A 72,089-nucleotide genomic window follows, 5' to 3' on the forward strand; every position below is an offset into this window, starting at 1 on the left:
CTGATCACCACCTTGTTTGCCTTAGGATCCCAAAGCTTGAAGCCTTTAACTCCTTTCTGATAGCCCAGAAAAATGCATTGCTTTGACTTTGCATCCAGCTTTGATCTTTCCTCACTAGATATATGCATATAGGCTGGACATCCAAAAACTCGAAGATGAGAGTAATCTACTTGATTCTCTGTCCATACTTCCTCTGATACTTTGCCTTCTAGTGCTGCCCTTGGTGATCTATTAATGAGATAACATGCCATGTTAACTGCTTCCGCCCAGAAATTTTTTGCAAGCCCTGCATTCAGCCTGAGACATCTTGCCTTCTCAATGATTGTCCTGTTCAACCTTTCCGCTACCCCATTCTGCTGAGGTGTCCTGCGAACCGAGAAGTGCCTCATTATCCCATGCTGCTCACAGAATTCCTGAAACTTTGAATCTGTGTACTCAGTCCCATTATCTGACCTAAGGCATTTGATCTTCCTTCCGGTCTGGTTCTCTACTTCAGTTTTCCACAATTTAAACTTTGCAAAAGTTTCTGACTTGTGACGCATAAAGTATACCCATACCTTTCGTGAGAAATCATCAGTAAAACTCACAAAATACAAGTGCCCTCCACGTGATGCTACACTGGCCGGTCCCCAGAGATCCGTATGTACGTAGTCCAGAATCCCCTCCGTCTTGTTTGTTGCCGTCTTAAATTGCACTTTGCTCTGTTTCCCAAGAACACAAAATTTGCAGAATTCAAGCTTGCACGTTTTGACACCCTTCAACAAATCTCTCTTGTGAAGTTCTAGCATCCCACGTTCACCCATATGCCCTAGGCGCATATGCCACAAGACAGTACTATCTGATTCAGACTCCACCGAGGCGACTCCACCTACAACTGTAGTCCCTATCAACTTGTAGATGTTTCCTGCTACCTTTTGTCCTTTCATTACCGTCGAGCTCCCTTGTCGACTTTCATCACCCCGCTCACCGATTTGTAATTACAACCAATACCATCCAGTGTGCCTAGTGAGATCAAGTTCTTCCTTAGCTCTGGTATATATCTGACATCACATAAAGTTCTGATCACACCATCAAACATCTTGATTCCGACATTCCCTATGCCGATAACCTTGCATGATGCATCGTTTCCCATCAACACTGAACCAGAATCCACCGCCCTATAGGTGTCAAACCAATCCTTGTTTGGAGTCATGTGATATGAACATGCAGAGTCTAAAATCCATGCATCCGTCAGCTGCTCCGAACTTAACATAACTGATAGCATATCTCCATCACCGCTTTCTGAATTTTCTTCTTCAACTATGTTTGCAGACTTTGCCGAACTACTTTTGTTCTCTGCAACATATTTCTTTATCTCTGGACAATTTCTCTTGATATGACCTTTACCTCCACATTTGTAGCACGTGATCACCTTCTTCCTTCTCGACTTAGAACGAGTCTTGTTGTTGTTGTCATATCCATGTCGAGATTTGCTCCTACCACGCTCTTGGTTGCTATTTACCACAAGTCCTTCTCCTTGAGAAATTTCATCGCTTGTTTTCTTCCTTTGGTGAAAACCTAGCAATGCACTTGTGATCTCCTCCAATTTGAGAGTTTCCTTACCCCACATCAAAGTAGTAACCAAATTCTCGTACGTAGGAGATGAAGGTAGAGAATTCAACAACATCAGCGCCTTGTCTTCGTCTTCGATCTTCACATCAATCCGCTTCAGATCACTTACAATCTGGTTGAATACGTTGATGTGCTGGCTCAGATCGGTTCCTTCTGTCATCTTCAGCCCGAATAATTTCTGCTTGAGATACAGCTTGTTTGTCAATGATTTTGACATGTACCGGCTTTCCAGCTTTTGCCAAACTGTCACCGGTGACTCCTCGTCCATGACATGGTACATCACGTCATCCGTAAGACAAAGCCTGATTGTTGCTACTGCCTTCGCCTGAAGTTCTTCCCAATCTGATTTCTCCATGCTTTCCGGTTTTCTTTCTCCTAGCGCCTTCGCCATGCCTTGTTGCACCAACAAGTCCTTGACCCTTCTCTGCCATAATCCAAAGTTTCCGGTTCCGTCAAACTTCACCATATCAAACTTCGCAGAAGTCGTCCCCGACATGTTGAAGAAATCTGCCAAAAACCTGGAGCTCTGATACCAATTGTTGTGCAAAGAGGGGGCAATACCTCTCAACCTTTCTGAACCGCGGAAGAAGAGGAAGAGAGAAAAGAGATCACGCGGAACAACAAGACAAAGACGCACAAAAAAGAGCAAACACCAGGAAGGAGAAGAAGAAGAGAAAGAAAAAGAGTTACCGTGGTTCGGCGACTTGCCTACTCCACAAAACGGCCGAAGCTTTATTAGAATTCTCTTCTACACAAGAGAATCACATCTAATGATTCTTGTATTTTCTCTGCTCTACAATGAGTTTACAATGATCCCTATAAATACTGCTAAACCCCCAGACCCGGTAAAAACGTAACAGAATTTGTTATGAAAAACATAACAAAATTTTGTTATATAAAATCTTAACAGAATTTTATTACGAAAAATCTTAACAGAATTTTATTACGAAAAATCTTAACAGATTTTTCTTCCATGACATCCCTTCATCCAAATATGAGCCACTCGTCAACAGGGCTAAAGTTTTTTCTTTACCAATAAAAAATGAGGCTTATATATATATATATATATATATATATATATATATATATATATATATATATATATATATATATCGGGTATCAAGTAGGGTATGGGTAGGATTTTACCACATCCGCCTCCATACCCATACCCGAATACCCATTTATTATAATCGGGTATAAAAATTTCCTCCATATCCTCCTCTATTCGGGTCGGATGTCCGATTATTCATCGGATTCGAGTGAAATTGTCATCCCTACTACCGAGCAGCCAATTGACATTGAGCCTAAACTGACAATCTTCGAAGGTGTTGGATAACGAACTTGTAATTTGTACTTAATTATTTGCAAAAGGACAAGTGTAGGGCGTTGCACTTGTTCCATCTTTTCTGTGTACTCGATTCCCTTTTCCGGAGGTACCAAAAAAGGTATTTTAGTGGATTATCTATCGATAAGTCTGCGAGACCTGAGCCTTGGAATATGAGTCATCAAAGGCTCAGAACCAAGTAAATCAACCGTGTCTGCTTCTGGTTTCTTACTTGCTTTTGATTTTTGTGTCCTTCCACTGCATTTACTTTGATCTCAAAATGAAAGTAAAGTTTTTCAAAACCACATGATTCACCCCCTCCCCCTCACGTGTGATTACTAAACTACTGACACACTCACACTCATATAATATGTCAAATATGATAATTATTAATATTCCACACACATAAATATCAAATATGATAAGCAAAACAACACCATGATAAAATTAATAAAAGTTTCAAGCTTTCATGTTTCTGTTGGTGCAATCGACCTCCAAGGTTTTAATGTTAGACAAATATATTTAAGTATGTTTAAGTATACTTAAGTATGTTTAAGTATGGAGCTTGATCTAGGGAAGTCCTAGTTGTAGGCTAGGCAAGGGAAGTCCTAGTTGGAGGCTAGGCAAGGAGAGAAATCTTGGTATATCGTGGAAGCCAGGTGGATAGGTCTGGAGGACCTGATCCCTGGGTAGCCGAATACTGAGTCCTAGTTGTAGGCTAGGTAAGGGAAATCTCAGTATATCATGGAAGCCAGGTGGATAGGTCTGGAGGACTTGATCCCTGGGTAGCCGAATACTGAGTCTTGGTGAGTGAAGCCAAGTGGAGAAAATCCTAGGGGGTGGTAACCTTAGGTTCTGGTGAGTGAAGTCAGATGAAGTAAATCCTAGGGGGTGGTTACCTTAGGTAACGAGAAGTCTTGGAGGAGTGAACTCCAAGCAAGGTTGATTGGATGGTTTCCGGTCGACCGCGCACGGTCGACCAAACCAGCGGATCTCGGTAAATCTAGGTTTAGGTTTACCATTATTTTCTGTATTATTAGTATTGATGTTGGCTAACATAATATTGTAGGAAAAGTCTTAGTGGATCAGGTGATCAGACACTGAGCAGGCAAAAGTCCAAACAGGTCTGGAGGACCATGTTTGGCAGGTAAGTTGAGGTAAGCAACTGGAGGAGCGACAGTGAGGTCGAGTTTCTGAAAGGAACAACCTTAGGTCGCTGATCCAACTGAAGAAACCGGGAAGGTTTCCAAGTTGAGATCAAGACAGTTCTACTGTCTATATTACTCATGCATTATATTACTGTGCTAACCTTTGTTTTACAGGAATACTATTTAACTCGGTTTTGCAGATTCGGCCTGATCGGTCGATCGAACAGGAGGATCGGTCGACCGAACTAGCTTGACTCAGACCAGAGATCAGTTCAAACCAAAGCAAAGCACAGTCCGATCGAAGCTTAATCGGTCAACTGAACCAGGGATCGGTCGACCGATCCAATCAGTATTAATGGAGCATTAAATGAAGATCTCAACAGATTTCGACGAACAGGGAAGGAAGTTGTTCGGTCGATCGAAAAAGAGGTTCGGTCGACCGAACCCTTAATTGTTGATACAATCTGACCTGACTGTTATTTTGATGTTGACACTGATTTAAGTTTGTATCAGATAGTGATTAAACTAAGAATGACTACTGATCGAGGTTGATCAGTTGGGAGGGAAAGTCCTGGTGAGTAAAGTCAGGCAAGGGAAATCCAGATGGGTCAAGACATCTGGTGAAAAGTCCAAGCAGGGAGCTTGGCACGGGAAAAGTCCAAGTATGGTGACTTGGCACGGAATGGTCAGAGAGGGCTCGGTAGCTCGTTCTCTGGACCGGACGAAGTCGGAGAGGGCTCGGTAGCTCGTTCTCCGGACTAGGTCAGAGAGGGCTCGGTAGCTCGTTCTCCGGACTAGGTCAGAGAGGGCTCGGTAGCTCGTTCTCCGGACTAGGTCAGAGAGGGCTCGGTAGCTCGTTCTCTGGACCGGACGAAGTCGGAGAGGGCTCGGTAGCTCGTTCTCCGGATTAAGTCAGAGAGAGAGTTAAGTGGACTTTCAATGGTACATTGGATCGGTCGGTAGACCGATCCAGTGACACAAGAATCAGTGGATCGGTCGGCAGACCGATCCAGTGAAACTAAGTTCCACGGATCGGTCTGATGACCGATCAGATGACACTCAGTAGCACACTGAGTGAAATCTGATCGACCTGCCCAATGAAATCTCACCATGTCGATCGGCCGAGGCCGATCAAACAGCTCAAGGATCCAGCTCCTTACTCGATGCTTACGAGACTGATCCCCAACACTCACCGATTGAATACCGTTGATCGGCATCAGGGGCTCAACTCCTCGATCAGCTACTTAGAAGGCTCATCTCCGATTGGACGTGTCAAGGGGTTCAGCATGCCGATCAGCTACTAATCGAGCTTTGGTCTTTTGCCTGATCGGTCCAAGGCATGTGATCGGTCCGGTGACCGATCCACACACTCGATTTGTTCGTTGTATCAACGATTCCTTCACTGCTTTTGATATATCTCTTTCATTTATGTGATGTAATCCTCTGTGCTTTGTTAGCTTTTGAGTTTGCGGGTTAACGGTATCATTCCAAGCCTAATTTCAAATTAAGTTCGTAAGAGGAATGCGACAAATGGTCTTCTGTTGGTTTCGCATGGTGCATTTCGCATCAACGGATCTGCTTGTGATTTGGTGCGATCCGCTTGACTCGGGATTGGTTCGAGCTCAAGACGCGGTGTTGGTGATATCATTGATGTGAGTTCAGAGAATCGAGAAGGAGGAAAAGGATTAGCTGATTTGCTTGATTTGGACCAGATTGCTGATTTGCTGATTGGGACCAGATTTGTGACGAGATCAGGTTTTGAGAAGCGAAAAGCAATGAGAGGTGAACAAGAACAGAACACGAAAGAAAGCTTGAAAGAAAAGTGTGTGCTGTTGTGCGAAGTTCTTGAGCTCTCGGGTGAACTGCGATCTCGGTTTTCTGCTACTAATTCTCGCGTGGTTGTAAGCATTTCCATTCTCCTTTGCCACCGAGTTTCTGTAAGTCTCGTGCTTTAAATTAGATATTTCTTGAGACTTTGTGGGAAGGTTACTCCACCTAGAAGGAGGATCTTTAGCCGGAATTCTTCCGGGGTGCGATCTACCGAAGATCAAGGAGTCGTCCACCTTACGGACACGCCGAGGAGTAGGGGCAAGTTATCCCCGAACCTCGTAAATCTGTGTATCAGTGTTTGTGTGTTTGTTTTTGTTTTGTTTTAGTTTGTTTATTCCGCTGCGCTAACTAGTGTCTGTGTAGAACTCTTTGCTTAAGTTTTTAAAGAGGCTATTCACCCCCCTCTAGCCATCTAAGATCCCAACAAGTGGTATCAGAGCCTGGTGCTCTTCATTTCGGCTTAACAACCCAAAGAGCAAACAAGGATGGCTATGAAGGAAGGCTTCAGCACAAATCGACCACCCTACTTTGAAGGAGCAGATTTTCAATATTGGAAGGGCCGCATGGAGTATTACCTCAAGACCGACATTGCCATGTGGTTTTCCGTCAAGGAGGGTTTTACACCACCAAAAGATGAAGAAGGTAAGGAACTTGATTCGTCTAGGTGGTCTACCGAACAACTACGCAAAGCACAAGCCGATGCCAAGGCCATGGTCACCTTGCAATGTGGAATCGCCAAGGACCAACTCGTCAAGGTAGGTCCGTTCTCGAGTGCAAGAGACCTATGGAACAAACTCATCGAGCTCCAAGAGGGAACTCGAGATTCTCGGATTGCCAAGAGGGACCTATTCTTGAATCAACTCCAAAATCTAAATATGAAGGACAATGAAACGGTAAGTGAGCTTCATGGGAGATTCAAGGAGATCATCAACGGTCTACACTCGGTGGACGAACGAGTGGAGAATCGCGATCTCGTAAGGTATGCTCTAAAAGCTTTTCCTAGGAATGCCTTGTGGTCATCTATGGTAGATGCCTACAAGGTATCCAAGGATCTTTCCATTGTTAAATTAGATGAATTTTTCTGTGAGATGGAACTTCATGAGCTTGCTAACAAAGGTCAAAAAGAGAAGGGTATTGCTTTGTTTGCAGGACCAAAGAGCAAGGATGGAAGAAGGAAGAAGGAAAAGAAGAAAGAAAAGGAGATTTCCTCATCCACCTCTTCCTCAGAATCCGATGATGAAAGTGGATCATCATCAAGTGAGATGGCGAATTTCGTAAGAAGAATCATGAGAAGGAGCAGGAGATACAAAGGAAAAGGTAAACCTAGTGAACAAAATATTGACAAAACTAATGTTACGTGTTATGAGTGCAGCAAAAAGGGACACTATCGAAGTGAGTGTCCAAAACTTAAGAAGAAGGAGGAACGAGCCAAAAAGAAGGAGGAAAGAGCCAAGAAGAAGAAGGCTCTCAAGGCCACTTGGGATGAGTCCTCATCAAGCTCATCGGAGGAAGAAGAGAAGATGGAAAAGAGCACACGACAATTAGCACTTATGGCAAGGGAAGTTTCGGACTCCGGAAGTGAGGAAGATTCGAGCGACGCCTCAACCGCGGCTTCATCATCGTCGGATGATGAAGAGGTAACCTCTTCTCATATAGAAAAGTGTTATAATACTATCACTCATTTATTTACATTGCTTAAAAAGTCAAAAATAGAAAATAAATTGTTAAAAGAAGAAGTAAAAACCTTAAGGACCCTTAGGGAAGATGAGGCCGATGACCTACATCTAGAAGTCCTTGAGGATGAGAACAAGGCGTTAAAGGGTGAGGTTGAGAAACTCAAGAAAATGCTTGAGAAATTCTCAACTAGCTCTAAGACTCTAGACATGATTCTAAATGCCCAAAGGGCAGTCTACAACAAGGTCGGGTTAGGGTATCAACCCAAGGAGTCGAGTTTCATTTCTCTAATGTCTAGAACTCAACATAGTAGATCACATGTTTCTAGGGCTCATGGAACTAGGAAAGGTATGACCAAGGCATGGGTTCCTAGGTCTTTCGTTGTAGAAGCATTAGGTCCCAAGATTTGGGTACCTAAAACCTCTATCTTCCGTGTCTTGTAGGCATTGGTCGAGGGGGAGCATCTATCAACTTGGTTTGTTGATAGTGGATGCTCCAAGCACATGACCGGGGACAGATCACTGTTTTCTACCATTCAAAACAAAAATAGAGGTAATGTGTCATTTGATAACAATGGTAGCCTTAAGGTTGTAGGAGTTGGAGACATTCATATATCCGAATGTCTCCATATCAAGAATGTCCTTCTAGTCAAAGGGATGACTTTTAATCTCCTAAGTGTCAGTCAATTGTGTGATACGGGTTACACAATTGAATTTCATTCAAGTCAATGTTTGGTTAAACACATTGACACACTTGACACGGTACTAGTAGGCACAAGGGTTGATAATATTTATCAAGTATCGTTTAAAAGTGCTACTAATGCTTTGATTAAGTGTTTCATGTCGAAAGAAGAAGAGTCTTGGCTATGGCATAGAAGGTTGGCACATGTAAACATGAAGAACATCCGAAGTTGGCCAACCAAGGATTAGTGCGAGACTTACCCAGCATCAAGTACCACAAGACCAAACTATGTGATGCATGTCAAAAGGGTAAGCAAACAAAAGGTGTTCATAAAGGTAAAAGCACTGTAAGTACATCTACTGCTTTAGATTTATTGCACATGGACCTATTTGATTGCAGTAGTGTAATATCATTGAATGGAAGTAGATATTGCTTGGTAATCGTTGATGATTTTACTAGATACACATGGACCTTCTTTTTGAAACATAAGGACCAAACTATAGATATTTTTATTTCCTTTTGTAGAAGAACTGAAAATGAAAAATCTACAACAATTAAAACCATTAGAAGTGATCATGGTGGGGAATTTCAAAATCATAGGTTTCTAGAGTTTTGTCAAGAAAAGGGATATAGGCATGAGTTCTCTACTCCAAGGACCCCACAGCAAAATGGGGTTGTGGAGAGAAAGAACCGAGTACTACAAGAGGCTGCACGAAGCATGCTCAATGAGTACTCACTACCGAGCTACTTATGGGCTGAAGCTGTGAATACAGCTTGCTATATGCAAAATCGAGTTTTAATACATAGGTTTTTAGGAAAGACTCCCCATGAACTTTGGTTTGGGAAACCGCCTACAATTAAACATCTTAGGGTGTTTGGTTGTAAGGTGTTTATCTTGAACACCAAGGATCATCTTGGGAAGTTCACGGCTAAGGCTGATCAAGGGATATTGGTCGGGTACTCTCTTACCAGCAGAGCCTATCGAGTCTACAATAATAGGACTAAATTGATTGAAGAGTCCTCTGATGTAGCTTTTGAAGAGATCCCTAACTTAAATGATCAACCAAGGGATATAGGAGAAATTCAATTTGAACTTAGAAATCTAAGTTTGAATGATCAAAATGAAGAACGAGTCGAAGTTGACTCTGATGTTGATGAGCAAAGGCAACAAAGAACTCAATCTGATCCTTTGCCTGATATTGAGTCCTTGCCTGTGCCGAGTGAGACCACTCATGAGGCACCGCCAACACCAAGGCAGTCTAGGTTAGCCACTAGTCATCCCCAAGATCAAATTGTGGGAGACATCCAACAAGGGGTTAGGACTAGGTCATTCTTTAGAAATGAATCTAATGAAGTCGCATTGATTTCAGAGATTGAACCAAAAATAGTTGATGAGGCATTGCACGATCCTGATTGGATCTTAGCTATGCAAGATGAGTTAGGTCAATTTGAAAGGAGCCAAGTGTGGGACTTAGTTCCTAGACCTAAGAAGACCACCATTATTGGAACTAAATGGGTCTTCAAAAATAAGTTAAATCAAAAGGGAGAAGTTGTAAGAAACAAGGCAAGACTTGTAGCCAAGGGCTATAGTCAAGTCGAAGGTCTCGATTATGATGAGACTTATGCTCCCGTGGCACGATTAGAGTCCATTCGTTTGATGCTAGCTTTTGCTGCACATAGAGGTTTCAAACTCTATCAAATGGATGTTAAATCTGCCTTCTTAAATGGTTTTATTAAAGAAGAAGTCTATGTTGAACAACCACCGGGGTTTGTGAATACCGAAGCTCCAAACCACGTGTACAAGCTCAAGAAAGCACTTTATGGGCTTAAACAAGCACCACGAGCTTGGTACGAAAGGTTGTCAACATATTTACTAGAGAAGGGTTTTGTAAGAGGACAAATAGACCCAACACTATTTCTACGAAGAGATGGTGAAAACATATTTGTAGCCCAAGTATATGTCGATGACATAATTTGTGGCTCAAATAACAAGGGCTATTTGAATGAATTCATTTCTCACATGGAAAGTGAGTTTGAGATGAGTCTAGTAGGAGAATTGACATTCTTCCTTGGACTTGAAATCAAACAAACTCGAGATGGAATTTATGTCCATCAGACAAAATACACTCAAGAGATGCTTAGAAAATTCAATATGAGTGACTCTAAGGAAGTGTCCACTCCAATGGCGACAAACACTCACCTTGACAATGATGAGAGTGGAAAACCAATTGATCTAATGCAATATAGAAGCATGATTGGTAGTCTTCTATATCTCACAGCTAGTCGACCGGACATACTCTTTGCTGTGGGCATGTGCGCTAGGTATCAAGTCTGTGCCAAGGAATCTCACTTAATTGCAGTTAAGAGAATTCTGAGATATCTCAAAGGCACAATGAGAGTAGGACTGTGGTACCCTCGTACGGAGTCTTTTGATTTGATAGGCTATACCGATTCCGATTATGCTGGATGCAAATTGGATCGGAAAAGTACTAGTGGGGGTTGCCAATTTTTAGGTTCATCTCTAGTTAGTTGGTCGAGTCGGAAGCAACATTGTGTTGCTCTCTCCACGACCGAGGCCGAATATATTGCCATGGGAGAGAGTGTATCACAGTTGTTGTGGATGATACACACCCTAGAGGATTATGGACTTTATTATAAGGGTGTACAAGTGCTATGTGACAACATTAGCACGATGAACCTAACTAAAAATCCAGTCCATCATTCGAGGACCAAACACATAGAAGTGCGTCATCACTTCATAAGAGATCACGTAGCTAGGGGAGACATTGCACTCACATATGTTGAGTCAAAATCAAACCTAGCTGATATTTTCACCAAACCCCTTCCGGAGAATGAATTTAGTCATTTAAGGAGGGAGTTGGGAATGTGTTTGGCTCCTTAGGTCCTTAGGATTTCATCATGATCAATAAGGACTATTAAAATGACAAGAGTAATTGGGACAATAATTTGGGCAACTTGGGAACATCTCACACAAACTATAAGGTTTAACAAAATATTTTTGTTTGCTAAAAATGGGGTGAGATGCTAGGATCAATCAAATTATTCAAAATGTATCATGCATCCCTTGAATAATTGGGTTGAAGAGACATAAATTGAGTATGGGGAAGGCCATTACATAATTCATGTGTATTTGGCTCCTAGATCTTACTCATATATTCCAATCAAGGAATCTTGGTTGGACTTTTGCCTAGAAATTATCTATTTATGGTTGGTGGTTGATGTGTTGATTGATATGGTTGTTTGATTCATTTCATGACTTTGATTGTCAATACGATAGGTTGTTAAAGGAAATAATATTAACTTGGATATATTTTGACAAACTTGAAACTGATCATAGCAATTTTAAGTCTTAATTAATACCTTGTTTCACTATATGGTTTTATAAGGTTTTCTGAGATTGGAATTCTACGATTCCAAATGTCTGAGTTTTTGGAGTTAAAGAACTTTCGGGCTCTACACAAGCTAAGACCATAAGAGCTCATACTTTTTTTTTGGGTGTTGATTCTAGGTTATGAATTTGGGAGATTCTGAATTCTTGAATTCTGAAATTTTCAAAATTCCCGATAGATAACGGCTCATATTTTCAGTTACTGAAAATTATATCAGACACTGATCGGTCCAGGGACCGATCAGGATGATGCCTGATCGGTCTCCACGACCGATCAGGAAATTTACCGATCGGTCTCCACGACCGATCGGGACATTCACACAGAAGGTTCACTGATCGATCCAGGGATCGATCAGGAGACACCGGCACAGATCGCAGCCCACTGATCCACATCTGATCGGTCCAAGGACCGATCAGGAAGATCCCTGATCGGTCTCCACGACCGATCAGGACGATCACTGACCGATCAGGATGTTTCCTGATCGGTCAGGATTTCTCTGTTCGGACAGCCGTCCGATCAGATCACACTGTGCACTATCCCCTCATTAACACCTCCCGACCCACTCTCTTCCCGATCTTCTTCCTTCTCAAAACCCTAGCCGACCGACTCATAACCTAGCCGACGCCCCTCTTTTCCTCCCGTCTTCTCGACCCATCATCTTCTAAAAGCCGAAGGTCACAATGGCGCCCAGGTAACTCTTCTTCCTCCCGAGATTTGTTCATTCTTAGCATTTTAGCTTCTTTTCACATTTTCTCTATGTGTGTTGTCTCGGTTCTCTCTGTGTGGCTCCCGTGGACTCCCATTTGCCCCGACCGTGTCCAAATCTTTATCTATTTAGGAAGAAAGCAGCCGGTGAGGGTTCTTCTAAGTCCCCAGCTGAGAAAACCAAGTCTCCTGCTCCCTCTCGACCCCAACCAGTTGGTTCTAGTAGATTCCCAAACCGCCATTTTGAGCAAGCATTTCAACAGCGGACATTCAAGCTGCTTCCATGTCGATCTGTGGATCGAAAGTATATGGATGAATTTTGTCCTTCTGTGTCCGAAACCCTAGCCTATTTTAAACTTGACTCGGTAGTCTACTTAGAAAGGGACATCAACCTTGACCTAGTTTCTGAGTTTTATAACAATCTTCATCAGAACAGTGATGGTGTTTATAAAACCCGAGTCGCTAAAAGATCTATCGATTTCTCCGTCAGAGAATTTTTTGGGTATCTAGGCTGCCGGATGTGTACGGGGGATCTTTTTTCAATTTATCCTGATTTACCAGAATCATTACGTCCTCCACTTGATGTCTCACCTAACTCCATCTATGAGTACTTCTTCGGTCATCCTAGACCAGATGACCTGGATGAGTTGGATGTTGACTTTCCCACTTTTGCTGCCCTACGACTATCTGCCCCTGACTATATTCTTTTTAAGATAGTCACAAACTGTATTCTTCCAATTACATCCAAACCTCTTGCTGAGATCCGACCCTATCATTGTTTGATGCTTTATGGGTTACGTCGGCGTCTCGACTTTGACATTATGTCCAGCATCTACTCTTCGATCATTTCATATTCTCGGCCCAGCGGCTCCACTGTTTATATGCCTTATGGGCATATAATTACTGATTGGCTCGAGACCCTTCAGGTTGATGTGTCTAAGGGTAGGGTAGTCAAAATGGTCAGGCAAGATTGCCGACTTGGGAAACGGGCATTTTCCAAGTCTGGCATCATTGGACAAAATGGGGGTGTTCAGTGGAAGGATGGGAGAGTTTTGGGTGAGTTACCACGGGGACCTCCACGACAGGTTGCTGCTCCTCCTGCTGTTGACGATGGAGAGGACGATCCTGATCTGCGTTGGCAGATCGCCGAGCTGGAGAGCCATTTTGATCGGCATGATGAGATGATATCTGCTGAGCTGGATGACTTGCGTATTCGGATAGACCAGCGCTATGATGACCTGCGCGGGCATATTGACCAGCGTTTCGATGATATGCGCAGTCATCAGGTGGTGACACAGCAGTTGCTACTCGGATGGATGGCACGCTACCCGCCTCCGCAGTCTTACCCAGGCTATCCATCCTCCAGCGTGCCGCCTCAGGATTTCACCCCTCCTGCCGATGATGGTGATGTTCCTCAGTGTGAGGATGTTGATTGATACAGTTTGTTTGTTGACTGTCTGTATTTTGGATGTTTTTTGTTAGTCTTTATGACTGACCTGGATGTTTGCACTTCTGATGCTACTCATGTATTTATGGTACTCAGTTTTATATTTGCTTGCTCTTTATTATATTTCATTTTCTATCCGTTATTAATATGTTGTTCACTTGCATGTCTTGTTTGTCTTTTATTTCCTTATTACTGTCTTATAATACACTTAGAGGGAATTCTCAGTGATTTAAGAACCAGACAGTAAGGGTTAAGGGGGAGTTCTTTAAGTTATCTTACCTTATTCGCACCTTTTCGGTGTTTGACAAAGGGGGAGAAGATAACTAAGTTTAGATGAATGCAAATGTGAAGACCCTCACATAGTGTTGTATCCGTCTTAGGGGGAGGATCTTGATTCCCCTAAAATTATGAAAATTTGAACAATTCTGATCTAAACTTAAATCGTGTTGTCAAACAACAAAAAGGGGGAGATTGTTGATACAGTCTGACCTGGCTGTTGTTTTGATGTTGACACTGATTTAAGTTTGTATCAGATAGTGATTAAACTAAGAATGACTACTGATCGAGGTTGATCAGTTGGGAGGGAAAGTCCTGGTGAGTAAAGCCAGGCAAGGGAAATCCAGATGGGTCAAGACATCTGGTGAAAAGTCCAAGCAGGGAGCTTGGCACGGGAAAAGTCCAAGTATGGTGACTTGGCACGGAATGGTCAGAGAGGGCTCGGTAGCTCGTTCTCTGGACCGGACGAAGTTGGAGAGGGCTCGGTAGCTCGTTCTCCGGACTAGGTCAGAGAGGGCTCGGTAGCTCGTTCTCTGGACCGGACGAAGTCGGAGAGGACTCGGTAGCTCGTTCTCCAGATTAAGTCAGAGAGAGAGTTAAGTGGACTTTCAATGGTACATTGGATCGGTCGGTAGACCGATCCAGTGACACAAGAATCAGTGGATCGGTCGGCAGACCGATCCAGTGAAACTAAGTTCCACGGATCGGTCTGATGACCGATCAGATGACACTCAGTAGCACACTGAGTGAAATCTGATCGGTCTGCAGACCGATCAGAAAACACTCAGTAGCACACTGAGTGCAATCTGATCGGTCAGGGAGACCGATCAGGAGAAGAGCCTACAGAAGAAAGAAAGAGGTGGATCGGTCTACCGACCGATCAGAGAACACTCAGTAGCACACTGAGTGCAATCTGATCGGTCAGGGAGACCGATCAGGAGAAGAGACTGCAAAGAAAGAAAAGAGGTGGATCGGTCTGTGGACCGATCCACACTCAATCTGATCGGTCACTACGACCGATCAGAATGGTCTCAGACCGATCAGGCTGTTGCCTGATCGGTCCAAGGCAGTGTGATCGGTCTGGTGACCGATCCACACACTCTGATTTGTTCGTTGTATCAACGATTCCTTCACTGCTTTTGATATATCTCTTTCATTTATGTGATGTAATCCTCTGTGCTGTTAGCTTTTGAGTTTGCAGGTTAACAGGTATCATTCCAAGCCTAATTTCAAATTAAGTTCGTAAGAGGAATGCGACAAATGGTCTTTCTGTTGGTTTCAGCGGCGCATGGTGCATTTCAGGCATCAACGGATACTGCTGTGATCTGGCTGCGATCTGCTTGACTCCTGGGGATTGGTTGAAGCTCAGAAGACGCCAGTGTTGACTGTGATATCATTGGTGTGAGTTCAGAGAATCAGAAAAGGAGGAAAAGGGATTGGCTGCAGCGCTGATTTGCGCAGTTTGGACCAGATTTGCGCAGTTTGGACCAAATTTGTGACAGCAGAGATCAGGTTTTGAGAAGCAGTAAAAACAGCGAGAGGGGAACAAGAACAGAACACGAAAGAAAGCTTGAAAGAAAAGTGTGTGCTGTTGTGCGAAGTTCTTGAGCTCTCGGGTGAACTGCGATCTCTGTTTTCTGCTACTAATTCTCGCGTGGTTGTAAGCATTTCCATTCTCCTTTGCCACCGAGTTTCTGTAAGTCTCGTGCTTTAAATTAGATATTTCTTGAGACTTTGTGGGAAGGTTACTCCACCTAGAAGGAGGATCTTTAGCCGGAATTCTTCCGGGGTGCGATCTACCGAAGATCAAGGAGTCGTCCACCTTACGGACACGCCGAGGAGTAGGGGCAAGTTATCCCCGAACCTCGTAAATCTGTGTATCAGTGTTTGTGTGTTTGTTTTTGTTTTGTTTTAGTTTGTTTATTCCGCTGCGCTAACTAGTGTTTGTGTAGAACTCTTTGCTTAAGTTTTTAAAGAGGCTATTCACCCCCCTCTAGCCATCTAAGATCCCAACATTAATGACCAGTTAATGCAGAAGATTGAGCCAGCGTCAGACTCCAGCCAGGAAGGAAGGGAGCAGGTTCGGTCGACCGAACCCAAGGATCGGTCGACCAAACGTTGACGATTCTTATAAAAGTGAAGCTCCAGGTCCGTGGCTGGGTAACGGGTTCTGATATCATCTCTATGAAAAAGTTGTTCATGCTACTACTCTTCTACACATCCATCAAGCAAGTTGTTGTACCATCCAAGAAGTGTCGATCGAGCTACATCTTCTATCTAAGTAATCGGTATATTTGTTTAACTTACATTATACTTAATTCAAGATAGTAGGCTATTACTATCTTACTTTGCTCATTTGTATAATCTGCTTCTTTCCGAGGATCTCGAAAAGAAGGGTTATAGTGGATTGCTCATCGGTATGATCAAGGATAGCGGGCCTTCGAGTAGGAGTCGAGCTAGGCTCCGAACGAAGTAAAACAGACTTGTCTATTCTTTTACTTTTCGTTGTGCACGATTCTGTTTTTAAACGACTAAAGAAAAGTTTTAAAAGAGTATGATATTCACCCCACCCCCCCTCTGTCGTATTCATCCGATCTATCAGTTTCAACTTTCTAATCGAAACTAACGAAATTCATCAAAACAAGCATAATAAGTCAAATTAATCATCAAGCTCAAGATCATCCTCATTGTATTCTTCTTCTTCTTTATCTTCTTCTTCTTCAAATTCAATTTCTTCTTCTTCTTCTTCTTCTTCTTCTTCATTTCTAAGTCTTAGAGATGAGTATCTCATAGAGGAAGATGTATTTTCCTTCTCGACTTGTTTAGGCCTAACATGTGAACTAGAGACCATGGATGTAATATTTTTTCCTCTAGTATAATATTCAAGTTCTTCAGCTCCACTAGCCCTAGCAATGACATCGCATGTCAAGTCATCACCATCAAAAACCAACTCATCTTCTTCATTATCACTTTCTCCATCCATTCTATCCATCAACCATTCATTACTGTCATCAATATCCATTAAAGAGATGGAGTCAATCTTATCACGGGCATCATATCGAAGTTTTAAGGTACGATTGTATTTCATAAATACCAAATCATTTAAGCACTGCTGAGCTAGCCTATTCCTTTTTTTGCTGTGAATCTACAAAATATCAAAAATCACAATAAGTATAATAAAATAGTAAAGAATATTTTCTACTTATAAAAGTAGGATACTAATAGTATTATGCATTTGTATTTATTACATACCTGCTCAAATACACTCCAATTGCGCTTACAGTCGGAAGCACTACAAGTAAGCCTAAGCACTTTAATAACAAAATTTTACAATTCTGGGGTATTTGCTCCGTAGCATTCCCACCATTCTGCTGAAGATAATGCTCTTCTATATCTAATTACCACATTCCTCCCAAATAGCTCTTCTATTTTTCGATATATAGAGAGTTGGGTAGTGATTTTATCTTACTCAGCAGAGTTTGAAACCAATCTCTCTATAATTTCAAACAAACTATTCATCACTTCTCCACAGATATTTGAATCTGTGTATGAATAAAAATATTCTAGATTCAAATAATATCCTGCAACATACAAAGGCAGATGAAGTTAGCATTCCCATCTCTTATCAATGATCTCAAACACTTTTTTATATTTCTCTTCTTTCTCCTTAAAGACCTTCATAATTATCTTTTTTTTGCCCTATCCATAACCTCATAAATATATCCCATTGTAGGTTTTCTTTCGCGATCAACCAGTCTCAGAATATAGACTAAAGGGGCATATATCTTTAAAATATGTACAATACTGCTCTAAAATCTAAGTGTCATGATGATTTTAGCTACTTTCTTCTCGCCACTTCTTTTGCCCATTTGCTCTCTATCCAATCCTTTGAAATGAATATTTTTCTTAAATTTTGCTTTTGTAGGTGCATCCTTTCAAGAGTGAGAAAAATAATAGCAAATCTTGTGACACCCGCCCGACAAAGCTCTTTTTGTCTTGTGAATTGCCTCAACATATTTATCATGCTGGGGCGAACATAAATATAAGTATTCACACTCATTGTCTTCTTCAATGTTACTTTAGAATCAGGCAATTTCCCAATATCTTCTAAGATCAAGTCAACGTAGTGAGCAGCACAAGGAGTCCAATACAAGTGTGGTCTTTTGCTTCTAATAATTTTCCTACAAAAGAAGTTAGAAAACTAGATAAGTTTAACATATATAAGAAAAAGCATAATGATAAAAAAAAACTAAATAAATTCTTACCAGCAAGCACATTGTTACTTGCACTATCCATAACAACTTGAACAACATTTGCTTCTCCTACACGCTCCACAAATCAATCAAGCAACTGAAATATTTTCTCTCCAACTTTTGCATAATCAGAAGCATTAACCAATTCGATGAAAATTGAACCTTTAGAAAAATTCACTAAAAAATTAATCAATGACCTCTATCTTTTGTTTGCCCACTCATCTACCATCAAACTACAATCATACTTGGCCCATTCTGTTTCACAAACTTAATGTAATCATTTGTCATGCTATCAATTACCTTTTTTAGAAAAGTAATCCGCACTTCATGATAACTAGGTCCTTTTAGACCTACACCATATTGGCCGACCAAGTCCAACATCTTTTTGAAGCTTGAATAGTTAACGGCATTAAAAGGAATTGCCGCATCATACATCCACTCAGTTATGGCCATACAAGCTTTTTCCCTCAGTTCTTTCTTGTATGCCTCATTTATTGTAGTTTGCCTCTCTTTACCCTTTCTACTTTCAACATTTTTTTGCACATTAGGAGCAAATTATATATCCATTAGACCCATTTGTCTTGGCCTTTTTTTTCATATTCACTGATCTAGAACTTGTACTTGTACCTATAGGCGACACAACTTTAGCTCCAATATCATCCATATCAATATCATCACCAAGAGGGTCTACATCCTTAAAGTTCAATGCCACAAGTTTAGAAAGATTACTTTTCTCTATCTTTTCCCCATGAAAATTTTAATTTCTTCACGTACATGAGGCGGACATCTTTTGCAAGTCGTAGTATTTTGAAACCCCCAACAAGATGTTATTTTGCATGATAGATACCCCCTTTTGTAATTTTTTTTGACAAAAGTTACAAATCAAATTATTTTTGTTATCTACATTAACTCTTTGAAAATAATTCCATCCTGGATCTTTTGATATATATGTTGGAGTATCACTACTACCTTCCATGATAATTGAACAAGAAAATAACCTGAAAAATTAAAAACAAAATAAAAAAGGTACTTTAATGGAAAAGTACTATGCCAGGCATCAGCAATAGAAACATACTGTACCACTAGTATCAACAATAGAAAAACAGGGGAAAAAAAGAAAAATAGGACCAAAAATAAAATAAAAAATCGGGCAGCAGTTTTACAATACCAGCAATATAAAACAAAAACCAAAAAGAAAAACAAGAAAAAAAAAAAGAAAAAACAGGACCCAAAAAAATAAAAAACGGGACAACAACAAAATCGGACAGTAGTTTTGCTGTCAACAAGAAGAAAACAAAAGAAAAAGAGGAAGAAAAGAAGATACCAGAACACAGAACAAAATGAAGAAAAAGAAAGAAAAAGTAGAAGAAAAGAAGATACCAAAACACGGAACAAAAAGAAGAAAATAAGAAGATGAAAAAACGAAGAAAAAATGAATAGTGAAAATTAAGAAGAGAAAGAAAAAGAAAAGAAATAATAGAAGAAGAGAAGAAGCAAAGAAGAAAATTATAGAAGAAAAAGAAGAAGAAGAAAAAGAAGAAGAAAGAAGAAAGAAGATGAAATGAAGAACAGAAAAACAAAAAAAAAAAGGAAAAACACATACCTAAGCAACGGCGCAACTCAGCAATGGCGACGGAGAGAATACTTGGGCGATGGCGCGACTCTTCTTCAAATTCAGGTTTCTCTTCTTCTTGCGTTCTTTTCTTCTTCCCTTTTATCATTTTCTTCTCCTCTCCGTGCCCTAATTCCAAACTAAATTGGTTTGAAATGTTTTTTTGGTTAAAAATCCAGAAATGGTTCACGTTCATGATCGCGTCTCCGTTGAGGTGCAAAGGCACCCTAGGCACGCCTAAGCATGCGTCTGATGAATAGCGCCCGCCTCGCGTGGGATAAGGTGGTTTTGCCAGCGCCTTGTGCGCTTGACGCCTCAGGCGTGCCTTTAACAACCCAGGATCCAACACAAAGAACTAATGTCCTTAAGTTGCAAGTTCAGTTCATAATCATCTTGAAATATCTCATGATCTAAAAAAAATTGACAATTTCTTTCCATTCTCAAGAGCATGCTTACAATAACAATACAACATGCGCAATGATCTTGACACACTTGATGACAAAGTCTGATTACTTTTTACACGAGCAGTTTTCTTCATTTGACACTTCGAATAATTATAATTATAAACTTTTTATATAGGTACAATACTATATAATTTTATGGATACTTACTTTGAAATATTAGCTTAAATGTACCTCATGTCGTAGCATTAGCAAGTATTTTGGTCAAGCCACATGTGTTCCAACAACATCACCAATAGTTTCACATTCATTGGGAATCAGAACTGTCAAACTTGTTGATTTTTGTATTGCTTCATTGATGGATACAAGCATACAATCCTTAGGTAACAAAACACCATGGAAAATACAAATACAAATCTATATGTCAAATCTATACAATTACAATACAAATGTGCCCTTATAGTTTCCATATTTTTCTTCTTTATATTATCATATCTTGCACATGAGCAAGGTATTGCATTATGATTGTTAGGGTTTTCCAATGCAAATTGTAAGAAAGACTCTACTCCAATATCATAATCACATGATAGTCTGTCTATCCTTTGACATCTATTCTTTGTTCATTTTGTTACAAGTACTAATCAACTAGAAATGAGTCAACACCTACCTTCAAAACAATTGTACATCATACAACATGATCTTAACACAATGAACAAGAAACATCACATATTCTTATCATACAATTTGTACAATCAAGTAACTAAAGTATTCAAATAAGTGACTCTTCATATTATTTTTTTTTCGCCCAAAGAGAGCAAGCTTTCTATAAGCTTGATCCTATTAAAGTCATGATACAAGTCTGGTTTAATAAATGGGAATACAATAGCAAATCTCAAACTTTTTATTCATAATAATTAACTAATTAAGACTCAAAGAGATTATACAAAAAATTTAGTTTCTGATAATCAAACACACAAAATTTCAATAGCAGAATAGCTAGCATAAAGTGAGAACTGGTATTGCAGAACAACAAAAAGAGAGTGAGATAATTCATCAAAGTGGTTTCGCTAAGAAAGTTGCTTTTATTAATTAATTCTTTAAAGAAGTTGGGTTAACCGCAAGAAAATCATTTCAAGTGCCATTTGCTTGGTGGAACAATGAGCAGGTTTAGCTTTTCCCTACTATTCTCTACAACTACTCATTCTATATCACGATTAGGCTCTAGCAACAGCTACTTTGTAGTTTTTTTTTAAAGTCACAACTATCAATATACGCTATTAAGACTTTGATGGACTTGAACACTTAGGGGGCGTTTAGTTTAGGGGAATAAGAGTGGGGAATGAGAATAGCAATCATTGATTGTCATTGTTAATATTTGGATTACATGAATAGAAATTCAACTAAGGGAATGAATCCTTATAATTAGATAATGACTTATTCTCATGTCCCCTTTCAATGAATCATTACTCTATTTTTAACAATCAAAATATTCTCTTATTTCAAAAATTCCCTTGACTTAAAACTAAAATTTCCTCCCTTAATATCAAATATGAAAATATATTTATTTAGTTTTTCTTTCATATCACTTTTCTCTCCTTGTTCTCTCTCACCATATTTTCTCTCTCATTATTTTATCACATGCTTTCTCTCTCCTCAATCTCTTTCATCACACTCTCTTTACTCTTTTTTTTCTCATCACACTTTCTCTCTCATCATACTTTCTCTCCCCTCAATCTCTCCTATCACACTCTCCTTTCTCTTTTTTTCTCAACGCACTTTCTCTCTCATCATGTTTTCTCTCATCACACTTTCTCTCTCCACAATCTCTCTTATCACACTCTCTTACTTTTTTTCTTAACACACCTTCTCTCTCATCATGTTTTCTCTCTTATCATACTTTCTCTCTCATCACACTCGCTTCCTCTTTTTTTCCTGATCATACTTTCTCTCTCATCACGTTTTCTCTCTGATCACATTTCTCTCTCATCATACTTTCTCTCTTCTCATTCCCATCACACTCTCTCTCCTCATTTTTTCTCATTATATTTTCTCTCTCTTCATCCTCTCCCATCATACTTTCTCTCTCATCATATTTTCTCTCTCATCTTCTCTCATCATGCTCCCCCATTACACTCTCTTTTCTCATTTTCTCTCATCACACTTTCCCTTTTTTCATTCTTTCCCATCACACTTTCTCTCTCATCATATTTTTCTTTCACATCTAATTTTTTCTCTTATTTTCCTTTAAAGGTAAACAAAAATTGATTTATTCTAATAGAAAATATTCAACTAATCAAACATTGCTTTTAAGAGTGATATACATGCTCATACTCATTCTCATTCTAGAATACTATGATTATCATTTCGATTCCTATTCCTAAGAAAAAACCAAACGCCCCCTTAATATCATTGGTACCACCACCCTAAAAACCATTCTCGTTTCATTTTTTCGATGGGACGCTTGTGTATGAAGGAGGAAAGCACCCCCATTTGATCTAATAGAAAATTTAAATCTATCTGAACTAGTCGCTAGAAAAATATTTCATGGAAACAACTTACCAATGGGAAATAGGGAGTACTGAGTAGGACTGCAAGACCAGTGGGAAAGAGAAGGAAATAGGAAAGAAAGTAAAAAATCTAACCTCAAACAAGAGCTTGGAGATTACCGAACTTGTGGCCTATGAGATTTGAGTTGGGAGATTAGCGACTGCCGAACTACTATATTCAAGCTTGTCGTCTGTTGGAGTTGACTACTTTCTTTTAGTTTATCTGCACTCTGCCGACATTCACGTGGCCACTGGGAAGCGCTGAGGCAGGTGCCCACGAGGTGGAATGTCGATCTGCAGTTCTGCTTCACAGCCATGGGGAGGCACTGGCCGCTAAGGTGTGAGCGATGGTGTGAGGCTGCGACTCTACGAGCGGGAGGTAGGCGGTGATTCAGCGAAGGTGAAGCAGATGGGAAAATAGAAATAGGGTAACAATGATTCAGCGAAGGCGAAGGCGAATGCTATGTTTACTCGAAGGAGCGTATGAATAAGAGAAAGGATTCTACTGTAGAAAATTATCCCTACATGGAGAGGAGGGAAAAGGAAAAGAAAGAAAGGGAAGCAAAAAAAGTCTCTCTGAAAGAAGAGAAGGGGAGAGGGCAGAGGGGGAGAAGATTGTGCATGCTACTTCTTGCTCTCTCGTGGAAGTAATGACACTCAATCTAAGCGTCTCTATGACTTCATGCTCATCGATAGGTGATTCCTTTGTAAGAAACCTGCGATCTTGATTAGTATTTGGAGGATTTCCTATGTTAAAGGTGGGATTTTGATGAGTTTTGGGTTGGAGTTCAATGGATGGACTAATGGCAGAGAGATGGAGTTGTAGCCATCGACGCCTGGTTTCTTTCATCCTTCCACAGTGTTGATACCCAATGGAAATGAGGAAGAGTTTATTGCTTTTGGTTTTTGATTTGTGATTCTGTTCTCTATATCGTCGTCTACAATTTGAGATGGGTTACGTGTGACAGCAGCACCGAATGAAGCAAAAAGAGCTAGAGAGGCTGTCAGCGCTCCGGCGGCGACGACACCCATGGAGCATAACCGCTTTGATAAAATCACCACGCTGTTTCCACCTCCGCCTGCTGTCAACTTCCACTAGGAACAGAACCAACTGACTGTCGTTGTCTCTATTGGATTTCGCCTCTCGTCTGCCTCTATTTCTTCTATATTCTCTGAAGAGCTTGCCGATAAAACTAGAGAGGGATGAAATCGAGTAGATTAATCTATGATCAGGTAGCTTCAATTTCGATTCTCCTCCCTGATTTCTTAGTTCAAACTCACATCGAACAGATAAAAATATGATTTTTTTTTGTTTGCCCCTTGTTGTTAGGGCATGCACTAGCGAGCGACCCCCTCGCCGCCTGTCGGCTCACGAGCAGGACATCAGGGCCTGAGGTGAGTAGGGAAATTGCGATGGAGGAGGGAGTGGAGAGGAAGATTGATGAGGGGGATATGAAGCCACTTGGAGCTTTGCGAGGCAGAGCTAGATTTGAAGTCATCAAAGAGGGACTTCCACTAGAGCTACTTCATCGATTGTTGCTTCTCCATTATAAAGTAGATCTCGTCGGGGAAGGTGGTGGCGAACATGGAAGAGGAGTGAAATGTTGGGATGCCAGTCTATTGGCGGCTCATAGAGTTACGGCGGAGTTGCAGCGAAGGACGGATAGTTGCTTTCCGTCCGATTTTAAGAGGATGAAAAAATACCTCAAAATAATGGTAAAAGGTCACTAGGTTTGTGCCCAGTGCCCTCGTTAATTTATCCCAAAGTTAACACATGGAATAGTGACTATCACATAAGGAAGACATTTATCTCGACTATGCCAAGAATCAACCGTGCGTCCATTAGTTTAGAAGAGGTAAACAAGAGAAAGGATAAATGTCCATCCTCTTTGTGCAGTAAACAATAGAAAATATTGCACGTAGAAAACTTTTCTTTTCCTCACTCATCCATCCATTAGAGTAAACAAGGCATTAGAGATTTAATATTCCATTTATACTTTTATCTTAGTCGTAGGATTTGAGACTTAATATTTAATTTATATGTTGTAAAGCATTGGAGAGTTGTGATTCTTCGCTGGATCATAAGAGGAAAAATGTGTTGGGGTCAATTTGTAACTAGAGGGGGGTGAATAGTTCATCACGTTTCGTTTACTTACTTCAGTGTTATTGATACGCAGTGGAAAGAACTCGAAACAAGACTCACAACGCTAACACGTAGATTTACTTGGAATCCACCTCAAGAAGAGGTGACTAATCCAAGGATCCACACATGACGCACTCTCCGCTAAGAAAAATACTCTTTCTCAATAATTACCGAAGGCGGAAAAGCCTTGTACAACCTCTCAATACAAGAAGAAAGAAATACAAGCTAATACAATAACAAATCTTACAAGATTGATAATGAGGAAACCCTAGCTTGCTTCTCCTTCTTGTTTAGAACGCCTCTTGACCTTGGAAATGCAGCATCACCTGACTCCAAGACACTTCAAGAACTAGTGGTGATAACCTGTGAGAATCGTGAGACAAGACCATGGAGAGAGATGTCGAGTCTCTACGAGGAAGATGACTTTAAACTCGATGCTTCCTTCGCAACGATCACATCCCAATCAATTGATCAATCGATTGAGGATTGAATCGATCAGCTGATCGATTTAGGGTGCCTCTGTACTCTGCTGAAAACTGCCTAAATCAATCGACCGATTGATTCAGGCTTCCTCACGTCTACGCGAGAAAAACCAGCCCCAATCGATCGACGGATCGATTGGCGGTGCCCAATCGATCGACTGATCGACTAGGGAAGCTTCTGTGCTCACAATTCAGGCGCCCAATCGATCGGCTGATCGATTGGGTTGTTGTTTATTGTAGCACTCTCCTAATCGATTGGCTGATCTATTGGGCTTCAGTTCAATCGATCGGTTGATCGATTGACCACCCTTAACTTGCTTAACTCAAGCTCAAGGGTTCTCAATTCCAACATCCGATCAATCGTGACCTGTTGGAACTTCTCATGCCTAACATCCGGTCAACCTTGACCTGCCGGGACTTCTTCACTAAGTGTCTGGTCAATCATTTGGCCCACTTGGACTTTTCTCCTTGTGCCAAGTGTCCGGTCAACCTTGACTCACTTGGACTTACCGTCTTGTGCCAAGTGTTCGGTCCTCCATGACTCACTTGGACTTCCTTCCACTAGATATCCGATCACCCTTGACCCATCTGGATTTCCTTGTGCCAAGTATCCGGTCACTCTTTTGACCTACTTGGACTTCCCAACACCAGGTGTCCAGTCAACCTTAACCCACCTGGATTTCCACATGTCTGGCTTCACTCACCAGGTATTTGCATCTTCCTAACTTCACTCACTAGAACTTTCCATCTGCTTGGCTTCACTCGTCAGAGCTTTCCATCTGTCTGGCTTTACTCACCAGGACTTTCCCACTGCCTGACTTCACTTACCAGGACTTTCATCTAGTTTAACTCACTAGGATTTTTCCACTGCCCGACTTCACTCATCGGGACTTTCACCTGCTTAGCTTCACTAACTAGGTCTTTCACCTGGCTTCACTCACTAGGATTTCCCAACTACCTAGCTTCACTCACTAAGTCTTTCACTTGCCTAACCTCCAGTTAGGACTTTCCCAGTCAAGTATCCGGTTAAACCTTTGACCTACTTAACTTTTCTTCACATCTAACTGATCAGTCCTAGACCAGAGGGGAATTGTATCAACAATCTCCCTAATCAGACAATTGCTCCTGCAATCTTCACATATTGTCAAACATCGAAACCCAAACATCGAGACTCAAACTTGAGTCAACTCAAGCTTAGTCAACCTAGTTAACCTTGACCCAGGGGATATTATGTTGGTCCCTTTGGAGGCCGACAAGAGGGGAGGGGTGAATTGCCCTACAAAAATAAATACAAAATCTTTCTCGGATATTCAACTAATTTAAAGGAACTTGTAATTAAAAAAACAGAGACTAAATAAATAGAAAACAGACACAGAGGATTTACTTGGTTTGCAATAAGGGGATTGCTAATCCAAGGAAAGTAAGCGCACTATCTGACGATCTCCTTTGGGCGGAGTAGCCTCTTTACAGCGTTGAGAGCATAGACAGAAAAGTAGAAATGACAGAACTGATTACAAGTTGTTGTTCTGAATGATGATTAGCTTCTGGATCAAGGATATATTTATAACCTTGGTCGAGGCGCCCCGAAGGGGTTTCGGGCGCCCTGGGGGGATAAACATTATCCCCCAACGATCAGATCAAGTCAAATCTCGATCCTGGTCAAAAGTCTGGTTCGGGCGCCTGGAAGGGTTCTGGGCGCCCCGGAGGGCTCCGAGCGCCCCGGACTGCTCCGGGCGCCACGGAGCCCAAAGTCAATAGATGTTGACTTTTTCGTCTCCGGTTCAGCTCGTCTCGGTGCGGGTCTTGTTCGCTCCGGCTCCGCTAGCTTGGGTGATCTCGGCCATCCGGAATAGGACTCACCTGAACCCAAGTTCCGGCATTTTCCTCGAGCAGCCTTCCTTCCCAGTTTCTCATCCCTCGAACGCCGCGCACGTTCTTCTCGTCCACCGGTGTACTCTTCCGCGGTCACCTCGTCCTTCGGACGCACTAAGCCCGTCGGCTCTCTCCCGTGCCGTCCTTCTCGCTAGCCGCGTCTTCCGCTCGACTTCCTGTGTTCCTAAGCTCCTGCACACTTAGACACAAGGGTTAGACAACGCAGGACCTAACTTAACTTGTTGGATCACATCAAAACACCTTGGGGTTCCAACAATCTCTCTCTTTTTTATGTGAGCAACCCAAGTTAAGTTAGAGAAAATATATGCAATAAAATCAATTTATTTGCAATTAAGTCCAAAGATATTTTAATTTTGAAAATGATATTCCTCCCCCTAGACTTAACATCTGTCTCCCCCTTTGATCACATAAAAAATAGGGGTCCTTAAACAAGTCTAAGGTAAAGAAAAATTTTCTATGGTAAGTTTTTTTAAAAAATAATTTCTAAAAAACATTTTCTAATTTAAACAGTTTCTAAGTCAGTTTTATAAAAAAAAAATTCTAAATCAATTTTAAATATTTTCTAACACAAATTGAATAACTCTTTTAAAGCATTAAGTAAATTAAATTAATGCTTTTTCAGTTAGTCAATTAAACTTTTCATTTCGATACTTGGCTTCCAGGTCGTGGCGAGGCACTAGGCCTTCTTGGTTATTAGAGCAACAACCACTTCCTTAGACAAATCCTCATAAAGAAATTAGTTGTTTAATTTCCTTGCTGAAAATGCTAAGTCTAATTTTAATTTTAAATTAAACAGGTTTTTGGAACCCAGTAGAGGTTCCTACCTACAGGATTAACCAAGTATTTTCTAGGTACATAGACTTTTGATATATTTCTAATTTGACTTTGATGAAATCTATAATACCAATTTAAACCTCTATAATTTCTAAAAGTAGAAATATTTGAACCATTAGATTTTTTTTCAATCTTTTTATTTCTTCTTTTAGTTTTTCATTTTCAATTTTTAATTTTTCAAAATCCTTTATAAGACATGATTTTGCCAAAATTCTTTTTGTTTCTAGAATTTCATTTTCTAATTTGGTATTTTTATTTTCTAATTTATACATAGATTTTGTCATTGCCTTAATACCAAAGTAAAGTTCATCAGGGGGTAAGAGGCATACCTCACTTACCATATTAGACTTGAAGCCTGAATCTCCCCCTACTTTGCTACTTCCATCTGAGGTCGCTCCCCCTTCATCGATGCTGGGTTCTGATGTACTTTGTCCTTCGTAGCTTGCCATCAGTGTTATCCCGACATATTCTTGAATCTCAGACTCAGATGATGAAGTGTCGTCCCAAGTGGCTTTTAGGTTCTTGTGTTTCTTGGGTGTCTTAATTTTGTCCTTCTTTAGTTCTAGGCAATCCTCTCTTAAGTGTCCTTCCTTTTTACACTGGTAGCAATGCACTTTTCTTCTATTTCTTGGATTCTTTTTATTCTGCATTTCTTTAAATTTATTAGATCTAAAAAACTTTTTAAAGTTTCTTACCATATATGCTTCTTGGTCTTCTTCGGAGTTTGACTCGGGTTCATCCTTCTTAGTTGTGTTCAGCGCCATTATCTGACTTGAGTCTTTTGTTGTAGCTGCACACCTGATTTCATGTAACTCAAGAGTAGAAAACAACTCTTCTAAAGTATTTACCTCCAGGTCTTTTGAAATATAGTAGGCGTCGATGATTGATGTCCACTCCGGAGTTCGAGGAAATGCGTTGAGTGCGTAGCGTATGGTGTACCGGTTTGTTACAGTTTCACCGAGGTTCTCGAGACCAGTAATTAATTCTTTTACCTTCGCATGTAGACCGGCTACCTTCTCACCTTTTTCCAGACGGATGTTCATCAGTTTGTTCCGGAGGATGTCTCTTCTAGCGAGCTTCGCTTCGGACTTGCCTTCGTGGAGTTCCAGGAACTTCTCCGAAAGTTCTTTGGCCAACGAGTAGCTTCCGATGCGGTTGACTTCCTGAGGCGGCAGTACGCTCAGTAGGTGATATTCCGCACGGTTGTTCGCTACAGACTCATTCTGCTCCTTCTTTGTCTAATGGCTCTCCTCTTTTTCTTCTCCATCTTGATTCATCGGAGCTACAAAACCATACTTCATAATAAACCGAATTTCGAAATCAGTTCTTAGGAATACCTCCATACGACGCTTCTAGTCTGCGAAGTCCCCCTCGAATTTTGATGGAACGATGCTTGGTCCGACCATCTTGTTGCTTCGATCGGCGGTTAGTCCTCCTGAAGCGTCCTTGCTCTGATACCACTTGTTGGTCTCTTTGGAGGCCGGCAAGAGGGGAGGGGTGAATTGCCCTACAAAAATAAGCACAAAACCTTTCTCGGATATTCAACTAATTTAAAGGAACTTGTAATTAAAAAAGCAAAGACTAAATAAACAAAAATCAGACACAGAGGATTTACTTGGTTTGCAATCAGGGGATTGCTAATCCAAGGAAAGTAAGCGCACTATCTGACGATCTCCTTTGGGTGGAGTAGTCTCTTTACAGCGTTGAGAGCACAGACAGAAAAGTAGAAATGAAAGAACTGATTACAAGTTGTTGTTCTGAATGATGATTAGCTTCTGGACCAAGGCTATATTTATAGCCTTGGTCGGGGCGCCCCGAAGGGGTTCCGGGCGCCCTGGGGGGATCAACTTTATCCTTCAATGATCAGATCGATTCAAATCTCGATCCTGGTCAAAAGTCTGGTCCGGGCGCCTGGAAGGGTTCCGAGCGCCCCGGACTGCTCCGGGCGCCCCGTAGCCCAAAGTCAACAGATGTTAACTTTTTCGTATCCGGTTCAGCTCGTCTCGGTCAGGGTCTTGTTCGCTCCGGCTCCGTTAGCTTGGGTGATATCGGCCATCCGGAATAGGGCTCACCCGAACCCAAGTTCCGGCCTTTTCCTCGAGCAGCCTTCCTTCCCGGTTTCTCGTCTCTTGAACACCGCGCACGTTCTTCTCGTCCACCGGTGTACTCTTCTGCGGTCACCTCGTCCCTCGGACGCACCGAGCCCGTCGGCTCTCTCCCGTGTCATCCTTCTCGCTAGCCGCGTCTTCCGCTCGACTTCCTGTGTTCCTAAGCTCCTGCACACTTAGACACAAGGGTTAGACAACGCAGGACCTAACTTAACTTGTTGAATCACATCAAAACACCTTGGGGTTCCAACATATTACACCAACAATCTCCCTCTTTTTGATATTTGACAATACCTTTAAGTTAGGCTAATCCCATAACCTCAACTTCTCTTCATGCAAAATCATGAATGAAGGTTTCCTTCATTCTCTCCCTTTCCTAGAGAGCAAACTTCCTCTTAAGGTAATGAAGGTCTAACTTAAATCCTACATTCTCCTCCTTTGACACGCATCAAAAACTCTTCCCATGAAGAGTTACTCATACGTTATTCACAACTTTACTCATTGTTCACAACGCCACAATAAAGGTCTCATACCCTTCATTGTATCCAATGCTCAACCTTGAGCAATAACTACTTCGCAATGCTCATCCTAAATCATTCATCATTCCAACAATGAAGGTCTCATACCCTTCATTGTATCCAATGCTCACCCTTGAGCATTGATTCACTTCATAATGCTCATCCTAGAGCATCCACAATTCAACAATGAAGATACTCACTCTCCATTATTGTTCAGCGCTCAACCTTGAGCATTTACTCTAACGAAGGTTAAACCACCTTCCATGGTATTTAAAAAATAATTTTCATATCCTTAAAGAGTAACTCCCCCTAAAGACATGCTCCAAACCTCTATCATTGTACCAACAATGACTTAGAATCCCTAAACCTTTGGGAAACCCAAAAACTTAAAGTTTTAAGATTTAAAAGATTCAATATTGTAACCAACCTCATCCTAAACTTCAATCTAGTGTTCCTAACCAATTCTCCTTGTTTTCATCATGAAAACCACCCTTAAATGTACATAAATATATTCCAAGGGGTTAGGAGTTGTTAAAGGGACTAAAAATGGCTTAAAGTGTTGAAATTAGATTTTTCCAGCCAAAATCAGCCTTTTCAATCGATTGGGTTGGGACTCAATCAATTGTCACTTGCTCAATAGATCCATTGATCGATTCAGCAAGGTTTTGTTCGCATAAAATACCTCTGAATTGATTGCCTGACCGATCCAGGCATGAATGAATCGATCGGTTGATTGATTCATTGAGCTTCTGCTCACGGGAAACACATCCCAATCGATCGACTAATCGATTGGGACTCTGATTTCCTAAAATTCAATATCAGTGAAATTTCAAAATATCCTAAAAATTCTACAAAATTATAAAAATCATGAAACTTCTTGTAGACATTATTTAAAATATATACTATCATGGAAAAATAGTTTTTTAAGAAAATACTTCCTATTTTCAAGAATTGACACAAACTTGAAAACTCTTGAAAGCTTCAATGTTTTCTTCTAGTTTGTGTTTAACTTTTCAATGATGATCACTATCAAAAGATATCCTTCACCAAGGTTTTTCAAAGTATATTTTAAATGATTTTCAAAATCAATTTCCAACCATGTTCTTTGGGCTCAATGCACATGACTTGTACATTAGCTTTCCTAATAATTAGAATACACATAACTATGTGTTTTGATGAAATCAAAACTCAAATAAATGCACTAAGTCAACATCTTGAGTCTTGTTCATCATCCTAACGTTTCACTTATATCTAATGTGTACTAAAACACATTCAAGTCAACTTATAGTCTTTGTGAGATGTAGATTTTGATTTTGCCCTAAACTAAGGATCATGCATAACTATCTAAGCATTTTAGGAATGATGACTATCCACCTAAGATGTCACTTGTTAGCAAATGTCATTGTCCTTAATTACAAAGAAATTAAAATGATGCATGATGAGTTATGACATACATCAAAAAGGAATAATTTCTAAAAGAAAATATACTATTGCTACATGATGTATTTATGACATGACATGGTATTTTTGTTTATTTTTTATAATAAGCATGAATGCAAAATTTGATGTCATGGCATATAATGGGCAAACAAAGCATGATAATTTAGCATAAGTAAAATATACTTAGATAATCTATCTAAGTATCCTTAATACTTAGCTTAACTAAATGAGATCTGTTGGAGCAATCTGGGTACCCTAAGTTTTGATGTTTGGGCAAATGTTTAAGTTTGGTTTATTATTGTATTTGATATGCATTGTGAGTGTGCAGGATACAGGTACAACAAGGAAAGTCCAAGTGTGATCTTAGCAAAGGAGAAAAGTCCAAGGATGAGTCTTGGTGGCGTAAGTCCAAGCATGTAATCTTGGCAACGTAAGTCCAAGTGTGGCTTGGCAATGGATGAAGTCCCGGAGGCACGACCTCTTGGCAAAGGAAGATCCAACAACAATGACAAGGCCGATGAAAGCTCCAGAAGGCAAGACGCGAATGATGAGGAGATATCTGAGGGATGCAAGGCTGATAGAGGAGGCTAGAAGGCTAGGTCTAGGTTGGTCGGGCGAAGACGAGTGTTGAATGAATGCACTCGGGGGTTAAATCCTAGGATTAGAATTTACTATAGAAGTAATGTAGCCTTACTGTAGCAGTACTGTAGCGTTACTGTAGCAGTACTATAGCAGTCGACTAGTGGTTTCATCAGTCAACTGGCGCAGTCGATTGGTGCAGTCAATTAGGAGCGAACAAAGGACTGATATCGAGTCGTTGGGCTGTAACGGTCGAATTTTCATAGAGGGCAGTCGACTGATGATTTTGGCTGTCGACTGGTAGGTGAGATTTTTCAACTCGTGGCCTATATAACCAAGACTTGGGAGCTTGGTTGAGGTTGACGAAATAGAGGTGGTTAACCCCTATTAGTAGTCTACCTGTGCCCTAGCGTCTCAAGTGTTCTTGTGAGAGTTGTGGTGAGGTTTCTCCACCCACAAGGAGCTACGTAAGCTAGCCGGAGTTTGCCGGGGAGTCATCCACCGACGGATCGGGATCGTCCATCTTACGGACAGCCGTGGAGTAGAAGCCCTAATCTCCTAACCACGTTAAATGATCGTGTAGCTTGGTTTGCATTTCTTCTCTTGTATTTAGATTAGCTTTCTACTTGTTTGTTTGTATTTCTGCTGCGTAACTAACAAGTGTAGGAAGAAGTGATCGATTTGAGTGAGATGCTATTCACCCCCCCCCCCTTTAGCGGACGTCAAGGTCCCAACAAAATCATCCTAAGTTGCCCCTATTTTTATAAGAAAATGTCAAATTCCCAACTTGGCATTTCTTTTGGATTTCCTCATTCGTGCCAATTTAAATTAAATCCAATTTCTCAAATTTTGGCACATTTTACTCTTCCAAAGAGTAAGCAATTAATCTTTTTCATTTTCAAAGGTTAACAAAAACCTTGAAAATGCCTCCAAGTATCAACTTTATCAAGGTTGGGTTAACCACCCTACCCATTTAGAGTTGACACTCTCTAAATCCATCTAGCGTGTAGAGAATATACTCCTCGGAACCTAAAACCTATTGGTGCTCCTTGAATGCTCTAGGTATTCACTAGGGACAACTTCCCTAGCTACCTTCCTAATAATCTTTTTAGATTTCTTAGAAGTCGTGGTCACTTCCTTTAGGTCAACTCTAGGGAAGACTTCTCTTGTGACCTTCTTGGTGACTTTTTTTTACTTCTTAGAAGTCTTAGTCACATTAGTCTTTCCAAAAATACTCTTAGGAATAACTTCCCTTGTATTTTTTACTTGACCGCTAGACCTAGGGTTGGTTCCATAACTATATGAAACCCTATGATAAGAGGCTTCATCCTTCTTGGTTTAGGTTTGTATCTCAAATCTCTATGACCATTGGATGACCCTTGTTGTTCTAAACCTAGGTTATGATTCTTGAACCCTTGTGTTTCATTTACGATTTTTCTAAGGGCCCTCTCCATTTTATCAAGTCTTGACCTCAAGACTTGATTTTCTTTCCATAACTCCTCAACCTTAGATTTTTCAGTAAAACCTTCATATTTATTTCTCTTAGGCATGTGCCTAGAATCCTTAGACTTATTGCCTAAGTTGTTTTCTACCTTCCTAACCCTAGGTTGAGTTGTTTTAGCATGATAAGCCACATGTTTTTTCTTAATTCTATCATGTCTTCTATTTTCATGATAAATAGCATTAAAATGATATAAACTATTCCTAGCATGCTTTTTATCATTACTTAAAGGAATATGCTCAATAATTGATACATTGGGTTTTCTCTTGAGAGCTCTCCCTTGACTTGAGCTTCCTCCCTTGACTTTGACCGGTTTCTTCCCCTTTGGACATTGGCTCCGATAATATCCTTTTTGATGGTACAACAAACACACAATGTGCTCCTTACTCTTCTTTGTCATGGGGTCGGTCTCCTTTGTTGGGACCGAAAAGTAGCTAGAGGGGGGTGAATAGCTCGTCGCGTGCTTCGTGGTTGGCGTTGCTTGTTTCTTCAAAGATGCGCAGCGGAAACACAAGAAACAAACCACACAACGCTAACAAGGTTGGTTTACTTGGTATCCACCTCACAAGAGGTGACTAGTCCAAGGATCCACACCTACTCACGCACCCTCTACTAATAAAATTCTCTTTTTTGGTAACTACCAAAGGCGGAGAAGCCCTACAAGTTCACACTACAAGAAGAAGGGGAGAGGATACAAAATACAAGCACAAAGCTTACAATGAGTACAAGAAAACCCTAACCCTAGCTTTCTTCCTCTTGCAATAGATCCGCCTCTTGACTTGGAAGAACCTCCAAGAACTTCAAGAACTGGCGTGGAGAGCTCTGTGGAGTCGCTGGTGAAGATCTGAGGTTTGTCGTGGAAGCGATACCGAAGGAAATGAACACCTGCGGCTTAAATCGACGCTAACGGTCGAATCCCGATCGATTGGAATGCTCCCAATCGATCGGGGAGGCTTTGGATCGATCCACGGATCGATCCAAAGCGCCTCTGTGCTCTGGAAAAATGCCTGGATCGATCCAGCGCTTATCGCGCGAAGCAGTATCGTCCCAATCGATCCACTGATCGATTGGGACCTCTGGATCGATCCACTGATCGATCCAGAGGCTTTCTGTGCGCTGGGAAAGTGCCTGGATCGATCCACTGATCGATCCACTGATCGATCCACTGATCAATCCACTGATCGATCCACTGATTGATCCAGCTCTTGGTTTTTACCCAAAATCAAGTCCCAAGCCTCCCAAACCAACCTTCGGTCAACTTTAACCTGTTGGTACGTCATGCCTAGCATCTAGTCACTTCCTTGACCTGCTAGGACTCCCTCACCAAGTGTCCGGTCAATCCCTTTGACCCACTTGGACTTTTCTTTGTGCCAAGTATCCGGTCAATCCCTTTGACCTACTTGGACTTTTCTTCATCATGCGTGGCTTCACTCACCAGGACTTCCAATCTGCCTAGCTTCACTCACTAGGACTTCTCTTCTGCCTGGCTTCACTCACCAGGACTTTCACCTAGCTTTACTCACTAGAATTTCTCTGCTGCCTGACTCCACTCACCAGGACTTTCATTTCGCCTAACATCCCAGTTAGGACTTCTGCCTGGCTTCACTCACCAGGACTTTCACCTAGCTTCACTCACTAGGATTTCTCTGCTACCTGACTCCACTCACCAGGACTTTCATTTCGCCTAACATCCCAGTTAGGACTTCCCAATCAAGTATCCGATCAATCCTTGACCTACTTGACTCTTCTTCAATCAACCTTGTATTGTCAAACGTCGAAACACAAACCAAGACTCAAGCTTGGTCAACCAGGTCAACCTTGACCTGAGAGATGTTGCACCAACAATCTCCCCCTTTTTGATGTTTGACAATACCACAATAACACTTACAATACCACATGTAAGTTAGGCTAATCCCATAGCCTCATTCTTCTTCATGCCACTAGGTAATGAACACATAAGTTAAGCTCTCCATTCTCCCCCTAAGAGGACAAACTCCCTCTAGGTAATGAAAGTCTAACTTACTCTCATTCACAAGTCCTTTCATTCTCCCCCTATTGGCACACATCAAACCATCTTTGAGCACTGATCAACCCATGCCCCAATTTCGGGCACACATCAACAAATCCACTTATTGAAAACTCTCCCCCTGAAGAGTTGCTTATCGTTGATCACACCTTCACTCGTTGTGATCAATACGATAATGAAGGTCTCATTCCCTTCATTTTTAACCAATACTCGCCCTGGAGCATTAACAAGGTCTAATGACCCAAATGAAGGTCTCATACCCTTCATTTGTCCTTAATCCTACATTCTCCTTCAATGTAGTTAAATGCCCATCCTTGAGCATTATCCACTTGAAAAACTTGAACAATGAGGATATCCACTCCCCATTAAAGTTCAAACGCTCAACTTTGAGCATGTTCTTAAAGGAAAGTTAACCACCTTCCAAGGTTCATGAAAATAATTTTCATGTCTTTAAAGAGTCCCTCCCCCTAAAGACATGGTGATAACTTCTGTCATTACACCAACAATGACTTGGAATCCCTAAACCTTTAGGAAACCCAAATTTTGAAGTTGTGAGGTTCAAATATTCAAAACTTTGAAACAAACCTCAACCTAAACTTCAATATAGTCTTCCTTAACCAATCCATCCTTGTTTTCAACATGAAAACTCCCTTTTTTTATGTATACAAATGTATTTTGAGGGATTTGGAATGGTTACCTAGACTAACATAGGTTCATAATGCTGAAATCAGGCCTTCCCAGCCAAAATCAGCAACTTGGATCGATTGGAGTTGGGTTTCAATCGATTGAACCTTGCTGAATCGATCCACTGATCGATTCAGGAGGGTTGGATCGATCGGTGGATCGATCCAGACGGCTTCTGTTCGCAGAAAGCCTGCTCTCAATCGATCGCCCGATCGATTGAGACCCTTCAATCGATCGGGTGATCGATTGAGGTCTGAAAGTTGCTGAAATTCATTTTCAGTCAACTTCAGAAACCCTTATAAAATTCTACAAAATTCCAAAAATCGTGAAAATTTGTTAGACATTGTTTAGGGCATATATTATCATGGAAAAATAGTTTTCTATGAAAATACTTCATGTTTTCAAAGATTGACACAAACTTGCAAAAACTTTAGTGTTTTCTTCAAGTTTGTGTCTAACTATTCAATGGTGATTACTATCAAAAGATAACCTTCACCAAAGTTTTCCAAACTCATTTTAAAAACATTTTCAAAACCAATATCCCACCATGTTCCTTGGGCATAATGCACATGATTTGTACATTAGCTTTCCCAATGATGGGAAAAACACATAACTATATGTTTTGATGAACTTAAAACTCAAACAAATGTACTAAATCAACATCTTGAGTTTTGTTCATCATCCTAACACCTCACTTGTATCTAATGTGCACTAAACCACATACAAGTCATCTTATAGGTCTTTGTGAGATGTAAATTTTGGTTTTGCCCTAATCTAGGGATCATGCATATCTTTCTAGGCATTTTGAGTGGTAAACATCCACCAAGGATGTTACTTGTTGATTTCACTTGTTTATAAATGCCTTTTGTCCTTAATTTTAAGGAAATAAACATAATGCATGATAATGTTATGGCATGCATCAAAATGGATTAGCTTTCAAAAGAAAGATTCCTATAACTACATGATGTATGTATGACATGACATGGTATTTTTGTATTTTTCATAATAAGTCATGAATACACAATACAAAACTAAATATGATGTCATGGCATATAGTGAGCAAACAATCATGGCAAGGTTTAGCATAAATAAAATACCTAGATTACCTATCTAGGTGTCCTTAAACCTTAGCTAAGTTAAAACTTAAACCTAGATTGCCCTCTAAATGCTCCAAGAAAATGCCAAAACCTAACTTGGCATTTCTAATTCTCTTGATTAACTTATGCCAATTGAAATTAAACTTATTCTTCAAATGTTGGCATATTTTGTTCTTCCACAAGAGTAGCACTTTGAAATTAAGGCTTAAATTAGGCTTAAATTTCCCAAGAACATACCAAAATCCCAACTTGATAGTTCTTATGATTTTTCCAATTTGTGTCACTTAAAATATCATCCAATTTATCAAATTGTGACACATTTTACTCTTCTCAAGAGTAAACATAAATCCATTTCATTTTCAAAGGTTAATAATAACCTTGAAAATGCTCCTTGAGTGTCAATTTCTTCAAAGGTGGGTTAACTACCCTTCTTCTTAGAATTGACACTCTCTAACCCATCTATGGGGTAGAGAAGATGCTCCTAGGAACCCAAAACCTATTGGTGCTCCTTGGATGCTCTAGGTATTCACTAGGGATAACTTCCCTAGATACCTTCCGAGTGACCTTGTTTGGCTTCTTAGAAGCCTTGATCACTTTTTCTAGGTCAACTCTAAGGATTGCTTCCCTTGTGACTTTGTTTGTGACTTTCTTAGACTTCTTAGAAGTCTTAGTCACATTTATTGCAAATATACTCTTAGGGATGACCTCCCTAGTATTTTTTGCTTGTCCACTAGGCTTAGGGTTGGTTCCATAGCTATATGGAACCCTATGGTAAGTAGGTGTATCTCTTTTGATTTTAGGTTTGTATCCCAAACCTCTATGGCCCTTGGATGACCCTTTTGTCATATTTGTGATTTTTCTAAGGGTCTTCTCTAATTTATCAAGTCTTGACCTCAAGACTTGATTTTCCTTCCATAATTCTTCAACCTTAGGTTTTTCACTAAAACCTTGATTTTTCTTCTTCTTAGGCACATACCTAGAATCCTTAGGGTTCTTGCCTAAGTTCCTATCTACCTTTCTAAACCTAGGTTGAGAGGTTTTAGCATGATAAGCTACATGATTTTCTTTAATTTTATCATGCCTCCCATTTTCATGGTAAATAGCATTTAAATGATATAAACTTGAACTATCATGCTTTTTACCATTATTCAAAGGGATAGGCTCAATAAAGGTTATCTTTCTTTTTACCTTGAAAGCTCCCCTTAAGTTGAGCTTCCTCCTTGAGCTTTGACCACCTTCTTTCCCTTAGGGTATTGACTTCGGTAATGCCCCTTTTGATTGCAAGAGAAGCACACGATGTGCTCCTTGCTCTTCTTTGTTCCGGGGATGGTCTCCTTGGGCTTCTCCTTGCCCTTTAATGCCACTTGGCCCTTCTTCTTGGCCAATTTAGGGCATTTGCTCTTGTAATGCCCATGTTCCCACATTCAAAGCATATAATATGATTTTTATTATTAATTAAAATGTTTATACCTTTTTGTGTAGGGATGACACTTTCTCCTTTGGATCCGGAGGTAGAAGCTTCCTCTTGATCCGAAGGTGATATTCCTCCATTTGATTTTGCTTGACTTGTGGAGGTGGAAGCTTCTTCATCCTCTTCTTCTCTTGACCCGGATGTGGAGGATTCTTCTTGCTCTTGTTCCGGTGTCAATGAAGATTGCTCCCCCTCAATTCTAGAGGTGGAGGCTTCACCTTCTTCTTCATCTTCATCCTCTTGTACATGAAACAAGGAATATACTCCTTCCTTGCTCTTTTGATTGCTCTCCTTTGAGGATGAAGCTTCTTGGACCTCCTCTTCGGAGGTTGAGCATCTCTCAACCTCGGAGTCCTCCTCTTCTTGGTTTTGATCCATTGAGTCGCCCTCTTTGGATTCTCCTTGATTTGGTACAGTGGAGGGGATCTCATGAATCATTGCCAATTTGCTCCAAAGCTCCTTGGCATCTTCAAACTCTCCAATTTGCTCCAAGATGTTGCTTGGCAATAAATTGACCAAAAACTTGGTCACTTTGTCATTGGCCTCACATCTTTGGAGTTGCTCCTTACTCCATTTGCTTTTCTTGAGAGCTTTGCCCTTGGAGTTCTTTGGAGCTTCAAAACCTTCCATAAGAGCAAACCATTGCTCTATCTCCACCATTAAGAAATTCTCGATCCTTGATCTCCAAAGATCGAAGCTTGTAGATATGTACGGTGGAGTCACCCTTGTGTCAAATCCAAATCCATCTTGGAATTGCATCTTGAAGTTGAGCTTCTTGAATTCTTTGACTTTGATGAATTTGCTCCAACTTCTTCACCCTCTAGCTTTGCTTGTTTTGTTTGCCCCTTCCGGCGATGATTCCGGTGAAGAGCGGCCTCGCTCTGATACCACTTGTTGGGACCGAAAAGTAACTAGAGGGGGGGTGAATAGCTCGTCGCGTGCTTCGTGGTTGGCGTTGCTTGTTTCTTCAAAGATGCGCAGCGGAAACACAAGAAACAAACCACACAACGCTAACAAGGTTGGTTTACTTGGTATCTACCTCACAAGAGGTGACTAGTCCAAGGATCCACACCCACTCACGCACCCTCCACTAATAAAATCCTCCTTTTTGGTAACTACCAAAGGCGGAGAAGCCCTACAAGTTCACACTACAAGAAGAAGGGGAGAGGATACAAAATACAAGCACAAAGCTTACAATGAGTACAAGAAAACCCTAACCCTAGCTTTCTTCCTCTTGCAATAGATCCGCCTCTTGACTTGGAAGAACCTCCAAGAACTTCAAGAACTGGCGTGGAGAGCTCTGTGGAGTCGCTGGTGAAGATCTGAGGTTTGTCGTGGAAGCGATACCGAAGGAAATGAACACCTGCGGCTTAAATCGACGCTAACGGTCCACGGATCGATCCAGCGCTTATCGCGCGAAGCAGTATCGTCCCAATCGATCCACTGATCGATTAGGACATCTGGATCGATCTACTGATCGATCCAGAGGCTTTCTGTGCGCTGGGAAACTGCCTGGATCGATCCACTAATCGATCCACTGATCAATCCATTGATCAATCCACTGATCGATCCACTGATTGATCCAGCTCTTAGTTTTTACCCAAAACCAAGTCCCAAGCCTCCCAAACCAACCTTCGGACAACTTTAACCTGTTGGTATGTCATGCCTAGCATCTAGTCACTTCCTTGACCTGCTAGGACTCCCTCACCAAGTGTCCGGTCAATCCCTTTGACCCACTTGGACTTTTCTTTGTGCCAAGTATCCGGTCAATTCCTTTGACCTACTTGGACTTTTCTTCATCATGCGTGGCTTCACTCACCAGGACTTCCAATCTGCCTAGCTTCACTCACTAGGACTTCTCTTCTGCCTGGCTTCACTCACCAGGACTTTCACCTAGCTTCACTCACTAGGATTTCTCTGCTGCCTGACTCCACTCACCAGGACTTTCATTTCGCCTAACATCCCAGTTAGGACTTCTGCCTGGCTTCACTCACCAGGACTTTCACCTAGCTTCACTCACTAGGATTTCTCTGCTGCCTGACTCCACTCACCAGGACTTTCATTTCGCCTAACATCCCAGTTAGGACTTCCCAGTTAAGTATCCGGTCAATCCTTGACCTACTTGACTCTTCTTCAATCAACCTTGTATTGTCAAACATCGAAACACAAACCAAGACTCAAGCTTGGTCAACCAGGTCAACCTTGACCTGAGAGATGTTGCACCAACATCCTTGGGTTTCTCCTTGCCCTTAGATGTCACTTGGCCCTTCTTCTTGGTCAATTTAGAACACGTACTTTTGTAGTGCCATTTTTCCCTACACTCAAAGCAAATGATATGATTTTTATTATTTAAATTTTAAATTGTTACACCTTTTCTTGTAGGGGTGGCACATGATCCTTCACTTAATTTTTCTTGACTTGTGGAGGTGGCACCATCTTCTTCTTCTTCATTTGACCCGGAGGTGGAAGCCTCTTCTTGCTCCGGTGTCAGTGAATGATGCTTCCCCTCAATTCTAAAGGTGGAGGCCTCTTCATCTTCATCCTCTTGCACATGAAATAAAGAGTATGCTTTGTCTTTGCTCTTTTGGTTGCACTTCTTTGAGGATGAAGCTTCCTGGACATCTTCTTCAGAAGTTGAACATCTCTCAACTTTAGAGTTCTCTTCCTCTTGGTCTTGCTCCAATGAGTCACCCTCTTTAGATTTCTCTTGGTTTGGTGCAGTGGAAGGTTCTTCATGAAACTTGGCCAATTTGCTCCATAGTTCATTCGCATCCTTGTATTCTCCAATTTTACAAATGATTATGCTTGGCAATAGACTAACCAATAATTTGGTTACCTTGTCATTCGCCTCACACCTTTGAATTTGCTTCTTACTCCATTTGCTTTTCTTGAGAATTTTGCCTTTTGAATTCTTTGGAGCTTCAAAGCCTTCCATGAGAGCAAACCATTGTTCTATCTCCATCATGAAGAAATTTTTTATCCTTGATTTCTAAGAATCGAAGCTCATTGATGTGAATCGTGGAGGTACCCTCGTGTCGAATCCGAGTCCATCTCAGAATTCCATTTGAAGTTGAACTTGCTTCAACTTCTTCTCCCTCTAGCTTGTTGCCATTTTCGACGATGATTCTAGTGAAGAGCAACCTTACTCTAATACCACTTGTTGGGGTCAATTTGTAGCTAGAAAGGGGTGAATAGCTCGTCACGCTTTGCTTGCTTGCTTCAACATTGTTGATACGCAGTGGAAAGAACTCGAAACAAGACTCACAACGTTAACATGTAAATTTACTTGGTATCCACCTCAAGAAGAGGTGACTAATCCAAGGATCCACACACGACATACTCTCTACTAAGAAAAACACTCCTTCTCAGTAACTACTGAAGGTGAAAAAGCCTTGTACAACCTCTCAATACAAGAAGAAAGAAATACAAACTAATACAATAAGAAATCTTACCAGATTTACAATGAGGAAACCCTAGCTTGCTTCTCCTTCTTGTTTAAAACGTCTCTTGACCTTAGAAATGCAGCAGCACCTAACTCCAAGACGCTTCAAGAATTGATGGTGATAACTTGTGAGAATCATGAGAGAAGACCATGGAGAGAGATGTTGAATCGCTGCGAGGAAGACGACTTTAAACTTGACGCTTCCTTCACAACAGTCAAATCTCAATCGATTAAACAATCGATTGAGGAGGTTTGAATAGATCGGCTAATCGATTTAGAGCGTCTCTGTGCTCTACTGAAAACTGCCTGAATTGATTAACCGATCAATTCAAGCTTCCTCACCTCTGCGCGAGAAAACCATCCCCAATCGATCAACTGATCGATTGGCGGTGCCCAATCGATCAGACGATCGATTGGACTTCGGTTCAATAGATCGGCTGATCGATTGAACATCCTTCACTTGCTTAACTAAAGCTCAAGGGTCTCCAATTTCAACATCTGGTCAACCATGACCTGTTGGAACTCCTCATGCTTAGCATCTGGTCAATCTTGACCTGCCGGGACTTCTTCACCAAGTGTCCGGTCAATACTTTGACCCACTTGAACTTACCGTTTTGTGCCAAGTGGCCGGTCCTCCATGACCCACTTGGACTTCCTTCCACTAGATGTCTGATCACCCCTGACCCATCTCGATTTCCTTGTACCAAGTATCCGGTCACTCCTTTGACCTACTTAGACTTTCCAACACCAAGTGTCCGGTCAACCTTGACCTACCTAGATTTCCATGTGTCTGGCTTCACTCACCAGGTCTTTGCATCTGCCTAGCTTCACTCACTAGGACTTTCTATCCGCCTGGCTTCACTCATCAAGACTTTCCATCTGCCTGGCTTCACTCACTAGGACTTTTCCACTGTCTGACTTCACGCACAAGGACTTTCACCTAGCTTCACTCATTAGGATTTTCCCGCTGCCTAGCTTCACTAATCGGGACTCTAACCTGCCTAACTTCACTCATTAGGTCTTTCACCTGACTTCACTCATTAGGATTTCTCAACTGCTTAGTTTCACTCACTAGGTCTTTCACTTGCCTAATCTCCAGTTAGGACTTTCCCAGTCAAGTATCTGGTCAAACCTTTGACTTACTTAACTTTTCTTCACATTTAACTGATCAGTCCTAGACTAGAGGGCAATTGTATTAACAATTTCCCCAATAAGACGATTGCTCCTGCAATCTACATATATTGTCAAACATCAAGACTCAAACTTGAGCCAACTCAAGCTTAGTCAACCTGGTCAACCTTGATCCAGGGGATATTCACCAACAAAATGGGCATAGATAATAGTCTAATAAAATCGTTGTCTATTACCATATAAACAACACTAATAGATAACGATTAATTAAAATTATTGTTGTAAGTAAAAAAAACTTATAGACAACGGGTTTAAAAAATCGGTGTCTTTGACATACATAAGACAATTATTTTAAAAAAATATTATTTTTGACATACATAAGATAATAATTTTTTAAATACCATTACCTTTTTTCCAAGAAAATAATCAACAACAATCGTTTTCAATAAAAACTATTATTAAATAGAAAATACATCAGTTTTTTGAAAAATCGTTGTTTGTTGAGTGTGGTTGAATTTTAAATTTCTTGTAGTGAATTTATGATTCAAGATTTGTATCAAATAAAAATTATTCCATAGCTGCTACAACGTATAAAAGCTATTCGGTAGTTGCTGCTAAAATATATTTAGTATGGATTTAAAATTTAAGATTTATGATATCTTAATATTATTATATCAAAATATTATTTACCAATTTAATTAAAATTATTTAAACTTCGTCAAAATAATTTTAAAATAATTATACAAACTATTTGATATAATAATATTTAAATATACTAAATTCTAAATTTAAATCTCTAAATTCAAAACTTACACTAACTACTGATAGTTTTTATATGTTACGGTAACTATTGATAGTTTTTATACTATATAAATTATAAATTTTAAACTCATTCTAAATATACTATATAAAATTATTGGATAGCTTTTATATGTTGCACCCGTTATTTAATAACTTTTACGTATTATAGAAACCAGTTGATAGTTTCTAAGATTAAATAATTAAGAACATCCACGGTATATTTATGAACATTACTTCTCTAAATATTATAGAGGAGAGAAAAGAAATAGAGAAATTGATATATAATATATTGAAAAATAGATATTTAAATTTAATAAAATAATTTTTTTATTCTAAATTATGTATTTTGGATAGGGAAATTGACGTGGATAGTCTAAGTTTTCGATAAAATCATAAGAGGTCGCTCGTTTTTTTTTTCCAATACGTTCTTTTCATGATTTGTAAAATATGAAGTGTACTTTTGATTATTGTTCTTTTTTTTTTTCTAATACAGAATAAATGTAAATATTTAGTCATTTAAGTTTATAAAAAAATGTAAATGTTCCGCTGGATTAAAAAGGGGCGTTGTGTCCTGGGAACCCTAAAGATACCCCGCTATGGGTTTAGGGCTGCTGCACTTCGATGGTCGCGTCGTCGACGACGATGGACGGCCCTTGCTGGAATCCGACGACGGTGAGGAGCTGATGCATGTTGAGCCTGGCGTCGCCGTCGCCCTCGGTTCCCGGCCCATGGAGTCGCCTGGAACTCTCTACGTCACCTCAAGGTATCAGTGCCACGCTCACTCAGTTTCTTGCTTCTTGTCTTCTCTCAGATGTGAGTGGATCCTGCAGGAGGGTGATTTGGCTGAGCGACGCCGACAAAGAGAAAGGGTATGCGGTGGATTTCTTGTCGTTGTCCCTCCACGCTGTGTCGAGGGACCCAGAGACCTACCCCTTTCCTTGCATCTATACTCAGGTATTTGATCTATGACTGAGTTTGGGGCGGTTCTACCTGAACTTGTATTGAATCCAAAGGATCAAAATTACAAAACGTAACTTTTTTTTTTCCTTTTCTTTTTATCTCGAGTATTAGAAAATTGTCTGTGTTTTTTTGGAGAATTCATTGTGGTGCTCGATAATGCGCTATTTTGCCTCACTGATTGGATAGCTACATGTTGGCGCTTGAGGTTGCCTATTTGAGTTGGTGATTACTAGCTGAGAATGGTCCTTTAATAGTAATAATTCCCTGAAGGATTTGAATTATTTGAGGGGCAAAAATGAGTTACACCATTGAGGATAGTTAGATTGGCTGATGGCCCCTGTGCTGTTTTTTGCTTTATTGCTTATGTACTGTTTGCTGGATTCTTCATCAGATTGAGATAGGTGACGAAGATGAAGAGTCTGAAAGCTCAGATTCAGAAAGTAATGATGATTTGGAATTGTCAAAAGTCACTGAAATGAGACTTCTTCCTTCAGATGCTGGAAAGTGTATCCTTGCTATCATGCATGCCTCATATTGTTTTCATTTGTGGCAAGTTCATTGATTGATGCATTTTTCATGTATAAAGTAGGCATTGCTGAATCTTTTGTAGCCAACTTTCTATTTAATGCTATTATGAGTGTGCTTGTCAAAGTAGGAAAGAATCTGATGCAGTTGGCATTGCTTCATCATGGATTTTAGTTATGGCATAATAATACAATTATGAATGTCATCTTATCTTTCATTATGATTATCCTGCAAGTTCATTGCATCGATCTGTAACTCATCGATTGCATATTCTGGGACCGTGATTGTCTTCTTATCAAATCCCATCTTTCACTAAGAGAAAAATCTCTATGCTTTTTATATGGTTGTTAATTTCAGATCCTCCTTGCATGTTGCTTTTTTTTTTCTTTTCTTGGTACTGAAAACCCTTAGAATTTGGGTTTGGTCAATTGTTTCTTTCATATTCTGTATCTTGGTAATATAAAAATATTACATACTGGGTAATCATATGTTGATCTACAATGCTAGTAGCAGTTATGTTTGTGTATGATGCTGTTAGTGTGTAGAGTGTACCAAGCAGTGATTTAGCTCACTTCCGGTTGATTTGCAACATCGTGGTAATTAGTATATTCAATCCTTAAAACATTTTACTGTGCTCAAGACCTAAGGAGGCAGTAAATTTTGTACTTGTTAATGTTAATTTGAAGAAAATATTAATAGTAAACCATTTGGAAATTATGAATGGAAAAACGTTAGAATCGTTTATAATGCATTTTTAGAAAATGAGAATATCATATACAATAAAGCATTGGTCCTTGCGAATTCCATTCTTCATTTAATCATTGGTACAGGTCCGTTTTGGTAGTGACTGAATTTTCATCCTGAACTGTTATTCTGAACCTTCACATAGAGAAACTCATATAATCCTCAGATTGGAATAAGACTATTGAGAATCACTATCCGCCCCATGCTTTTGTAATCACATGGGCAAGCACTGGGTTTTGTGAAGAAACATCACCCATGATCTCTTCACTTCAATTTATTTGAGGTTGAGGGCGTGTTCTCTGTCTCAATCTGGCTTTCTTTCTATCCTATTATGTGAGTGATTATAGATTAACAAATTAAAAGTTTATGGGAAATAAAATTTTAATCGATAAAATTATGCTTAATAGAAAATATAATAAAGTCATCCTTTCTGTCACATCATTTAGCCTTCGGGTTGTAGGTCCATGTTTCTTGAGAACTTCTGGGTTTTTATTTCTATTTGTTTTGTCCTTCCATTTCTTGAGGTCTTTTTGAATTTTGTTTTACTACATTTGGCCAACTTTAGTATCATTCACAGCTGAGAGCAGCTAGCAAGTTTGTGAAAATGAATCTAAACCATCCTTTGTTTTAGCTTTGCTATAATCCATTGTGGTAACACCTCTGCCTAGTCAATGCGTGCCAGTTTGGTGATTATCAGCTCAAGTTTAGTGTTCATGATTTTTTTTTGTTTGATCTTGAACACCTGTAGTCATGTTGGTTTGTGACATGAACCAATAAGTGATATAATATCATTTTTTTTGTTTCATCCTTAACTAATGTTATAGTGGATACTCTCTTTGACATTTTCTGTCAATGTGCTGAGCTAAACCCTGAGCCTCATCAAGGTAAGGGCGGACTTGTTTTTTTTTTCTTCTCTAATAACATTATACTTAGGCACCTTCTTATCTGATCATTCTTCTCTGATGTTATACATTCAGAAGGAGAGGAAGAAAATACTTGGTTTTTTGGTGATGAAAAAATCAGCGATGCTGGTAATTTGATTTAATTAATATAGAAGCATTGCAATTTGGTTTTCTATCATTATTCAACTATAGCAATGATATCTATGTAAACCATTTTTCTTTTCTTTGCAGGAAGTGATTCTGAGTGGCAGTTTTCAGAAAATCCTGGCAACCCTATTGGTTCTGCAAATGGAGATCATGACCTATCTCAGAGAGTTCATGAGGTATGTGTAGGTGCAGGGTATCGTGCTTCTTTACCTTTGAGTGATGCATTATTGTCATGGATAGATATTTCTTACTACAATATAACATTTTACATTGTCAAGTATTTGGCAGGGGAATATCTTCAAACCTATGCTTTGTGTAGAAATTGCTAAAAGAATCTATGCATATGTTTATTAATAATATTTTTTGTATTTACAAGTGATGCCATGGTTTTCATCTCAAGGCATATAATAGTTTTTATTGGTTGGTTACTATTATCGGCATCACCTATCCATGCATTTATTTATTTTCTTGCCATTTAAGTATCAAAGTTCTAATAGAAAGCAAAACCAAAGTAACTTTGTCTGCTAGAGTTGCAAATAGAACTTCGAAAACATTAAATGGGAATCTTCAAAAAGTTCACCTGATCTTCTTACCTACAAAACATTAAATGTTACTCATAAATTTTTTCCTTTACTAGTTGCTAAACTAGCTATCTTGAACTAAGCTTCATTATCTTATTGAGTTATTTACTTTTTTATTGAGCCTGAAGTCGAACATGTGTTTTATGTAAGTTCAATTGGAGTCATTATTATTCATATGATTTAGGTAAAATGTTTTATATAATAATGTAAATTCATGATCTTTCCAGAACTTCAACAAGCAGGCTCACACACACACACAATTGAGTTATTTAATTTTTTTATTGAGTCTGAAGTCGAACATGAGTTTCATGTAAGTTCAATTGGCCGAATACTGAATACAGAGCTCGTTCAGTTTTAGTTAGTTTGCATCTACCAATCTGGATTGTTTTCATAGTAAAATTTTCACAATCTAACTTTAATCTCTAATTCAGTTTTATGCCCTTTTTCAACTTTATGTTCTTGTCCTGATTGGCCATTGTCTCTGATGCAGCTTCAAATCGATTCCCAGCAGTTTGAGGATGCAGACGAAGACGAAGAGACTCATGACGATCATTGCTTGGCAGCCAACTAATGCATTTCCCCACCAGCCCTGCAGTTCTCCATGGCCACTTAGGCTTCTTGTCCGCTAAAGAGAAGGTTCGGTTTACCAGTTTGAACTGGTTTAGTATGAGTAAAATCTACGTAAAAGGTCTTGCGATTGGTCAAGAATGTGTTCGATACTCATTGTGTGATGATCAAATCAAAGGAATGCCATCAAGGATTGTATCCCAATGGAAACCGAACCCAAGAGTTCATGAAACTTAATTGTGCAATCATTGTAATGGATATTTTCTACGATGATTAAGCAACAATTTGCGTGCTTAGAAAGTCTTTCGCTCCTACGAAGACTAATGTGCTTCCATTTGTCTTGATTCCATCAAACAAGGGAGTTGTCGTCTTGTTCAATTTGAATTTTTCCACCAATTGTTCACGTTGCCGCTGCCTTCGTTTATTCAAGAAAAAGGAATCAAGAAATAAATAGTAATTAAATAACTATTTCATTTGGTTCAGGAAATAAATAGTCGTTAGAATTCATGTGATTAATTTATAAGAATATTATCTTGATACTAATAAATATTTCTCATATGTAATATACTTAACTCATCAAATTTACTATATTCGACATCTTAGTTTATTCAACTAATCCAGCTGGCTCGATTAGAATGACTTGACCTACATTATCAGTTCATACCTATTGAGTTTGATCGGTCCACTTGACTTATCTAATCAATTAACGTATTAGATTGTGTAATAACGGATCTCAGAATATGTACTTCTCCGATTTACTCTAACAATGGATAAAAAAAAATTTATAGGACCAAATCAGTCATTCCAAATTCAATATTATCTGACTTGATTAATTCTTTTTTTAATCAATTAACGCATTCAATTATGCTATACAAGTTACTCATTTAGTATAATCAACCTAATAAATTCTAAGCATCTATATAATGTCTTGATTAATTTTTTTTATCAATTAACGCATTCAATTATGCTATACAAGTTACTCATTTAGTATAATCAACCTAATAAATTCCAAGCATTTATAGCTCGACTCCTAGTTATTGTGTATTGTGGACTAATTTCTTTCAAAAAAAAAAAATAATAATAATCCTATAACGTTAACTACAGAATGACACATCATTTATATTTTCGTAATTTATCTTAGTGATCGATAATTTTTTTTAATGAAACTGAATTGATAATTAATCTATTTGAAAAATATAATTCTTTAAAAAAAAACCCTTAACTAAATTAGCTTAACTTAAACAGGTCATGCAGCTTGATTGATCCCTTAAACCATCTTATTAATAAATTTATTTGCTTATCGAGTCAAGTCATTTGTTCGACCGGGCTCATTAATTTTTAAGGTCATCGATTCTTAAGGTTAGCTCCACCACTCCGCTTGCCTAATCGTCCTTTCGCGTAAAGGGCTGGATCCGTCGAAGCACATAGTCAACAGAATGGAGTATTTAAGTTAATTTTTAAAACTAATATATATTTACATACACATCAACCAACTTTAATCTACAAACAACTTCAGTACTTGTAGTAATAATAAAATAATAATTCAATGCTTATTCAACAGTCATAGTAGAAGACTACACTAATGTAAATAATTACTGATATAACACTTCTTTTTAATAATTCCAAAGGAACATGAGTATGTGGTTAAGTATCAGCACTCGAATTTACCCAACGGATTCACAAAACTAGGCAGCAACTACACAACAAAACCAAGAGCAAGCTAACTTCCACACCATCATGGGTAGGCACTTGTCATTGAGATTGAGCTTAGTATAAGCCCTGTTTTTCTCATCTAAAATGGCAGTGAAGCTTATTGAACCAAATGCAAACCTTTACTGAGATGGTGATACAACAATTAAGGGTGAACCGACACTCGTCTCGTCTGGCCGTCGGCAGCCTTCATAAACAATAACTGGTGCCTCAGTAATAGTTGTGTGGTGCATAGTTACCGCGCCCGGGATATGCTCCACTGCTTGGATACGTATAACCAGCCTGAGGGCAGAAAAAGGTTAGCCAATAGTTAGCATTAGATAACAAATCGGAAACTTCACACTAACTGTGTTGCAACTTGCAATTGGAAAAGCATTCGGAAGGGCTGGCCATAATATTTTGTTCAAATTTAAGATCAGAAAGTGCAAGTGACCCTCTATTGCAAATTCAGATACAAGAAAGACCATTTGCGCGTGCCAAGTTTTTGACTACGCCTTACTGAATAACTCAATCTAAGAAGAGTCTAAAGAACACACTCTTTCAAGTATGGTTTAAGGGACTAGGCTGGTTCCTGTAAAGAAGAATGTAGTTCTAACATCAATTCTCTTCTAGGGTTTTGGATGTCAACTTACATTTCTTGATCATGGGCAAGAATGGTAGGTACAATATCAGCATTGACTGAAATTTAGACATGACACAAACCAGATGTGTCCACCTATGTTTTTCAATGAATCTACATTCTATACTTACTACCAACATCTGTGGACTTTAATTAACTGCACTCTCAACTGAAGAAAATACCTATCCATCAAAGTTTGTTTCAATAAGGTTATATAACGATGAAATCATTTCATATTCTTGTTTACCCTATAAAATAGTAACAATCTTTTAGCAAATTATGATATTTTCCAACCTCACTTTGACTTCTGTAAAAAGTCTTACCTTGGATTTCAAAATTGATTTTTAAAGCTGCACATAAATTATAAATGAAGGATAATAATAGCATAATAAAGCTTGCAATTGTTACCAATAAACTTAGCCTTGTAACGTAATAATGTGACCTCTTCATTTGCCTTATGTATTGGACTATTGGTCTAAACAAATTTGAGATATTTCACATTATAATATTATAGCTTCAAATGGATTGTGAGCTTAAATTGGTTTTTTCTATTTAAATTCTTCTAGCTTAATAGTATGTGAATTCTGAATGTAGTCGAGTATGGGATTACTAAAGAATCCTTTTCCAAATTGATTTTACATAAATTTCTAATATCTACCAAAAGAGCAACCCGGTGCACGAAATCCCGCCAATACGAAGTCTCAGAGAAGGGTCTATCGTACGCAATCATACTCTACTTTGCAAAAGGTTATTTTCGAGACTCAAACTCACACAGCAATAATTTTACAGTTGCGCCAAGGCTTCCCTTCAAATTTCTAATATCTACCACTTCAAAATATTGTCATGTCATCCACATGATGATTTCTATATATTTGTCAATATGGAAAGTCTTACCCCTATTGGTCTAGAGTATGAGATTGAAATCCATGCTTTTTGGTATGCATCAGAGCCATTCAATGGGCTCTAGCTGTATGAACAAAGGTCCTCAACTATCTTGCTATACCAAGCAGTGTGTTATTATCTGATCTCAGTATGTTGGAATGTATCTGTATCTATGTTTGACGACTTTCCTAAAGCATGTGAATATCAGTTAGCTGAGTAAAGATGACAACAAAGTACTTGTAGGTATCAGTAAATTCAATCACTGCAAAAAGATACGGTTCCATTTGGTTATTCCAGAAAAATGACACTTGTGGATCAATCTTGTTACAATCAGACCAGAACAAGTATGAAATCATCTAATCAATTAGAAATATACGAGTCAAGTATGACTGGACTAAATGGGCGGTTCCAACCAGGTCAGTTTTAATGTTAGTATGTTAGTATTTTTCATTGAGACCAGCAATTCTTAACCAGTATCTAAAATATTACTACATGGTAGTAATTATTCAGTCTACGGTTCCTTGGGTTCTGCAATTATATTCTACAAATAACAATATAAAAACAGGACCCATTATTAAACAGAGCTGAGTATGAATCCATCCTTGGATGAAAACCACCATTGAGAGTAAAGTCAACAAAAATAAAAAACAAAAAAAATACCTGATAGCCAGTTGAACTCGAATATCTAGGATAGGAAGGTCGAGCTGTGGATACAGCTGCAGCACAGAGAAAACTTTTAGGAAGGCAAACATGCATAGCCAATAATTATACCAAACACAATATTTGAAAAAATAGACAGGGAACCTATAACTAGCCAAACGCACTACTTACTATCTTAGATTTGCTATAAACAATGCGAGGAATCTTAATCAATGAGTTCCAAACTTTCAATCTTAGCATCCAGAAATTGCACGTATTCTAGAGGTTTGTACTAAGTTGATATAGCAGCATCCTCTTTTTTCTCTCTTTTTCCTCTCTTCTTGATATTACATGAGATAATATTATTTTGGTCAACCATATTTAGATTTTATTGACCGTTGCAATACCTCTAATGGAATGGACTAATTTTGGTCAACAGAAAAGAGAAAAGCTAAGAAAGATGCAAATAAAGAGCAGATGATGAGATGAAGATATGCTCCACTTAAAAGAGGAAAGAATCTTCTTGTGAAGAGAAGACCAAAAAGGGCAGAGCATGATGAGAGAAACAATACAATAAGTATTAACTCTTGAACAGATAGCAATTTATATAATTATATCTGCTAAATTGATCAAGAAGAATCATAAATAAATAAGTATTAAAATCAGAAACAAATTTTTGCAATGGTTATAATCTGAATATCATACAGAAACCATAAAATGAACTCAACAAGGAATTTAGTATTGCTGTAGCGTGAAGAGGTATATCCATAACTGGAGCATCAAAAATACTAGCCATAAACAATTATAGAACACATTCGTGAGTGAAATTAGGTTACCTCCAGTGAACTCAGAACCCCTTTGGATATCATAAGCAGAAAATCTGAACCATAGAAAGAATCAGATATACAAGAACAATAATGAATTAGAATGTCTACAAGTTATAAAGAGACGAAAAAGAGACCTCTGCTCATATCCATATGAGTAATGACCTTGTGAAGCAGGAAGATATCCAGCATGAGGGGCCTAAAATATCATCACCCACCCCACATTTGAAACACACACATACATATATCAGTGACAGCAATGGCAACGAGAAAGGTGGAAGAGAAACAAGATTTAAGATCTCACGAGATCAGACTGGTAGGGATTGGATCCAGAAGCTCCAGCATACCCATATCTTTGATAGTTGATTACTGGCATAGAATATTTTGAGTAAGGGCGCTTAATAGAAGAACGTCTACCATGTGTATTACCTACATTTTCCAATAGAATTAGCAAAAATGTTCCATCAAAACCAAAAATCCAGGGCATTAGGTAATTATGTTATGTCAAAATTGGTGACTTCATACCATGGTAGTAGTCTTTGCGTGCTTTCTTGGATGACCGTTCATTCACTACAATTCCCCCGTCTCCACCACTACGTTTTTTTCCTTTGTTAGATTGCCACTGCTTTCTATTCTTAGTACTTCTACCATGAGACATGAAACTTGATTCCTCTCTTTTCTTTTTTCCTTTAGAATCTCCTTGCACACTGACCTGCTTGGACTTGGACCTTTTCTTTCTTTTGGATTGGACTTGATCTATAACATCGTCATCCTTGTATACTTTGAATCCGCCATGAGCAGCCCGCTTAGCAAATCGCCCTTTAGGCGGCCTGGCAAGATTTACTTTCACCTGAACTCAAGCATACATAAAGAACTTACTACAATTTGACATTACAAACATCACACAGCATACAGAAGCAGGTCATACATTGACATCGCCTTCCCCATGTTGGCTGCTATTCATCCCCTCCACACAAGCTAGAGCACTCTCTCGTGAAGTAAATTTAACAAAAGCAAAGTCTTTCTTTTTGGTGGCAGATTTTCTGAACATCTGTACTTTCTCTATTTCACCATAATGTTGGCAAATTTCTCTTATTTTCTTTTCATCCCAAGAATCAGGAAGATCCTCAATATAAACAGTTTTGACCTGCAAAAAACATACATTTTCCAAGCAAAAAAATTAGTAACCTGAAAAGAAAATTTATTAGTGGATCATGCAAGGAAAAAAGCAGCAATTTATATCAAAGTCTTATAGGTAAGTTCAGAATGACCAATAAAGTTCAGCTGTATTTACAAAGGAAGGGCAGAGAACCGTAGGATTGGGGACTAGGAAATGATCCTTTACTTTGCATTATGAAACAACTATTATATGGGTATATATACGTTCATGAAAAATCCTAATTCTACTAATGTGTAACTACATCCACTAGACTAATAACCCTAAGGGAGTGCTTGGTTGGAGGGAATGGAAGTGAGGAATGGGAATGAGATTGAAAGTTAGTGTTTGGTTTGGGGTATTGATGGTGGGTCCCACGGATTCAAACCTCCAAATATGGGATTGGGCCATTACCAAGTAAAATGGGGGGAATGGGAATGGTAGGTCCCACGGATTCAAAACTCCCCATTCCCATTCTTTACTTCAATGAATCTCATTCCTATTCTCATTCCCTTCCGCAAACCAAGCGCCCCCTAACATCTTTAACCCTCCCGTTAAGTCAGAGTATAGATACTATGTATGTCCAACTTATTACATAACCTAGAAAAGCTCCCATGAACAAAGAAGTATAAATCTAACGAAGATCACAACTATGAACTGGAAGCATTATACCCACACACAAGCAAAACCAAATCAGGCTAATCCACAACCGCCAAGTGAAACTTAAATGGATATGTATTCAGTCATCTCCATACAACACCAGAGGAATATTAAGGCACTTTGATAGTTCTATGAAACAGTGTTAGGGTACAGAAAAAAGATCCAACAAACCTGTAACATTATTTCTTCACTTAAATTCATTGAAGTTTCTGCAAAAGCAACTTTAGCACTCCTTTCACAACCAAAGACAGCATCTGGTAGCCTCAACCGCTGGAATGCTTCCATTGCATCTGAATGTGAGTTAAATTCAAGAAAAGCAAAACCTTTCGTTTTCCCTTCTTTTTTAGGATCTTCGGGTAAGAGTATATCCTCAAGGTGTTCAACTCCATACGCTCTGAGTGTCTCAGTCACCTAGGAATACACATGCAAAGTCAAAATTTGCATGAGAACTTAATGAGGATAAAATGATAGAAAGAAAATTAATCAAGACTAAAAAACAAAAAGATCAAGAGCAATTAAGAAAATAAGCAGAAAAAAATGTGGTAGCTGTTAGAGACAACAAAATAAAGTGAGTTTCACTTTCATACTTGTTCTTTTGTCCATGTTTTGCATATATTTCCAAGATAAAGGCAGTTGTTATCCTGGCTAGCTGATACTCCAACTCGTTTGCCTTTCACCTGTGCAAAACCAGAGTGCAAGACGATCTACCTAATTAAAACTCTGATCTTTTGCAAAAATATCAATTCTTTCAAAGAATAAAATTTAATATAATATCAGGTTCATAGAGAGACCTCTGCCCCATCCTTCAGCTCAGAAAGAACCTTCCTTGCATCATCAATTTTAGCATATTGAATGAAGGCAAACCCTTTGCTCTTCTGTGTCACAGCATATTTAGCTATTCTTATGGATTGAATTTCCCCAAACATACCAAAGACATTGACTATATCTTCCTCAACAGCACCTTTATCCAGCCCGCCAATAAATATTCTAAAATTCTTGTCTTTTCTCACTGCCATCTGAGTTTGAACGTATAATGAGGCATCATCCTCATCATTTTCTTCCTCATTGACATTATCACTATTTCTATTTGTGTAGCCATCTTTTAGTTTCTCAACTTCAATTTTGTCTTCATCTTCCTCATCACCTTCATCTTCCTCATCACCTTCATCTTCTCCAGAACCTTCAGTTTCACTTGGATCTTCGTCTTCATCTTCAATTACATCTCCACCTTCCTCATGATCTTCAATACTGTCTTCCTCATCATCTTTGATCTCATCTCCATTTTCCTCATCATCTACCTCATCATCATCCTTGACTATTTTTGCTTTACCTGATAAAGAAAATCAATGAGTTACAATGATATAGTCTAGATTTCAATCACTAGGGGAAAAAGACAATGTTATTCCACCCCCACCCCCCAATGGTTCATTTGGCAAGACACGATGAATCTGAAATAGAATAGAATAGAATCAGCAATAAAATGAACAGGACGATTCTTTCCATTCATATGTTTGGTTTTATTAGATTCAAATGTTCTTATGAATAGAATAAAAATATACGTAACTTTCAAGCCTTTTGTTTTATGTAGAATGCTATATTTTTTTGAATGTTGAATACCCATATGGAATGAAATCAATACACCATCCTACTGATCAATCTCACTCAGACAAATTGATCAAAATAAAATAATGGCACCAAATCCAGAATTATGATTCCATACTGGGCCTTTTTCCACCATACCAAATGATCCACAGGAACTGTAAGAGGTTTCAATATCTATTGAACGTGTCACTTTCTTTCTTGTCTTCCTATTGCCTGGCCTATGATATTGTCACAGGAATAAAAATCAAGACTCTCATTGAAGAATATATATTTTTATCAAAACAATTACATTAGAAGACAAATAGAGCCATTTGAATGCCACAAAAAAGCTAAAGAAATCTGGTATGAAGACGCAAATACTAGTTAATTTTGATAAAACACCGATCACTCTTGGGAGAAATTCCAGTCGTCATCATTAAATTATGTTTGCTCCAACTCTTTGAGCTCAACTACCTGGATTTTATCATTAAACTTGATGCAAAATTTTATGCTAGTAATAAACTAATCAATTAGATCCATTTTTCTCTTTTAATAAACATAAAAAAGTAATATTAATAACAATTAAGAAAATAGAAATAGTGCCTAAGCCACAAATGGATAATGTACCATGCTCCAAGTAACTTACCACTATCAATTTCTCTTTTCATGTGCCAAAAACTAATTGATGTGGAAATATAATTGCCTTGTTTCGATAAGTCTAGAGTCCTAGGTATTTGACATTGACAACAAGGATCCTATCTTGTCATCATAATCAATGCACACCTAAATTGCTAATAATAGATAAATCTCAAAATCGCTCTTAATTAGGTTATGCGAACTTCTCTTTGTCTCGATTTACACACCTTAGACTCTTAATAGAAAATAAAATTGCCTAGCTCAAGCTTCATGAATAGAAATGAACATTCAGTTTCATACTATGAAAAAAAACTATTAATACGTGTCAACTGATGAAGACCTGGTCAATCCGATGTGCTAACAATGCATTTTAACAACATCAGTGTAAGAATGGAGAAAGAAATATTTGTCTGCCAAAAAAAGAATGAAAAGGAAGTCGTGCAACAAGTGTGTTTATTTAAGAATTAGAATTAAGTGAAAAAAAACATAAATCAGCTCGATGGACTGAATCTCAACTGGGTCCAGCATCCCTTTTTTGCTCAGCTAAACAATTAAACTACAAAAAAATGCGTAGAAAACAGATTTGGCATGGGAACGGCACACAATTCATACCCTGATCAGCAGCCACAACATCGTGCTCTTCTTCAGCTTCTAGAACCGCAGCAACATCGCCTGGATGCTTTGGAACTTCAGCATTTTCAGGATGCACGGAAGAATCATCAACTTCCTTTGCATCCTCCGGATCATCAGCTACGGTTTGTTCTCTAGCCTTCTCAACAGATGCTGCTTCTTCGACCATCTCAGATGCAACCTCCTGAATCTGCAAAGCCTCAACTAGCACTTGAGTAGGCTTCTCCGTCGCAATCGTCGCTCCATCGATTTCTGATGTCATCACTCTCTCATCCGCCACAGGATCCTCTACAGACATCGGCGTAGCGATAATCTCAGCTTTGAGCTCCTCCCTCTTCACACCCTCAGCCTCCGCCGACGGCGACTCATCGATCGCAGCGAGATTCTTCTTCGACCTCAGCGACGGCCTCTTGGCGACGGCCTTCTTGACCGACCGCGGGGGCATCTTCCTCGAGCAGGAGCAGCAAGCAAACGGGAGAAAGCGAGCGGAAGTGTCTTAGGGTTCGACGAAAGGGCGTGGAGCAGATGGCGAAGAAGAGGACGCCGTTGCTGGATCCACCATGCAACTGCGAAGCGGATCCGCCAACCGAACCGACCTGACAAATTTGGACCCGAGTCCTTACATTGCAATCGTCCTCTCTAACGGGCTCAACTTCAGCCCGCTTTCGCATAGCCCAGCCCAGAGAGAATATTACAAACTTTATCTTTTTATAAATACATGTAATTCAGAACTCGTACTGCATCTAACTTTCTCTCAAGAGAACAATTTTTTTTTATTTTTATTACGATTAAAAAAATTAATTATATATGTTGCAGTAGTTTTCTTTGATGACTTTTACTGGGCATATGTTACCTGGTAAATGATAAAAGGTGATCACGAGACGAGAGACAATCATCTTTTTCTTTGTTCCCGATCGATTCCCATTTCTTCTTGGCTTAATTACCGTGAAAAGTGTCGAGCCATGTGACCTTAGCATAAGGCAATTGGGAACGACTTTGTAGGGTGGGCAAGTATATTAATTAGGTCCATGCATAGTTGCAACTTTTTAGGTGCTTTTCGTGCGATATCATATGAGTAATTATTATTTAAGGAAGGTTTATTGGTCATACTCAGACTTTTAGGGAAGAGCGAGAGGAAGCCAAAGGGGCATAGAGAGTCTACGGTTGATAGCGACAAGTAATTATTTAAGGGAGCTAATGAACGTTATGTGCCCTAACGGATCAGGAATTAGAGGTCTGGGACATGAATATAATTTAATGTTAGGTAAATTATTAAGATGATTATGTTTATCGCATTTTCATAATCCGTCTCTATATTATACTAAGGGATATAAATTAAGGTGTTAATTTATAGCTGGCTGTTACATGATTAGGAGATAAGAGGAGTTTTTTTTCTTAAAAATATGCACCTTTGAAAATTGATCCTTGTCTTATTATAATAAATCTATCCACCACTAACTAATTGAGCATCCTAATGGGAACAATGTTAAACAAATTATGAACTATGCAAATAAAGTTGTAGAATATTTAAATCACATATCTAAGTTTTAAAATTATTAAATCACGTCTCCTATACATATTTTGCTTGTGAATGATTTCGTGACCTTAAACCTAAATTTTAAAATCTAATTCGTGTTAAAAAAATTATTGCTCTCAGTATATTATATCAAATTGATATTTGAGAGCATGAATATTATTCTTGTCCGTAAGCGGAGAAGACGGAAAGCTAGAGATGTGGCTGGAAATTTAACGCACGCGAAGACTCCACGTGATCCTACAACATAAAAGCGCTAGTGCCGAGCCGGAAAGGGATTTTCAGCGTTGATCCTCCGATGCTCAAGTCAATTTACGACAATATAGAGAATAGTAAGAATGTTATAACAAAAGAACGTGTAGAATGATAAAGTTGCTCATACCTCTTCTGATAGATGTGAATTCCCTTTTATGATACCGCTGTAGTGCATGTGCACGTATTTCAAAGTGTGCACATGTTTTTTCAAGTGCTCTATGAAAAGATAAGTCAAAAAATGTCTCTGACAACTTTCCTTAAGCGAGCATACATATCTCTTATGTAACAGTCTAGAAACTTCTACCATACGATTTATCTACGGAATATGCTCTACTGTTAGTGACATAAATCTCTAAAAGAGTACGAGAGGATATACTATAGGCCGACCGGTGGTCGCTTGGTCGGGACACTCCCACTCGACTATGTTACACCAAGCACTCTCCCTTTTACTTAACTTTCTCGTTGTCGGAGGGACTGCATCTCATCCGGACGGACACGACTTCCACTCAGTAGGGACGACAGTTGGGGGATGCACTGCCTGCTACTTTTGCACTTCGAGTTATCTGTTTAGCCTTGCTCGTCCACTCGAATATGCCGTCCACTTTGTTGGGACCTTGACGTTCGCTAGAGGAGGGTGAATAGCGTCTCACCCAAATCGTCGCTTTCTACGTTTGTTAGTGCACAGCAGAAACAAAAATACTAACAAACAAAAGCAAAGCTAACCCTTCAAAACAATAAACAAGAAGCAAACACAATGACACGTTGTTTAACGTGGTTCGGAGATGAAACTCCTACTCCACGGCTGTCCGTAAGGTGGACGATCCCGATCCGTCGGTGGATGACTCCCCGGAAAATCACCGGCTAACTCGTGTAGCTCCTTGTAGGTGGAGAAACCTCACCACAAACTCTCACCAAGAACTCTTGAGAAGCTAGGGCACTGGTAGACTACTAATAGGGGTTAACCACCTCTATTTCGTCAACATTAACCAAGCTTCCAATGCTTGGTTATATAGGCCACAAGTTAGAAAACCCCGCCTACCAGTTGACTGCCAAAACATGCAGTCGACTGCCCTTCGTGGAAATTCGACCGTTGCAGCCCAACGGCTCGATACCAACCCTCTGTTCGCTCTCAGTCGACTGCACCAGTCGACTGATGAAACCACCATTCGACTGCTACAGTATTGCTACAGTAACGCTACAGTTCTGTTACATTACCGCTACAGTAAACCCTAATTCTAGAATTTTACCCCGAGTACATTCACTCAACACTCATTCTCGCCCGACCAACTTAGACCTAGCCTTCTATCCTCCTCCATCAGCTTTTGCGTCACTCTGATGTCTCCCCATCCTTCACGTCTTGCCTTCTGGAGCTTCCATCGGCTTTGTCATTGTTGTCAGGTCTTCCTTTGCCAAGAGGTCGCGCCTCCGGGACTTCATCCATTGTCAAGTCACACTTGGACTTACGTTGCCAAGACTACATGCTTGGACTTACACGGCCAAGACTCATCCTTGGACTTTCCTCTTTTGCCAAGATCACACCTGGACTCCTTGTTGTACCTGTATCCTGCACACTCACAATGCATATCAAATACAACAATAAACTTAACTTAAACCTTTGCCCAAACATCAAAACTTAGGGTACCCAGATTGCTCCAACACACTTGGCCATAATTGGCCCAGTTGGTTGGCTTTGACTCCTTTGATTTTGACTTCCACATTAATCAATTTTCCTTACTTTGGCTTATTTTTTATGGGTCCCCTCTTTATCACCACATTAAATATAATAAAAAAACCATGTTAGACTCCGTGGTAGTTTTGATGTGATCAACCAAGTTGGTTAGGTCCTGCTTTATGTTTGATCCCTATGTCTGAATGTGCAGGAGCTTAGGAGCACAGGAAGTCGAGCGGAAGACGCAGCTAGCGAGAAGGACGACACGGGAAGGGAGTCGATGGGCTCGGTGCGTCCGAAGGACGAGAGAGCTGCGGAAGAGTACTCCGGTGGGCGTGAAGAGCGTGCGCGGCGTTCGAGGGACGTTAAGACGGGACGGAAGGCTGCTCGAGGAGAAGGCCAGAAATTGGGTTCGGGTGAGCCCTATTCCGATTGGCCACAATCACCCAAAAGATCGGAGCATCGGAAGTTGAAGAAAGCAAGCTGGAATTTGAGCTGCCAGCTTGGAGGCACCTTCAGGCTTGTTGAAAGCGCCTCTAGCTTGAAGGCACCTTCAGCCTTGTTGAAGGCACCTTCAACAGGTCAAACTGACCGTTTCGAATTGCGGATAAAGTTTTATCCGCTCACCCCTTGGAGACGCCTTGGACCCCTATTGGAGGCGCCTTGGAGCTTCGAGATCAGATTTCCATAGGCTATTTAAAGGCCCCTGGAGCTAGGAATTCACAACAACTTCTACATTCAACTCTGTAAGCATTTCCTAGCAGTAGTTCTGAGCCATTAGAGTGTAAAAGGCTTCTCCGCCTTCAGCAAAGGAGAATTTTCTTAGTGTGCTTTCTTACTGCCCTGAATTAGCAACTCGCTTGGTTGTAACCAGGTTAAATTCGGTTTCTGCTTTTTATTTCTGCTTTTATTTTATTTACTATTGCATTAATTGAGTTAAAAGAACGAGGAGGGTAGTTTTATTTTTGTTTACAGCAATTCACCCCCCCTCTTACCGGCCTCCGCTGCACCTACAATTGGTATCAGAGTCTGATCGCCTCAGAAGGACTAACCGTCAACTGAAGCACTGCGATCAAGACGATGGCCGGAGCGAACATCCATCCCCCGAAGTTCGACGAAGATTTCGCTACATGGAAGCGAAAAATGGAGGTATTCTTTAAAACAGACTTTGATATTTTAATTACTATGAAATATGATTTTGCAGCTTCTAAAGACAAAGAAGAAAACAAGTGGAGCAAGAAGGAGCAAGCCGATTTCGTCGCCAACGGAAAAGCTGAATTCCATCTCCTCAGCGTTCAGCCACCTCAGGAGGTAAGTTGGATCGGAAGCTATGACTCAGCGAAAGATCTCTGGGAGAAATTCCTGGAGCTTCATGAAGGCACCTCTGAAGCGAAGTTGGCGCGACGTGACATCCTCCGGACACGACTAACAAACCTCCGGATGAACAACGGCGAGAAGGTAGCGCAACTCCAAGCGAGAATCAAGAAGCTGATAATGCAACTAACGAACCTTGGAGAAGAAGTAACCAACCGAGATTCCATCCGATACGCGCTCAATGCCTTCCCGAGGACTTCAGAATGAGCGTCCTTAGTAGATGCTTACTACATCTCTAAGGACTTTGAGGTAAGTAGTTTAGAAAACTTGTTTTCAACTTTCGAACTTCACGAGTCTCAACTTGCAGAAAAACCAGTAGAGAAGTCGAACCTCAACGTTGCCCTACGAGCTGAAAAGGATGATCCCGACTCCGAAGCGTCAATCGACGAAAACGAAGCTGCGTTAATGGTAAGACGTTTTAATAAGTTTTTTAAATCTAACAAGTTTAGATCGCAGTCAAGTAAACGTCATCAAAAAGGAAGGACAGTCCGGTGCTACAATTGCAACGAAGAAGGGCACATCAAGGATGATTGCCCAAAGTTGAAGAGCAAATAAAAAGATAAGGAAAGAAGCAAGAAGCCAGCTCGACCCAAGCACAAAAACCTGAAGGCGACATGGGACGACTCTTCATCCTCCGAGTCAGAAGTCGAAGAATTCTCAGGATTAGCTCTACTAGCTAACCATCGGCTAGATGAAATGTCTAGCTCAGAGATGAGCATCGATGAAGGGGGAGGAACATCAGAAGAAGAAAGTAGTAGTGAAGGGGGAGCGTCACCATATCAGGTAAGCAAGGTACGCAATCTAACCCCGTCTCAATCTTTTCGATTTATTAAATTGCTTTCTAAAGACTTATGCGAATTAGAAAAAGAAAATAAAGAATTAAAAATGAAATTAGCAAAAGCATGTCCACTTGAAATGTACGATAGAATAAAATCAGAAAATGACAAATTAAAATTAGAAATTGAAAAATTGAAATCTGATGCATGCTTAAATAAATTTCCTAAATCAAAATTAAGAATTTATGAAAAATTAAATTGGTACATTAGAAAACACCATGGTCAACTTAGAAATGTGCCCAAAAATCATGTACCCCCTAAGTTTTTGACCAACCCTGTAGGAAGGAACCTTTATTGGGTTCTAAAATCACTGCTAGTTTAAATTTCTCCTTTAGTTAAAAGCTTATAGTGAGAAAATTAAACATTGAAATTTCTTTATGAAAGCTTTGTCTAAGGAAGTGGTTGTTGCTCCAATAACCAAGAAGGCCTAGTGCCTCGCCACGACCTGAAAGCTGAAATATTGAAAAAAAAATATTTAATTAACTTTATAAAAAAGTATTAAAAACTAGAATTAAATAATGCTTTGAAAGTTTATCAAACATTTTTCTAAAATAAACAAAAATTTATTTTACTTAGAAATTTTTTCTTGAAAATTCTAACTTTAAAATTTTGTTTATATTAGTTAGAAATTTTTTCCTGAAAAAATTCTAAAAATTCATTTTTGCTTAGACAATTTTTCTGAAAATTCAATTTCACTTAGAATTTTTTTTTTTAAAAAAAAATTCATTGTTGCTCAGAATTTTTTTTACCTTAATAATTTGCTTGATATTCTTTTATTGGTATCCCATTTTTTCTGTGATCAAAGGGGGAGAGAAAGGTACAAGTTTAGGGGAGTTAGGAAAATTAAAAAATTAAAATATTTTTTAACATTTTTTACTAAAGGTTGTTGTAATTTGATTTATTGCAAATTTATGCTTAAATATGTTAGTTTAGTAATTTTCTTTAAAATTACTATTTATGTCTATTTTAACCCTAACTTGAACTTGGGTTGATGCACATAAAAAAAGGGGAGATTGTTAGACCCCGTGGTAGTTTTGATTTGATCAACCAAGTTGGTTAGGTCCTGCTTTGTGTTTGATCCCTATGTCTGAGTGTGCAGGAGCTTAGGAGCACAGGAAGTCGAGCGGAAGACGCAACTAGCGAGAAGGATGGCACGGGAAGGGAGCCGACGGGCTCGGTGCATTCGAAGGACGAGAGAGCTGCGGAAGAGTACTCCGGTGGGCGTGAAGAGCGTGCGAGACGTTCGAGGGACGTTAAGCCGGGACGGAAGGCTGCTTGAGGAGAAGGCTGGGAATTGGGTTCGGGTGAGCCCTATTTCGGTTGACCGCAATCACCCAAAAGATCGGAGCGTCGGAAGTTGAAGAAAGCAAGCTGGAATTTGAGCTGCCAGCTTGGAGGCACCTTCAGGCTTGTTGAAGGCGCCTCCAGCTTGAAGGCGCCTTCAGCCTTGTTGAAGGTGCCTTCAACATGTCAAACTGACTGTTTCGAGCTGCGGATAAAGTTTTATCCGCTCACCCCTTGGAGGCGCCTTGGAGCTTCGAGATCAGATTTCCAGAGGCTATTTAAAGGCCCTTGGAGTTAGGAATTCACAACAACTTCTACATTCAACTCTGTAAGCATTTCCTAGCAGTAGTTCTAAGCCATTAGTGTGTAAAAGATTTCTCCGCCTTCAGCAAAGGAGAATTTTCTTAGTGTGCTTTCTTACTGTCCTGGATTAACAACCCATTTGGTTGTAACCAGGTTAAATTCGGTTTCTGTTTTTTATTTCTGTCTTTATTTTATTTACTATTGCATTAATTGAGTTGAAAGAACGAGGAGGGTAGTTTTATTTTTGTTTACAGCATTTCACCCTCCTCTTGTCGGTCTCCGCTGTACCTATAAACTAAACGAACATATAGGACCTGATTCTATATCATTCTAAACTTTAGATTTATTAGTCAATTTTATAAATCGATTGATGACCTATAAAACTCAGAATAACATATAAATAAGATTTACATAATTATTTAATTTTTTTAATTATATTTATATTCTAAAATATTAATTTAATAATAATATTTAACATATTATTATTAAAAGCAAAAATAACACCCCTCAGCGCACGTACAACTAAGTAGAACCAATCTAGTTTTGGTCTGATCATCATAACTCATTCACACACCGTATCAAATATAAAATTATTTTCTGTCTAAAATACGAGCAAAAATCTTAAATCTCTCTCGACATTATAAATTTGAATCTACGTTTTAAATTTAACCTTTTACATTCAAGCTAAAATATAAGATTTTATTTTTTCTATTTTCCATTGCAAGTCAATGAATGTCACTTCGTTAGTATTTACAAAGGAGGGGCAATATTCAATCTTTTGAACTACGAGGGTGAGGGAACAAATCATAAAGTACAAGGTGCAAAATGAAAGACCGTTACAACATGTGGAGAATAGATCACAACGATTTCAGCCGGGCCCATTAGCGTTACCATGGGCCGGCCCACCGGAATAAAAGCACATGAAGAACAAGAGTTCACAAAAATAAATTATTAAATTTTGAATTAATTTGATATAAAAAATAAAAATTTATTAATTTGGTTTTCCCGAATACAACCACACGCTACGCAACAAACGGATGGCTTTATTGTCAAAACGAAGCCACTTTTGCGTTAATTTTTAAAATTAATAAATAATTGATAAAATGATTTATCATAATTAATTAATAATGAAAAGTAGAAGACAAATATATTATATATTAATCTCCTTCCTTCCCCTACTCCAGTGCTCTGCTTCCTCCTCTTTCTCCTGCCTCTGCTGCCCTAAATCCATGCTAAAGTCGTCGACATGATCGCCTCCTCCCCGACGGCCGCCGTCGGCTCAGCCTCGAGCTGAGGCAGTGATGGCTCGGAAAACCATGGGCTCACGACGGCAGAGTAGGTATTAGTTAAGGGTTTTGTTTGGGTGGTGGGCTGGGTAGTTGATCGGTGCCGGCGATGGCGACGGCGAACGCGTTGGTGACGAATCAGGCAGAGGCGGAGGAATCGGCGGAGGAGGAGGTGGCGTCGAAGGCGGCGCATAAGCGGTTCGAGTCGCTGACGATGGTGAGGAACAAGGCGATCAAGGGGAAGGGAGCGTGGTATTGGGCGCACCTGGAGCCGGTGTTGGTGCCGGGATCCGAGGCAGCGATCCCTAAGGCCGTGAAGCTCCGGTGCTCCCTGTGCGACACCGTCTTCTCGGCCTCCAACCCCTCCCGCACCGCCTCCGAGCACCTCAAGCGCGGAACCTGCCCTAATTTCGCCTCCCCCTCCTCCTCCGCCGCTTTGCCGCTCGCTTCCCCACCTCCTCCGCCGCCACCCCCCAAGCCCATCTCCGCCATTGCCCCTTGCGATTCCAACTTGACGGCCGGTCCCAACTGCCGTAAGCGCTCCTCCCCCTCCGGCGCCGCCAGCCATTCGCCTGCCCACTTACATCTACCTCGCTTCGCTGCTGTTGATCCCGCCCGGTTCTCCTTGTCGCCTGCCACCCCCGCCGCGGGTAGCAGCGGCGAAGTCTTGTTCTCCACGCCGCCGCCTCTCCCGCTCCTCCTGCCGCCTCCTCTGCCTGTATTCTCCAGCGGGAAGGAGGACCTCGGCTCGCTGGGGATGCTCGAGGGCAGCGTCAAGAGGCTGAAGAGCCCCAAGTCCTTCTCCGCTCCATCCCTCTCCAAACCTCAAATGGACTCCGCCCTCTCCCTCCTCTCCGATTGGTTCCACGAGTCCGCCGGAACCGGCGCCATCTCTCTCTCCTCCGCCGAGCATCCCAAGTTCCGCGCCTTCCTCGGCAACGTGGGTCTTCCCCTAGTTTCTCGCCGCGACCTCGTCGGCCACCGCCTAGAGGGACGCTACGAGGAGGCCCGTGCGGAAGCCGACGCGCGCATCCACGACGCTCTCTTCTTCCAGCTGTCCTCCGATGGGTGGAAGAAACCCCAGGACTCGTCCTCCTCCATCATCAACATGACGGTGAACCTCCCCAACGGGACCATCGTCTTCCACCGGTCCCTGGTCACGCACGGCCGAGCTGTGTCCAAGTCGGCAGAGGAGGTGCTGCTAGACACCATAACGGACATCGCCGGCGAGGGCAACACTCAGAGGTGCGCCGGGATCATCGCGGACAAGTTCAAGTCCAAGGCGCTTCTGGAATTGGAGAGCCAGTATCCATGGATGGTGAACCTCTCGTGCCTGCTACAGGGCCTCCGCGGTCTCATCAAGGACATCGCCCGTGAGCTTCCACTCGTCCACACCGTGGCAGCCAAATGCTACAAGCTCGCGAGCTTCTTCAACAAGCACCCGCAAGTGAGGAGCATCTTCCACAAGTACCAGCTCCAGGAGCTGGACAACGTGTGCCTCCTCCGCGTGCCGCCGTCCTACGACGCAGCCGAAGGTGTCGCACCGGCGCTGTCAGTTTTCCCCATGATCGAGGACATCTTGTCCTCTGCTCGCGCCGTGCAATCCGTTGTACTCCATGAATCCTACAAGTCAATCTGCCGCGACGATCCCACCGCGCGGGACATGGCGGACATGGTCCTGGAAATGAGCTTCTGGAACCAACTTGAGTCGGTGCACGCGCTGGTCCGGCTGCTGGAGGACATGGTCCTGGAAACAGAGGCAGAGCGACCGCTGGTGGGGCAATCCCTGCCGCTGTGGGAGGAGCTGCGGTCCAAGGTCAGTGACTGGTCCTCCAAGTACAACATCAAGCTCGCTCCTTTGGAGAAGGTGATCGACAAGAGGTTCAAGAAGCACTACCACCCGGCTTGGCCGGCTGCGTTCGTGCTGGATCCACTGTACTTGGTGAAGGACGTCAGTGGCAAATACCTTCCGCCATTCAAGTCTCTGAGCTCTCACCAAGAGAAGGACGTGGACAAGCTGATCACCAGACTGGTCTCGCGCGACGAAGCCCACATTGCTCTCATGGAGCTGATGAAGTGGAGAACAGAAGGATTGGATCCGCTGTACGCACAGGCGGTGCAGGTGAGGCAGCGAGACCCCGCGACCGGGAAGCTGAAGGTGGCCAACCCACAGAGCAGCAGGCTGGTATGGGAGACCTACCTTAACGAGTTCAAATGCCTCGGCAAGGTTGCCGTGAGGCTCATCTTCCTCCACGCCACCTCCTGTGGCTTCAAGCACAACCCTTCCCTGCTGCATCGGGCCTGCTGCAACTCCCGGTTGGCCGCCGGCGTCGACCGAATGCACAAGTTGATCTTTGTCGCGGCCAACGCAAAACTGGAAAGGAGAGACTTTTCGAGCGAGGAAGAGAAGGACTCGGCGCTGTTCATCAACGGGGAAGACGAGGAAGAGGAGGAGGAGGATGACAATGATAATGATCTCAACGAATCAACATTTGCAGAGGCCTCCACAGTGTAACATTTCCATCTCTTTGCTCTGCTTTCTTTCGGATTTGGAGTTTGTAGCTTCTTTTTGCTACGATTTTTTCTTCACCATGGTGTTTTTTTTCGACTCGCTTGGGATTTTCTGGAGTGATTTGAGCATCAGAGAGAGAGATCATCCAAATAATATCACGATTTGGATTCTGGTTTCTTTGATTCACGTTTCTTAATCTAAAAGCTGATTCTCGATGCATGATTGTTCTTTTTCACATCAATGACAACTCACTCTGGGGGATTTGAATTTGGCTTACGATAGTAGAAATAGACTGGAGGAAGAAACTTATGGAACAAAAGGAGGTAACTGTTGAAGGTCAATTAAAGCACTTTATTTGGTCAGTCTATAGCTTGTCTCCCTAATATAGCTTTCACCTCTTCAGATCAGTCACCTTTTCGATGGAATCTAAGAACTCAAATTCTGAAGCATTGGTGAAAGAGCTTAGTGTCAATCTTCCTTTGATTGTTCATGTATGTGCAAACAGAACAGGGCTTAATAACTACTAATTTGGTGGTGGTTTTGCCCCTGCATTACAGTTGATGCAGCATGTTACGAGTGACCTCAAAGATAATGTGGAATCGATAGTCAAGATGATGTGATAGTTAAAGTCAAGGTAAGGTGACGGTCAAAATCAGAGTATATGCAACCGAACAATTCACTCTCACCGGGGCTCATATCTCCACTTCTCATCGTCAAGACTTTTAGCATAAAGTCAATCGGCCTAAATTGTTGGTTGGGTCTCTCTCAGCATAGAGCCAGTCGGTCCTACAGTCGGTCGGACTCACGAGGTTCAGATCTTCACTTCTCATCACCAAGACTCTTAGTATAAAATCGGTCGGCCCAAGTGTCAGTTGGACTTGGCACAGTTCTCCACTTTTCAACGCTAATGCATTCAACACGCAACCAACTGGATTCAGCGCCGATTGGACATTTAGAGCTCAGCACCTCACTTCTTAGCACCAAGACACACATTATATAACCGGTCGGACGCAATGCCGGTCAGGCATTCAAAGTTCAGTTCCTCACTCCTTAGATGCAAGACCTCCATCATATGGTCGGTCGGCCCAAGTACCGGGTGGATCCTCCGGGACTTAGCCTCACATCCTTCAAAGGCAAGACCTCTATCATATGGCCGGTGGACCTAAAGTGCCGGTCAAACCTATGAAGCTAAGCTTCCCACTTCTCATATGTCAGTTTCCCATCATACAACAGGTCGGCTACAAAATCGGTCGGACTGCCTCCAGGAGATAATATTATCAGAGAATCATAACAATTTATCAGAGAATAACAATTATTCGTCAAGGAATATTTCGTTACCATAACATATACCTGTAATGGAGCATTCCTCTGGGGTGGTCGTACATCTTTCGTTACCTAATGTTACTTGACATTTTCTCAGTCGCCTCATTATTGCGGAGGTTATGAACGGTTCATATACATGTAACGAAACCTTTTTCAAAGGGTTGTCGTACATCTTTCATTACTCAATATATTATGACACTAAACATTCTTTGACACCTCATTATTACAGAAGTTCTGAGGGTCAATATAAAAAAGGAGGTCCTCTCCGTTAGCCAAGTAACTTGAACTTTTACATTACACGCACATATGTATCTACGTTATTATTTATCTTCTTCTCCATTTTTGGCCATTGTTCTGATTTGAGCGTCGGAGTGACTGTGCTAGATACCCCCTCCTTGGTTCTTGTTCTAACATTTCTGGTCACTCTCTTTAGTGTGCATAGAGAGGAGCATTCGAAGTCATTTTCCTCCACCTCAGAGTCTTCTCACGGTCAACATTAGAGTCATTTGCCCAGCGTGTCATCTCTCTCGATTTCATATATGATTAAATTTGACGTCGTTTGTGGGAATCTTTGCCTGAATCTGAAATGCGGAGATGGATGAGACTGGACGATTCACCACAGTTACCTTGTTGCAAGAAGATTTGGAGTGACCTTGGAACGCAAATTATCTGCAATCTTATAGGGCTTAAGAGTATGCTGGTAATAAATTAGTGTATCATGTTGAATATTTATACTTAATAAAAATACAAGCAAATTTATCTCAAATGTCATATGTGTTGGTTGCTACTCGGAAAACCTATAGGTTTCACTGTACAAAAATTTTGTACAAAGGTCTGAACCTTTTCCTAGCTACCATGTGTTCTTTTAAATTAAATTTTGGA

The 72,089-nt window shown here is 40.3% G+C and overlaps 3 protein-coding genes across 4 annotated transcripts; 2 read left to right on the plus strand and 1 right to left on the minus strand.

Annotated features, from left to right (window-relative positions):
- The first annotated feature begins 45,610 nt into the window (after positions 1 to 45,610).
- Positions 45,611 to 49,794, plus strand: LOC121992063 (chloride conductance regulatory protein ICln-like). The gene is made up of 7 exons (XM_042546197.1): positions 45,611 to 45,831; positions 45,899 to 46,022; positions 46,420 to 46,534; positions 48,122 to 48,181; positions 48,275 to 48,328; positions 48,431 to 48,522; positions 49,418 to 49,794. Exons 1-7 carry the CDS (start codon positions 45,665 to 45,667, stop codon positions 49,496 to 49,498), a joined length of 693 nt encoding a protein of 230 aa, XP_042402131.1. The 5' UTR covers positions 45,611 to 45,664; the 3' UTR covers positions 49,499 to 49,794.
- A 1,280-nt stretch (positions 49,795 to 51,074) lies between these two features.
- LOC121992064 (nucleolin-like) lies at positions 51,075 to 59,430 on the minus strand. 2 transcript variants are annotated; one of them, XM_042546199.1, is made up of 11 exons: positions 58,814 to 59,430; positions 56,776 to 57,314; positions 56,572 to 56,661; positions 56,156 to 56,395; positions 55,097 to 55,315; positions 54,694 to 55,018; positions 54,473 to 54,537; positions 54,306 to 54,367; positions 54,181 to 54,224; positions 53,366 to 53,421; positions 51,075 to 51,486 (listed from the first exon to the last, which is right to left on the minus strand). In XM_042546199.1, exons 1-11 carry the CDS (start codon positions 59,274 to 59,276, stop codon positions 51,415 to 51,417), a joined length of 2,175 nt encoding a protein of 724 aa, XP_042402133.1. In that variant the 5' UTR covers positions 59,277 to 59,430; the 3' UTR covers positions 51,075 to 51,414. The 2 variants fall into 2 exon arrangements, with proteins under 2 accessions (XP_042402133.1, XP_042402132.1); XM_042546198.1 differs by having other exon boundaries at positions 54,473 to 54,597.
- Positions 59,431 to 67,271: 7,841 nt separating this feature from the next.
- LOC121992066 lies at positions 67,272 to 70,066 on the plus strand. Its single transcript, XM_042546200.1, has one exon. It carries the CDS (start codon positions 67,482 to 67,484, stop codon positions 69,885 to 69,887), a length of 2,406 nt encoding a protein of 801 aa, XP_042402134.1. The 5' UTR covers positions 67,272 to 67,481; the 3' UTR covers positions 69,888 to 70,066.
- The last annotated feature ends 2,023 nt before the right edge of the window (positions 70,067 to 72,089 follow it).

Source organism: Zingiber officinale, chromosome 6B (assembly GCF_018446385.1).
Source record: "Zingiber officinale cultivar Zhangliang chromosome 6B, Zo_v1.1, whole genome shotgun sequence".
NCBI classification, from domain to species: domain Eukaryota; kingdom Viridiplantae; phylum Streptophyta; class Magnoliopsida; order Zingiberales; family Zingiberaceae; genus Zingiber; species Zingiber officinale.

What these genes read in the sequence shown, in the direction of transcription:
- LOC121992063 (XM_042546197.1), top strand. Translation starts at nt 45,665, where the DNA reads ATGGGTTTAGGGCTGCTGCACTTCGATGGTCGCGTCGTCGACGACGAT. An exon ending in TGAAAAAATCAGCGATGCTG is followed by an intron (nt 48,329 to 48,430) that starts GTAATTTGATTT and finishes TTTTCTTTGCAG; the next exon opens with GAAGTGATTCTGAGTGGCAG. An exon ending in TATCTCAGAGAGTTCATGAG is followed by an intron (nt 48,523 to 49,417) that starts GTATGTGTAGGT and finishes TCTCTGATGCAG; the next exon opens with CTTCAAATCGATTCCCAGCA.
- LOC121992064 (XM_042546198.1), bottom strand. Translation starts at nt 59,276, where the DNA reads ATGCCCCCGCGGTCGGTCAAGAAGGCCGTCGCCAAGAGGCCGTCGCTG. An exon ending in ATCCCTACCAGTCTGATCTC is followed by an intron (nt 54,368 to 54,472) that starts GTGAGATCTTAA and finishes ATGATATTTTAG; the next exon opens with GCCCCTCATGCTGGATATCT. An exon ending in TCATATGGATATGAGCAGAG is followed by an intron (nt 54,225 to 54,305) that starts GTCTCTTTTTCG and finishes TCTATGGTTCAG; the next exon opens with ATTTTCTGCTTATGATATCC.
- LOC121992066 (XM_042546200.1), top strand. Translation starts at nt 67,482, where the DNA reads ATGGCGACGGCGAACGCGTTGGTGACGAATCAGGCAGAGGCGGAGGAA.